Raw genomic sequence first — 72,089 nt, forward strand, 5'->3', positions numbered from 1 at the left:
TATTAGGCAGAGAGCCCCAGACCACACAGGTACGGCAGTATTAGGCAGTGAGCCCCAGACAGGTACGGCAGTATTAGGCAGTGAGCCCCAGACCAGACAGGTAGATACGGCAGTATTAGGCAGTGAGCCCCAGACCAGACAGGTACGGCAGTATTAGGCAGAGAGCCCCAGACCACACAGGTACAGCAGTATTAGGCAGTGAGCCCCAGACCAGACAGGTAGATACGGCAGTATTAGGCAGTGAGCCCCAGACCAGACAGGTACGGCAGTATTAGGCAGTGAGCCCCAGACCAGACAGGTACGGCAGTATTAGGCAGAGAGCCCCAGACCACACAGGTACGGCAGTATTAGGCAGTAAGCCCCAGACCAGATGGTAGTTATGGCAGTATTAGGCAGTGAGCCCCAGACCAGACAGGTACGGCAGTATTAGGCAGAGAGCCCCAGACCACAAAGGTACGGCAGTATTAGGCAGTGAGCCCCAGACCAGACAGGTACGGCAGTATTAGGCAGTGAGCCCCAGACCAGACAGGTACGGCAGTATTAGGCAGAGAGCCCCAGACCACACAGGTACGGCAGTATTAGGCAGTGAGCCCCAGACAGGTACGGCAGTATTAGGCAGCGAGCCCCAGACCAGACAGGTAGATATGGCAGTATTAGGCAGTGAGCCCCAGACCAGACAGGTACGGCAGTATTAGGCAGTGAGCCCCAGACCACACAGGTACGGCAGTATTAGGCAGTGAGCCCCAGACCACACAGGTAGATATACGGCAGTATTTATTAGGCAGTGAGCCCCAGACCACACAGGTACGCCAGTATTAGGCAATGAGCCCCAGACCAGACGGTAGATATGGCAGTACTAGGCACCAGACAGGTAGATAAGACAGTAGTACTAGGCACAAGACAGGTAGATACGTCAGCAATACTAGTATTGTGCACCAGCAGAATTTATAATAATTAATTTTATTATTAGGTACTGCTTGGCAGTGGCACTCAGTGGCACACGTCAGTGCACAAGCAGCATGGAATTATTTTTTACAGTCCCACACAGCACAAGTATTATTTTTGTTTTTATTAAATTAGATATAGCAGCCTAGTATGTAGTGTACTTGTACTACTAGGTAGGTACACTTAGGCAGTAACACTGCCAGTGGCAACAGTGGACTGAGAAAGTAATGCTGGCAACCTCTATTCACAGTATTCAGTGCAGACAGGCAGCACCAGTGGACTATATATAATTCAATTAAATTATTCATGAATAATATAGCAGCCTAGTACGTAGAGAAAATAAACTAATAGGTACTAGGTAGGTAGGCAGGCAGGCAGTAGCACTGCCAGTGGTCACCACAAAGGGTAGTTATTAATTATATTACACACCACCAGTAGCTTTATGCAGTGCACCAGCAGAATTTATATAACAATTAATTTTATATTAGGTACTACTTGGCACGTCAGTGCACCAGCAGCATGGAATTATTTTTTACAGTCCCACACAGCACAAGTATTATTTTTGAATTAAATTAGATATACCTGTATACTAGTATATACTAGGTAGGCAGTAGCACTGTCAGTGGCAACAATGGACTGAGTAACTAATAATACTGGCAGATTCAGTGCAGGCAGCACCAGTGGACTATATATATAATATAATGAATTAATTAGTAATATATAATATATAATATTACAGGCACAGCACCAGAGGTAGGCCCCAGCACAGAGGAAACAGTAGTACTACAGGTACACAGTCAGACTGTTCTCCTAAGCAGAGAGGAGAACAGAGTACACAGCAGCACTGAGGGAGACACCCCCAGCAAATAAAATAATTAATTACAGTACAGCACACCAGAGGTAGACAGCACAGAGGAGACAGTAGTACTCAGGGGCTGGCTGGCAACTTTCAGCCCGGGGGGCAACTCAAGCAAACGGCCCACCACTATTTTGACCCCCCCTCCCCCTAATATACAGCAAAGATGAAACAGCTTCTGGTGCTGCACCTATTAGTATACAATAATATATAATGTAGGATACTGATACCTATAGTAAGAATACTTATCAAATGGGCATCTTGTTGCCCTGGGGGGGGGGGGGGGGGGTTGGGCTAGATTCCAGATTCCAAATTTTTATGGATGTTTTGGAACTCAGCATGTTCGGTCTTCAGGAAATGTAGTGACAAACCAATGACGTAGAAAATACTACCTTGTTGTCACTATTTTTCCTGAAGACGGGACATGCTTAGTCCCGAAACTTCCTAAAAAAGATTTACTATTAATAAAACCTGGAGTGTTGCGCCATGTCCTCTAGTCCCCAAGTGGCATCATTAAACACTTATGCTGCATGATAATGAAAAGGACCACTGGAGCAGTTACAGCTGTTGTATAGGGGAAGGTGTAAATCTCCCAATATAGAGAAAACCAAGAACATAAGGATATATACAGCGCTATGCTGCTGTGCGGCTCATATCATGGTCGACAGACATTTGAAATATGGCGCAGGCTAGTGAACCAATTGGAGCTTGCGGTCCGCAAGTCAATCACTAGCTGAGGCTGGTGGTCTGTGAACTCTGATAGGCTGATGGGCAGGTGCCATATTTCAAATGTCTTTCGGTCCTCTTTTAAGTGCCTCAGAAGCCAAGAAGCTAAGCACACAACACACAGAGCCATGTCGGTGGGTGGTGAGTGGCCATTCGCCTCTACCCCCAGGACCCAGCATCCAGGCTGCCCATGTTTAACCACATGCACCCCATACCCCTCTACCCCCAACATACCCTACTCCCTATATCTCCATCAAACACCCCATATCCTGTCCCCCAACATACACCCCACAACCTTCTATCCCAGCCACACCCCCGTACACCCTATAATCCTCTACTCCCACTACACACCCTGCTTTCACTGACTGTACCCAAGATACACATCCCACATGACCTCCTTTTTTTTTGTTATGTTTGTCCCCTTCTGGTAGCCAGTGGCCACTGACTTACCAAGACATCAGGAAGCTGGGCGGGATGGGGTTAAATGCAACATGGGCAGCTGGCTCTGGTTTCCTTTCTGCATATTGTACAGCCTTTGCGCCAGCCACTCCCGGCGCAGGCTGCAGTGCACAATCACACAGCTGAGTTTAGAAGGCACTGGCAGCCGACACAGCCACACAGACAGCTGTCACCAGGCTGCGGGAGCAGTGTCTCAGATCGGATCCACAGCAGCAAAGATCCGATCTGTCACACACACACCGCCGCTGCGGCGGCGCAACATCCATTCGCCGCCATCAGCCTTTTCCCCCTGCAGGCCCCGCCCCCCATGCTGGATGCCGAACTTTAAGTAAAAAAAAAAAAGGAAGGAAACGGCGGCAGCGTGCAGCGTTGCAGATGGCAGCGGGCCCAATGAACTTGCTTGGGCCCCGTTGCACTCACTGCACACCAGTAGTTCTGTCCCTGATTAGCATTGTTTGTCTCCTGGCCGACAGACACTGAAATACATACCGGCCCGGGGGGCATGTGTCACCCTGCCCCCCGGCCCAGCCCGCCACTGGTAGTACTAGAAGTACACAGTTGGACTACACAGCAGCACTGAGAGACAGCACCAGCGATTGAAAAATATTGCGCTCAAGGTCAAGCTCAAGTTTAAGCCCCAGCAGCAGCACCAACACACCCTCTCCCAACCCACTACTTGACTGGAGTGAAGATGGCGGGCGCGGCAGCCGCTTTAAAAAGCCTCGTGAAATCCGGCGCCGGGAGATGACGTTCTAATCACGCGGACGGACCCGAGTCAGGCAGGAATCTCCGAGCGCTGATCACGTCCGTGGGGGCTCGGATCTCTGGAATCCGAGTCTGCACATCTCTAGTCATAATGTGTATAAGCTAAAGGGGTACTACTCTGTGGCATAATGTGAGTAAAAGACACTATGTGTTGTATAATGTGAGTAAGGTTGCACTACTGTGTGGTATAATTTCCAGCAAGATCATGTCCCTTTTTGGCATGCACTGTCCCTATTTAATATAGGGGGGTAGGGCTTACAATGCTTTTGGCTCTGTGGAAGAGGACTGCTATGGGTGAGGGGACATGGGTTTTGCTGGCTGTTTCTGTGCTCTATGCTGCTGGGTGATGGGTGTTGTGATGGGTGACTGGTGCTCAATCAGAGGCAGAAAAAGCAGTGGTGCTAGGGGGCACCAGCCAAAATTATGCCTAGGGCATAAAATTGGTTAGGGCCGGCTCTGCACATACTACCATTACGTTCAGCGAGTAGAAAATCTTCCTGTTACTGAAAATTACATTAGGGAAGCCAGCAAGGTGGTGAAATAGCTGCTTACACCTTTCAAGTGAATCCTGGTCAGATGGCATTGCCATGAAGTGCCCCTTGCGCCAAAACATGGCAGACATAACGTGCCTCAAGATCCTGCTGAAAGCAGGCTAGGATATTACTGACATGTGCATAAATGACAGCATAGTGGTTTTACCATGGTGCCAGCACTGCACAGGTATAAATACCTTAACGGTGCTGACAGTCCTCCACACCTTGAGAAAGGGCTATTATAGCCCAAAACATGTTAATGAGAGGATAGGAGCCACAACCATATGTCATCTGGTACATCCCCATTTCAATCCGGATTTGGAGTGGAGGTGAAAGATCCCGGCTTCTTATGGTGCTTTTTTTTAATCATTTTTTGAGAAAATAATTTTTACCTAAAACATTCTATTTTTGTATTTTTTCGTGTATATCTTTTTGGATTAAAATACTTTTTTATGGATCTCTGACGAGTTCATGATCCCAACTTGAGAAGGAGTGTAAAGAAACCTTTTGGGGAATATAGGGCCTCGTACTGAGGTGAGTTATTGCCAGAGCCGAATTTCCCATTAGGCACGTGAGGCACCGGCCTAGGGGCGGCACATGTTTTGGGGCGGCACTTGGATGCCTGTGATAGTACTGTCAGCCCAAAATGTACCAATAACTGCAAAATATCCACTGTACTGTACTATATTCCATCTTAAATAGAGTGTAAATGGATAGGACATGCAGATACTGCCCCTATAAACTGTCCTACTTAGTAAACATTATTGTTGTGCCTAGGGGCGCCCTCATCCCTAAATCCGCCCCTGGTTATTGCCTCCAAGGGGCTACAGCATTTGATGTGTTGTATGGAATCAGTTTGAGGATGTATCTATACACTTTGAGAGGAAAATAAAATTTTCTATGAATATAGGGCCTAGCAACAAGGTCAGTACACCATAGATAGGGTAAACTAAATTTAGTAGCTGCAATTTAAACTAGAATTAAACTAAAATTAAACAACATTTGAAGGATGGCAGAAAGCAAGTTGCTACCAAACACCAGCCCTGTCAACGTGATCTTAAATCCAACAACTCCAGGAGGGATCTCACCACCGCCTCCTATCTGCATAACCTGCATCATGCGGGACTCACCACCCTTTAACCTGGCAGAGCAATGGGCGCTCCGCGAAGGAACGCCTTTTGTCCACCCACATTTGAAGGACACACCCACCGTCCTACCAAAAGCGGGTGCCCCACAATGACCGCTTATGCCATTCTTTGACCGCTGACTGGTAGCGACTTCTCGCCAATCTGGCTGTAAAAGCCAACAAAACGCACTGAGAACCAAAAAAGAGCACAAAAGAATTAGTGCAAATATGTCATAAAATTCCAGGGAGGGCGGGAGGGCTTTCAAAAAGGCAAGAGGAAGAGGACCACATGACCAAACCTATATATACCCTCTTCTCTGTAAACGCACCCTGCCACCCTGATAGGCTCCCTGGTCTGTCACCAGGCCGTCACTGGCCCACCTAATACTGTTTTAACACGCCACAGCACTAATCCTCATGGAAGTAATGCGCAAACCATTCCCAAATTCCCCAAAGTGTATGTTGTTTATTGCATTCAATTATCTAATTGCCATCCCTAATTGCAATAAAAATGAACCCATATTACATGTGTATTTATTGTGTTTAAATGGTTAAACTTCAAAATTGTGCTTCCCGTGTTGCTGCCATGTAGTTAGTTACTTGATAAATGACAGAAACATCTATGCTGCATGCTTGTGTATTGTGTGCAGCTGAAAGTAATTTAGCTATTGTGTGTGTTGATTGTCCGAGCGAATGCAGGCCTGCTGATGCGGCTGGGCTGCGAGGCGTGAGACTTGCTTTTTTCGTGCGTGTGTTTCTCATATGTACCTGCCCGAGCACTCGGTGACTTGAGTGAGGCCTACGCCCAGCACTTGTTGTCACCACCCATGTATACTCCACCCAGTTTTGCCCAGTTTTGATGCCACGCCCTACGATACACCCACATTACACCCACTCTGTCCAACCGTGCTTGGCAAAGTATTTCTGCTCATCTGTTCACGGTTGAGTGTGGCTGCACATGTGCATAGCGAATGTTATGCATGCACAGTGGGCTAAGAAACACGCTCCGAGCGAATTTGTATCCATGCGAGTCAATAAAAAAAAAACCTGTGTGAGTTTTTCAAAATAAAAGCAGCAGAAATGTGAGTGCTGGTTCTTTCCTTTTTGTGTTTATTTTTTTCAGATAACCCTGGCACTGCCCCTGTATTTATTATTACAAGGAGTGCTGTCTTGTCTGTACAAGTACAGATATTTTGTAATTTCTTTTATCAGAGTTTTCAAAATAAAAAAATATGCGTTCCAAAAGGCCTATTTAATGTTTACTATCACAAAATTAGTGATTAAAATGTTAGACGCCAATATGCTACAGGCATGCTGATTTTCTTTTTACCTGTACTCTATCCTTTCTTATAATAATATTCTCTAAACCTATCACATTTCCTATGCCTGGTATATTATCACTGTTTATCAAAAGTTTTTATTTTTTTCACTTCTCTCCACAAGGTGGCAGTGTGATACATGCAAAATTGGTCTTCAAGCCGAGAATTTCTGATGATGGTTCTATACAGGTACTGTATTTAACCAGGTATTTAACCTGGAATAAATACTTTTATACTTTAGATATACAGAGGTACAGAGATGTGTGTTTCTGATTATTTGGGACATTATATTCTTACAGCGGTGAGTATTTTCTCAAACGTATTGAAACATCCATTATGTTTCTGTTGTGATATATTTGTTAATTAATTCTCATGTATGTCCCTATTTATTACAGTTAAACTCAAGTTAGCATCTAATCCTTTATGTGATGTAATCATACAGTATAAGGATAGGACAATCGAGTTGATGCTATGATTTTGGAGACGTCTGCATCACATATTTTCTCATATACACAGGATCTGATCAGGGCACAACCAACCTTTTTCTTCCCGGAATGTTTCCCCATCAGGGGAAACTGGATATACCACCATGCCACCTACCTGACAATAGAGATATCTATCTATCCACCTTTTGTCGACCTTTTGACTGATGACCTTCCCCATTGTGACCTAATGCTTTTATCGACCTATTGACCCCGTTGACCTGACCCATGTCGACCTTCATGCATGTCAACCTTCATTCATGACGACCTAGTGGTGTTGAGCTAATGCTTGTAGACCTAGTTGCTGTCTATCCAGTGATCCCATTCCCAGAGATGTACATAAACCATCAGTTTCTCAGAGCAGAGAATTCATATGCAGGGCCGGTGCAAGAGTGTTCGGTGCCGCCCTGCAAACGATAGATTTGCCCCTTTGCACTGCAAAAAACTGGTGGTGTGCGGTAACAGGAAAGTATCCCCAAATTCAAATGATGTCATACAGAAGATGTGTGCTGAGCAATTGTGCTGAAGCACGTCGCTAGGCCCAGGGCCGGATTAACAATGGGCCTGATGGAGCTACAGCTCCAGGCCTACTCTACAAATAGGCCCTTTTTGTAGCTGAGGGCCAGGGCTTTCCAACAAGCCCAGCCCTGCATCGCTAGCCCCCAGGGAACCGGAGATACCGCCAGGCAAACCTGGAACGTTTTCCCCATAGGATAACATGGGACCCGCTAATTCCGACCTCTACCCGGTTCCAGCGGCTGCCAGTTCCCCCTCCGGCATCACAGAAGCTCGAGGTTGATCTCAGTCGAGCTCAAATCCCTGGGCCTTCAATCTGATATGTGGTCCATATGGGTTCATTGGTTCTAAAGATATTGCGGGCAAACCAATTTTTTTCAGTTCTGAAATGTAATTTCATGGCTGTTCATGTCTTTTGAGGACAGATTTCTCTGGAACCAAATGGCCCAGTTTCACGGGACCAAAATCATTCGAAGCCTACATGTAAATGGGTCCAGGGCCATCTTTCCCATTGAGCTGAATGGGCAGTTGCCCAGGGGCCCAAGGATTGTAGGGGCCCAGCCCAATGGAAAAGACAGCACTGCGCTGGGGAATGGCGGTGGGCGGCGGGGATGCGGTCAGCGGTTGTCAGCAGCAACTCAGCAGTGGCGGCAGTGATCAAGGCAGCAGGGAACTGGAATCTTAATGTAGCGATCCGGGCGGCGTGTGGCAGGGATCCAGACAGCAGCTGTCAGTGGGGACGGCGGTGATCCGGGCAGCGGGAGGCTTGATGTACAGTAGCAATCTGGGCAGCATGTGTCGGGGATCCTCCGGGCAGCAGCGACTCAGACCTTGATGTAGCGCTATTTGCCTCCGGGCGGGAAGCGCTGCTGATTTTGAAAAGTCTGGCCGGATGCTCAGCCAATCAGTGTCCGGCCAGTATTTTCAAAATCTGCAGCCCTTCCCGCCCAGCAGCAAATAGCGCTACATCAAGTTCTGAGCGAGCTGCCTGGACAGACAACGCTGACAGCTGCTGCCCGGATCCCCACCACACACCGCTACATCAAGCTCCCAGCCCCACCGCTGCCCTAATCACCGCCGCCACCGATGAGTCGCCGCTGCCTCTGCCTGGACAGAGGCCGCTGACAGCTGCTGCCCGGATCTCCTGCCACACTAAAAATTATTTTGCCCAGGGGCCCACTAGATTATTAAGACGGCCCTTAATGGGTTAGTTGGTTCCGAAGATATAGCTGGTTGTTTAAAGGGGGGAGGGGTGGTTTTCTCTCCCCCTCACGCCAGAAAATGCAGGGACTAGGCTGGTGTAAAAGAGGCCAGTCCGGGAATGTCTCTGCATGATCCTGGGACCATATTCCCGGGTAAGTCCCTGCATTTTCTGGTGTGAAAGGGGTATTATTTCAAATAGCAGTGCTCTGAATACAGCCAGGCAGCCCCCTGCTCTCTGCCCGGCTGTCAATGGCTGTCATTTCTGCCCGGCGGCGGCTGTCCCCAAGTTACCACTAGCATGTATCCCCCCTTGGAAATGAGCATGTAATCCCACATGGTAATGAGCATGGAACCCCTGGCAATGAACATGGAACCCCTGGCAATGAACATGTAGGTAAGCAACACTTATGTAGCATAAATTTTAATAGGCATTATGGTGTTTGGCATAATACGTAATGGAGATTATGGTGTGTGTCTTACCATGTAATGGGCCTTATGGTGTAAATTTTTAATGCGCATCAATGCCCCTATTTATGAAGCATATTGTGCATTATTGCTCAATCTGTTTGGTATAGTACAGGCATGTCCAAACTATGGCCCTCCAGCTGTTGTGAAACTACAAGTCCCATCATTCATTGCCACAGTTTTGCTATTAGGGAATGCTAAAAATATGTCAAGGCATGCTGGGATGTGTAGTTTCACAACAGCTGGAGGGCCACTGTTTGGATATGCCTGGTGTAGTGTATTTTGGCTCAATCCATGTGGCACAATGTAAATTTTGCCTTAATCTGTGTGGCATAACGTGAATTGTGACTCAATCTGTGTGCCATAGTGTGAATTTTGGCTCATTCCATGTGGCATAATGTGTAAGAGGCAAGTACAGTATAAGGGGGTTACTATTGTGTTGCATGATTTGTATAAGGGGTATATGGTGTGGTAAATTTAGGTGACCAGATAAAAGGTGCTGAAATGTTGTCTACCAAGTTTCGGCTTTCAGAATTTTTTTTATGACTCAGTGCCGCCTCACCCCGCAAGTATCTTAGTACATTGACGTCCTGTGGGTGCACCATTGGAGTGCACCCGCCAATATACTGTATCTCCCTGCATTTTTCTTATGCCAGCCCCCTGCCTATTCCAGGCATATATAATTAGTTGAAAGTAGTTACACAAATACAGACACACCTATGAGCAGACCACCCAACCAGAACACAGGTCACGCCACCCACATTATTAGGTGCTGGCCACAACCCCTATTATTGCACATAATAGGCCCTTGATCATTCAGCTCCAGGCCCATTTAGACCTTAATCTGGCTCTGGGTAGGCCAAAAGCCAGGTTGCCACGTCTGTATGCCCCTTAACTGTACACAATGTAAAATAGAAAAAACCTTTACTACAGTATATTTCATTATTTCATTAAGGCAATGACAATTCTGTAGAGTGCTGCAATTTGGAATCTCCCCCCACAACCTCCTGCCCCCCCCCCCCCCCCCCCAAATATGGAGAAGATAGCATAAGGGCCCACATTCATAGTTGAAGTGATAAATATATAGTAGGGAGATAAAGGTAGATAGATAGATAGATAGATAGATAGATAGATAGATAGATAGATAGATAGATAGAAAGTGGGTAAATAGATAGATAGATAGATAGATAGATAAATAGATAGATAGATAATGGGTAAATAGATATATAGATGGTAGCTGGATAGATGGTAGATAGATAGATAGATAGATAGATAGATAGATAGATAGATAGATAGATAGATAGATAGATAGTCTGTCTATCTATCTAACTCAGCCAGTACAGTTCGAGGGCTGTCTCTCTCTAATGATCCTCCGGAGCAGGGGCGAATTGGCCCGCCGGGAAACCAGGCCATTTCCCGGTGGGCTGGCCCAAAACTCCTTAAAAATGGTCCGGCTGCGCCCCCCCCCTGGGCTAGCTGGGCCGCGGCACTTTGCCCACAACCAAAATGGCTGCGGGAGGGCTGCTGCGCATGCGCAATAGCGATCAGCACCTCCCATTGGCCTACAAGTGCGGCTGCATCAGGAGCCAGCAGAAAGCAGTAGGTAAGCCCCCTCCATTACAGGCACCACACCCCCCGCATTACATTACATTGACAGCCGCCCCCCCACATTACATTACAACCACGGCCACCCCCCCCACCATAGGCGTGCGCAGCCCGTTTTATTAGGGGGTGCACCATTGGAGGGGGCGTGTCCATCACTATCTACTGGGCGTGTTCATCATCTCCTATTATTACACATAATGAAACACACTAGACTTAATGTCACGCACAATAATGCCCATCACACATGCCACACACCGTAATGCCCATTACACTTTATGTTAGGGCTTAAAAAAATATTATTAAAACAGGGACAATAGGGACTGTGCACGTCGAAGGCGCGCGCCAAAAATTAACACATACTTACATGCATATTACACATCACACAGCCATTACATAGTATACCACATTCCATAATGCCCATTACACGTTGTACGTGTAATTCCCATTACATGTTACGCCTCACACCATGATGCCCATTACACGTTACGCCTCAGACTGTGATGGCCATTACAGATTATGCCATGGGGGGGGATGTGAAATGTTCTTTGCCAGGAGTCACATGCTCCCTGGGAAGGGGGTGGTTAAATGCTCGTTGACAAGGAGAGTTTCATGCTCATTGCTGGGGGTGCGCATTGCACACCAGCGCTTCCGTGAATCCGCACTTCCGGGTAGCGCTGTGCACTCTTCTTATAAGATGCCCACCGGAGCCGCAGCCTCCTTCCCTTTTGAGCCGCTGGCCGGATGCTGCACGCCGCACACTGAAGCTACTTTACCTGTCAGCGGCAGGCAGCATCTGGTCAGCCGCTCAAAAGGGAAGGAGGCTGTGGCGGGCACGGGACACTTGTACCCCAAGTGCCCAGGGGCAAATGCCCGCCCGCACACATAGTATACACACACACACACACACATACAAAAAAAAAAACGGTTTAACCTCAATATCCCTGGAATCAAATAATCCATATGGATCCGCCTGGTATCAGATTGAAGGCCCAGCGATTTGGGTTCGACTGAAATCAACCTCGAGCTTCAGTGATGCCGAAGGGGGAACTGGCAGCCATTGAACTGGGTGGGGGTCGGAATTAGCGGGTCCCATGTTATCCTATAGGGAAAACGTTCCAGCTTTGCCTGGCAGTATCTCCGGTTCCCAGGGGGCTAGAGACACGGGGCTGGGCTCGTTGGAAAGCCCCAGCCCTCAGCTATGATTAGGAGGTGCCTGTGCACCCCCGGCACCCCCCTTGCGCACGCCTATGCCCCCCACACACACACATTACATACCCCCCCCCCCCCCCGAACTGCTGCACCAATTTTCTCCCGGGCTGGATTGAAGTCCCAATCCGGAGATTAGTGCACTGCAGAGCTGCACAGTGGGTTCTGATGGGGGCATCTAGTGGCTCCTGGAAGTACTGCATTCTCAGCAGTAACTCCGTCTGGAGTTATCCTCTGCTGATTGCTCCTGTCATCGGCTTGTACCCTGATCCCCGCACCTACTGTACCCCCGCTTGTGCTCACACACAAAAGTTGACATCAGCTGTGTGTGAACATTTCATGTTGCTGGCACTGCTGCCTGTTACACAGAGGGACAGGCACAGTGCCAGCCAGCAGCGGCAGCAGGACATCAAGCAGGGTGTAGAGCAGGGACTGCGCCTCAGCAGAGGCAGCGGCAGCAGGACATCAAGCAGGGTGTAGAGCAGGGACGGCAGAGGATGCAAATCAGGGACGGCGCCTCTCCTGCCCAGTGCCTCCCTACTTTGCATCCTCTGCCCTGTTCATATGCAAAATAAATTCAGGTGCTAATAACATAATATTATAATAAAAAGCAATGATTGATTTGTTTAAAATTATGCAGATTAGTGAAAGTTGCAAATAATTCAAAGTTCACATCTTATCTGCTCAGCGAAGAGTGTAATGTCCATATCCTTATGTATTATGAATGAAAATGGCAGCAGCAGTGTTCAGGAATGAGTGTTTGGAGCTCATGCATGCGATGTCTACCTTGATCTTATGTCAGTTGTCATGGCATGCCTGAGTTTAGAAGACTGCTTTTCTCCTGGACAGCAGTAGAAACCCATTTTCATTCATTATATATAAGACACCTGACATTACACTCTGCTGAGCATATAAGACTTGAACTTTGAATTATTTGTCACTTTCAAAATTCTACATAATTTTTAACTAATCAGTCATTGCTCAGGGAATGAGGTCAAACTTTACAACTCTGTTCTAATGATCAGATAAAAACTCCCGCTGTTGGTATGAAACTTTGGGAACTTGTTTCCTAACATGGCGCCTACGATTTTTATCTTATGCAATCGGGTCTATCTGATCGGGTCGCATCGCATGCGACCCGATCGCATGTGATACGATGGGATCAGACCCGATTTTTAATTGTACCGCCACCCTGATGGGTGATTACTATGTTAAATGCACCCCCATTGTTAACGCCACCCCCACTATCTACGCAAACCCGAAGCTTGGCGAGTGCAGCGAGCCCGCGAGGTGCGGCGATACGCGTCCTTCCACCTTTTCATACCCCCACTATCCACGTCGGCGTGGAGTTGATTTTATATAGTGTGGCGAGCGCAGCGAGCCACCGAGCCCAAAGCGTGGCGAGCGCAGCGAGCTCCGTGAGGGGATGCGGATTACTTCACATGTATTCCCTGCGCTCGCCACACTACCTGAAATCAACTCCACGCCGACGTGGATAGTGGGGGTATTAAAAGGTTGGAGGACACGTACTGCCGCCCCTCGAGGGCTCGCTGCGCTCGCCGCACTTCAGGTTGGCGTTGATAGTGGGGGTGGCTATTACAATGGGGCTGCATTTAACATAGTAATCAGCCATCAGGGTGACTGTACAATTAAAAATCGGGTCTCATCGCATCGCATGCCATTGTAATGGCATGCGACGCGATGTTAAAATTGTACAGTGCGCTCTTAAAACCATAATATCGGGTCCCATCGGGTCACATCACATACCTTAACTAATGGTATGCGATGGCATACGACGGGCGCCATGCTAGGAAACAGTACCACACTTTGTTTTATTGTACTGTATGTCAAATGGGTCAGATTCAGAGTTACACACAGTGTCAATGTTGGATGCAATGGAGAGATTTTATCTTCTGCGTATGCATACCTCAATACTGTCTCTCTTTTTGCGGGACAGTCATGATTTTTTTGTACTTTCCTGCATCAAACCCATGGGCAGGAGGACAGTTGGGAGTCCCCCTGTCACTCACAGTGAACATTCACAGAGGGCATAGCCAGCAGTGCTCAGAGCGCTGTCCATGCCCCATAGTGACAAAAATGGGGCATGGTTTGTGATCGCCCCCCTTTAAAGAGGCCTTGCCTCCTTTTCAGGAGTTTTCACATGATAGTCCCGCATCCTGAAATTTAAATGTTGTATGATATATGTATACATATATCATGCCCTCCAACTGTACCTTTTGTGGCCGGTACAGTACCATTTTTTATGGCCTGTACCAACCAAAAAGAGCTTTGTGCCGGGTTTCTGGGTCTCCAACTGTCCAATGAACATATAGAAAATGGCTGGGGGTGGGGAAGGGAATGATTTATGTTGCACTGTGCATGTGTGTAGTTGGCCTAATTCAGACCTGATCGCAGGGCAAATTTGTTCTCAAAATGGACAAAACCATGTGCACTTACATAGTAGTTTAGCCTGAGAAAAGACATACAGGGCCAGATGTATCAAGCTTCAATGGTGATCAAATCGAGAGTGATAAACAACCAGCCAATCAGCTCCTTTCTGTCATTTTTCAAACCCAGCCTGTGACATGACAGGTAGGAACTGGTTGGCTGGTTGTTTATCACTCTCCATTTTATAACTTTTTGAAGCTTGATACATCTGGTACTGTATATCTGTCAAGTTCAACCTTTGGTTGTAGGTGGGGCAGATGCGGTAGATTTGGGTGAGTTATTTTGTTTCTGTGCAGAGTAAACACTGGCTGCTTTTCTTTTACACTGCAATATAGATATCAGTTTGAAGAACAAACCCCACCCAAATCTAACTCTCTCTTCACATGTTACATCTACCCCACCTGTGGAGGAACTCGCACGTTGGCCCTTATTCTGGTTCACTCGCAAAGGCAAATTCCTTCTCAAATGGACAAAACCATGGGCCTTATTCTGGTTCACTCTCAGAGGCAAATTCCTTCTCAAATGGACAAAACCATGTGCACTGCAGGGGAGGCAGATGTAACTTGTGCAGAGAGTTACATTTGGGTGAGTTATTTTGTTTCTGTGAAGGGTAAATACTGACTGCTTTATTTTTACACTGCAATATAGATCTCACTTTGAAATAAAAACCCCACCCAAATCTAACTCTCTCTGCACAAGTTACTGCCCCACCTGCAGTGCACATGGTTTTGTCCATTTGAGAAGGAATTTGCCTTTGCAAGTGAACCAGAAAAAGGGCCTTTGTCGTGTTTGCATGAATGGCTTGATGCTCTTTCTTTTGCCACCATACCTTTTCGATTTCATAAGAGCTGACCAAATTTATAATGGCCATATTGTTAATTGTGACTATTGTATTGCAAATGTTTAATTATTGGTTCACTAAGGTATCTGATATCTGACATTAGGGTATTTCGGACACATCTGTGTCACCAAGGCCCACAATAAATAAATTGTCTAAAGGTGCCCACACACGCATCGATCCCGGCGGTGCGATGCTATGCGATGGGGTGAGCGCTCCCGCGGCACCTCATCGCACAGTACAAAAAGTATGTGCTGCACATACTTTTTGTACTAGCTTTTTATCGCATAGCATCGCATCACATGCACATCACATGCACAAGGCATACGATGCGATGCTATGTGGGCTAGTTAAGCACAGAACGCACGCCGGGATCGATGCGTCTGTTGGCACCTTAATAGTCAGTCTATGGTAATCCAAATATACTGTATAGGACTAAACTTAAAGTGTTAAAAAAAGTGAAGGGCACAGTGGCAACCCATGCATAATTACAAAACATACTTTCAAGGCCTGATTAAGAGTTTCAGCCATGATAGTCTAATACTGAAGTGACCACCCCCTCAGCTTCATTCATATTGCCACTTACTGCCCCTTACTGGCAAAAGTGGCAATGGCATCAATCACAGCCTTGGTTGTGTCGGAACCATCTGCAGCTTTCACGCAATCTCCTCTTCTCAGTGTCCCTGCCTTGGTTACGCCAGCAATCCTAGCAGGTACCACTGCTCCCACAGTTCCGGGGGAGATGAGACCTTACTCAGTCCAAACTCCAGCTGTACCAGGTAGCGCTCCCCTCCCAGTGCAATTGATTGTGCTGGTGCTTTGCCCCCCCAGTACCCAGCGATTCAGGCTGCAGCCTAATCAGCCTATTGGTTAAGAAGGCCCTGCACACTGTCATGAAGGAAAAACTCACATACTTAAAAAGGGGTAAATATACTATTATACTCACATCTCGATCAGTTCGGCAATGCAGTGGCAAAAATCACTGGGAAAATGCCATGGCAATTTTCCTGCTGCCTTTTGGGAGTGGGAGACCCACCAAATACTACCTATTTGATCCCCTGGACGAGGCAAAACAGCCATCTTCGATCATTAAGAAAGTTGAAGGTCAGCCCCCGATTCATCTTACTGTGCTAAGTGCTCAAGACGGAAACAAACGGCAACAGGATGTAGTCACCACCTTCCCGCATGGAGTCACTTGGCAGCTGCTGGGTCTTGTTCATATATTGTGTTTTACACATGGTTCCAAATAAGTGGCCATGAGAAACCATATTTTAAATGCATTCAGCCATAGGGATCACTGTGCCTTATAATAACCAATGCAGGGAAGTGGAATTAATGATTCTCATACTGTATTTCTATTTTTTTTTCTCACAAAAATGTAACCGCTGTGTAATGTGGTTTAGGTAAAATCAGGGAGATTGCTAGACCTTTCAAGGAGAGAGGGAGATTGCTGCTATTTCAGGGAGTATCCTACAGAATGCAGGAGGTTTGGAAGTAATCAAGTATAGAGATGCATAAGGCGTCTATACATTTATTTGGCTTGAACCTTAGCATACACTTTAAGCTAGCTTAACTAAAGAATAACTCACACTGACACAATAAAGACACGGACACCAAAGCAATTAGATTTAAAGGGCATAGTATATTTATTATGTGGTATGACCCTTCTTCGTAAAGGGCTGGCAATAAGGCGTCACGGCGCCCAGCTCTAGTCACATCAAAAATGGCGGCGACTTAAACGCCCCAACTGACTGATATTAACATGGGGACGACTGAGACGGCCCCATCCGACTAAGGCACAACCTAACGCTGGGAAGTCTCACCACCCCTTCTCTGGCTGGTGTGGACACTCCGCTGACGAAGTGCCCACAGCGCCCCCCCGCAAAGGCAGGACACCCCGCCGTCTTTCCCGGGGGTAGTGCCTCCCAGCGCCCTCTCATGCCACAAGTGACCGCTGGACCGTGACGCCCTACCGCCCCAGTTCTGATAATGGTAAATGTACCAATGAATTGACTATAAATTTGAAATGCCAAAGGCAAGGGAGGGTGGGTGGGGCTGAAGAACTTTTCCAAGAGGAAGCATTTCCTGTAAGGACCTGCCTATATACCCCTCTCCTAAGCTCACGCCCCTAAGCTCTCCCATAGTCTAACCACAAAACTGAAACTAACTTTAGTCAACTAGCAGTCATTAACTCTTTCCTGCCAACCCAAAAAATGTAATCCTCTTAAGTACGCTCTGGCTTAGGCAGCCCTCGCTTTATCTAAGGCGTCTATACATTTATTTGGCTTGAACCTTAGCATACACTTTAAGCTAGCTTAACTAAAGAATAACTCACACTGACACAATAAAGACACGGACACCAAAGCAATTAGATTTAAAGGGCATAGTATATTTATTATGTGGTATGACCCTTCTTCGTAAAGGGCTGGCAATAAGGCGTCACGGCGCCCAGCTCTAGTCACATCAAAAATGGCGGCGACTTAAACGCCCCAACTGACTGATATTAACATGGGGACGACTGAGACGGCCCCATCCGACTAAGGCACAACCTAACGCTGGGAAGTCTCACCACCCCTTCTCTGGCTGGTGTGGACACTCCGCTGACGAAGTGCCCACAGCGCCCCCCCGCAAAGGCAGGACACCCCGCCGTCTTTCCCGGGGGTAGTGCCTCCCAGCGCCCTCTCATGCCACAAGTGACCGCTGGACCGTGACGCCCTACCGCCACCGCCAGGCTCTTAAGAGATTAACTAGATGAGCTCTAAGAGCCGCCGCATGCCACCCGCAAAAACCTACCTAAGTGTCCGTTATCCTAGACTAAAACTGAACTATACCTCAACAAAACCCCCTATCCTTATTGAAGGGGAGCCTGAAAGAAAATGTTCCTAACCGTTAGAAATATACATTGCATTGATTAGTATGACAAGGTAAGTTAGTACAATGGACCCAAGTGAAGTCGAAAACTTGATAAAAACCTCTCGTGTGTCCCGGAAGGGGGAGGTGGGCCGAATTGAAATTAATAAGGACCCACGAAGGTAAAAAATGCAAGAAAGTCCTTCACACCCCTGATTCCGGAACACTAGCTGTTCCAAAACCAGCGGGTAAACAGCGTTTTTGGGTCAGCGCCACAGGCGCACTACATCCAAATCTTATCTACCTTAAATAAATCCTAATTGCAGCGGACTTCCATCGTCCCCATTGCCTGAATGGAAGAGTCAGGAAGCCTGCTGGCCGCTGCGCAGGTAGCTGCCCGCACAGGCAGTTTCAGCACTAAATATTGCAGCCGCCGCAATGCTTGCGGCGGCGACGCCAAAAGTGGATCAGCACCAAAAACCCAGGATAATATCCAGGGCCTTTTTTGAAGAGCTGGCACTGTCTGAATACCTAGAGGAGGAATTCCGCTTCCCCCTGGCCGATGCGTGAGTGAAGCCTGCACGGAAACCAGTTTCTCTCTTGACAGTACGTGGTGGGGGGGCGTCGGGACTGCATCCAACCCGGCTGACGGCAGGGATCCAGAAGACTCCACCGGATCCTGGGTAACACCTCGGAGGAAACAAAAGAAAATGTTAAACCCTGCTAAAGTAACGAACAAGGTTCCCACAAACGGGGGATGCGCGCGACTAATGAAGGGGGGGGGTGTTGCCACAGTAATGTATGCGTGGCACAGCTGGCCAACAACACTATACACTGACAACGAGGGGAGGAACCCCCTGGCCATGAGGACCAACCCATACCAATATTGAAAATGCAAGCGCCGGCCTCGCTACCCCCTCATGCTAAGCTAACGCGCCCTCGATCTGAGCTATTTCCAGGAGAGAGGTATAGGCCGGCCGATGGGGCTGTCACCAATATTTTGGGCGTTGCCAAGGCCTGGTGGGGCCCCACATGGATGGTCTTTGAGGTTTGGAAAAACATAGATGGTTTATGGCCGATGTCAACTAGTTTGGACACGATGTGGAAGAGCCAGATGGCTTCCCCCCCCATCGATGTCAAGCATAAAATAGTTTTTTGTACCGGCCTTTGCCTTGGCTGCGGAGGGAAGCTCCGAGCAGGCACCTGTGAAGCCCGCACTGCATTCCGTCTACGTGGCAATGGCCGACCATCGATATGTAACACCCATCGGCTGTCATCCACCATCGATGGTCGGTTGCCATTTCCCCAATGGTGGCAAGGGCGACGGTGGCCTACCCTGCCCTTTTATAGCATGGTCACAGGTGGGAATTGAATGTCCATGTGGGCTGGGGAGGGGGAGGGGGGTGGGAGTGGGGAAGCGTGGGAAATTGGACGGGCGAAATAGGTGTCCTGGCCACAGGGAGCGTATGCTGCTGGGAGGGGTAAGGCCGCCAGGAGGACGGGCTGGATTGGGACCAGTCCCCCTGCCCGTATCCCTGGGCTGGGTATGGCCCAGGGGTGTGGCAAAATTGCCAAGCACTGGGACTGGGCGGACACCAGCCTGAGCAATCCGGGAGCCAGAGCCGCAGGGGCCCCGGCCCAGGTATCCCGCGCCAAGCCCGCTGGGGCCTGGCGTGGAGTGGGGGCCGGCACCACGGTTGCCCGGCAGGGGGCCAGGGCGCGAGGTAGGGGGCCGCAAAGTCCGCCACCCCCTGGACCCCGCGGGCTGTGGTGGAGCGGTCACCGGTGCTCGTACCCCTGCCGAGGCAGGGGGAGGCACCGGTGAGATAAGCGGTCCCCTTTGTGGGAAGGGCGGGTGGGGATACCCGACCCCAGCCCAGGAGGGGCCTGTACCACAGGGAATTCCTGCTGGGGTGAAAGGGGGTGCTGGATGGCTGACCCGGCAGGCCCGGCACGGCCCCAACCAGGGCTGAATGAGGCCCCTTATTTTATGGCGGCAGATGGGGGTGGGGGCGGGCCTGGAACGGGGGTACCTGCGGGTGACCGTGCACCCGGGAGCCGCCATCTTGCGTGGCGGCATTAAACATGCTGTGGGCTACGGAAAGGGTGCGGATTTGGGGGGAGACGGGACATGCTGTAATGAGGTGGGGGGGAGAGGAGGCACACTATCCCTGGAAGGGAAGGTGGTATCCAGAAAACAGGCAGGGAGGGGGGCCTGAGTGCTGGGGATGGGACACGCTGGATAACAGCACTGCTTGGCCACAGGGATAAATATCAGCTGCACAGGCAGGCACTTAGCTTTGAGGAGAAGCTGCTGGGCTGTGACTGCATGCTGCTGGGCTGTGCTGCATGCTGCTGGGCTGTGACTGCATGCTGCTGGGCTGTGACTGCATGCTGCTGGGCTGTGACTGCATGCTGCTGCGCTGTGACTGCATGCTGCTGGGCTGTGACTGCATGCTGCTGGGCTGTGACTGCATGCATACTGCTGGGCTGAAGAACTTTTCCAAGAGGAAGCATTTCCTGTAAGGACCTGCCTATATACCCCTCTCCTAAGCTCACGCCCCTAAGCTCTCCCATAGTCTAACCACAAAACTGAAACTAACTTTAGTCAACTAGCAGTCATTAACTCTTTCCTGCCAACCCAAAAAATGTAATCCTCTTAAGTACGCTCTGGCTTAGGCAGCCCTCGCTTTATCTAAATGTCTGAATTAACTTTATGTAGATGAGAAAATACTCTTCTTTTCTCCAACGTGTCACTGCTCGTGGCAACACAGGGCCGGTACAAGGCACCGGAGCGCCCCAGGCGAGGGGGGGTGGGGCGCCCCGGTGCCTACGGGGGGGGGGGGTACCTGTGGCGCTGTGTGATCTGGCGGTGGGGTCCCTGCAGTGATGCGCGCTATCCGGCAGCCAGGTGGCGGCGCGGGAAGCGCTGATGGGTTTGAAAACTCGCCGCACGCTGATTTCCTGAATCGCAGCCAATCAGCATGCGGAATGTTTTCAAACCCAACAGCGCTTCCCGCTCCGCCGCCGCCTGGCTGCCGGATAGCGCGCATCACTGCAGGGACCCCGCCGCCAGATCACACAGTGCTGCAGGTACCCGGCATGGACACCCCTGCAGCCTCCATGCGAGAGGCGAGGGGCGAAGTGCCGCCCTCCAATGGCTGGCGCCCTAGGCAAATGCCTAGATATGCCTAGTGGTGGCGCCGGCCCTGTGGCAACATGATCCACTTTGGAAGACCAGGCAGTTAGTTATTGGTCCGTTTTTTGTAAACCCATAAGAATATCTGTGGCTCAATGTGATTTTTGATCTGAGCTCAGCAATTTTAAGAATGCATGGCAGAACATTGATTGTGCATTATATTGTGCGCAGATTCTCTGCAAGCACAGAGCTGGGCCATGAGGAGCTGGTAAAGGTCACGGTAAGCTGACAGGCGGTTTAAAACCTTGTTTAATTGTGTAAAAAAAGGCTTCTGTGAGCTATGATGCAGAAAATAGAATTGCATTAAATATTCCATACGACCACAAGAGGCTGCTGTTATCTCAGTTTTAACCAACAAAATTACCTTTGAGTTATTTTATGGGAGAAAATGTTGTTTTTGTGTGAAAGAAACACTTCATTTAGTGTTGACTGATTGCTACCATCCTTACCTCTAATCACAAGGCCACGCTGGTTCATGCTTTCCACTGAAAGATTCAATATAAATAGGTTGTTAAATCACATTAGGCATGTGAAGTTACCTCACAACAGTCTATATTCCAAAGTAAAACAAATTACTAAAGTAAAACTGCTACCTAGACATCTTACAGAGCAAATGAAAGCAACCAATAATGCACTCAAAACAATACAGCAAAACTTTATGCGCCTTTTGGTTATTTCTTATTTTATTACATATCTTTATTTCATATTTGAATTATGGCTTGTTAGCTAAGAATTGAATGATATAAAAAAAAAAAATACAATGGGGGAAATTTAATAGGATGAGAGATTCCGAAAGTGAGAAATTTGGTAAGAAATAAAGCGGCAATTATTTACACTGCATAACCAGTTTGATTTTGCAGTGTAAATGATTGCCTCTTTAAAAAAACTGGAGATTTCTTACCAAATTTCTTACTTTCGGAATCTCTCATCCTATTAAATTTCACCCAAAAATGCAATATTTCCTATTATTCAATCTTCATTCTCTCAGTTTAAGAATATGACGCATTAAATTATGCAGAGGTAATTTACTCTGGTAATGGATTGATGTTCAGGTAGTTATTTTTGTGAATAGGAAATGTAAAACAAGAGCAATGAAACTAACTCAACATATGTACCTGTATTATTGAGTTATCCTCCTGAATGGATGTCTAAAATGTGGTAGCAATATTGAAGTCTTACATGTGTTTGTTGAGTCTTACATATAGAGCCGTATGTAATGAAGTTGGAATTCGAGGAGTGTGAGGGATGCCGACCTGTTTCTTTAGCCAAATATATGGCAATAGTCTGCCATACAAATTTAAGAACATAATGATTTCATATTTTTGAGATTAATAATGGTATTTTGTCTGAAATGTAATACTGGGATCAAGGGTGTAACTACCATAGGTGCAAGGGGCGCAGCTGCTATGGGGCCCAGAGCTGAAGGGGGCCCATATTTTACCATCTAATACCCCTTTTACACCAGCCTGAATTCCCGGGTTGGCCTCGGGAACAACCCGCGACTAGCACTGGTGTGTAAGGTTCCTGGGCCAATTTCCTGGGAAAATTTCCCAGGAATTCAACCCGGCTAGATAGCAGGTTTGCTCTCGGGAGCAGCCCGGGAAACAGGCCGGTGTGAAAGGTACTTACCCGGCATCCCAGCTTACTTCCATCTGGACAGCGGGTTCCGGGGTCCAGTCGGCAGGGTCCAGGGATCCAGGCGGCGAGGTCCAGCTATCCGGGTTCCGGGGGGCGGGGTCCGGGCGGCGGGGATCCAGCAGAGGTGGCTGTGTGCTTGTAGTGCTATTTGCCGCGCAGCGTGGTGGGAAGTGCTGCTGGATTTGAAAAGACTGGCCGGACGCTCTCAGCCGATCAGCATCTGGCCAGTCTTTACAAAAAGCTTTAAAATTCTCCCGCACCGCTGCCCGGCAAATAGCGCTATAAGCACTCAGCTCCCACTGCTGGATCCCCACTGTCCGGACCCCAGACCCCACTATTCGCTGCCCGGACCCGTCCATCCGCTGCCCCCACACAGCCCTCCAGCCCGGTGTGAAAGGGGCCAACCCGGGAATGTCCCTGCATCATCCAGGGACCATATTCCCGGGAATGTCCCTGCATTTTCTGGTGTAAAAGGGGTATAAATAATATGTTTTACCTACATTTATCACCATAGTTGGTAAATTGGGGAACCCTTACAAACTTTTGCTATGGGGCCTACGAATATCTAGTTACGCCCCTGACTGGGATAACATCAAGTTAAAGCTTTCTACTACAATATCTCAACGTATTGATTTTAAGGGCGCATGTCTGCTGTAATGTCTCAGCGTATCACTTTTAAGGGCGAATGTCTACTGCAATGTCTCAGCGTACCACTTTTATAAGCGAATGTCTACTGCAATGTCTCAGCACAGCAGTTTTATGGTTGTATATCTACTGCAATGTCTCAGCACCACAGGTTTTATGGTTGTATGTCTACTGCAATGTCTCAGCATATTACTTTTTTATGGGCGATTGTACAGGGAATAGCCTCTAATTTGATGAAATTGCCACTATTCTGATTATTTTCTTGTAAGCTACAAATTGGTGTATACAATAGAAGCTTAATTGCTGAAAAAATCTGTAGAAAATTGTGATTTTATTACATTAGTAGTCACCGCAAATCACCCACTAGAGCAATGGTTCCCAAACTGTGCACCGAGGAGTGCCTTGGGATACTTGCAGTGGTGCCTTAGGTTATTTATGGCCTATGAAATAGGCAAAATCAGTGCTTGTGGCTACCAATCATAACATATGTGGGCAAACAGAAGTGAATCCTGTCCCTTACTACATACTGTAAATTACCCTAAGGATGACATATAAACACAATTTACTTAATTTATTCTTTTTTTCCCTAAATTTCTCAATAAGAAACTTTTGGCCTAGGGGTTCAGCAAAGATAATTATGATACTTTAGGGCACCTTGATTCAAAAAAGTTTGGGAACTACTACACAGGTTGGGATCGTTCGGTCTACAGCAACTAGGTCGACAAGCATTGGGTCCACACCACTAGGTCAACAGGAAGCAAGGTCGACATGGGTCTAGGTTGACATGGTGTAGGTCGACATGACATTAGGTCGACATGGGTAAGGTTGACAGTCAAAAGGTTGACATGGGGTTTTTTCGCTTTTTTTTTTTACCCGAATATCGACACTGTCGACATGGACACAGTTTGACGTGCACTGCATCCCCTCGCATCGCTGGCTTCGCTCATGATGCTTCAGGCACACAACTTTATTCTCTCACCATGCCCTAGTGGATGGTAGGGCATGAAATACCGCCGTCGGCACATGTCGGCTCAAAAAACTGTGAAAAACCCCATGTTAACCTTTTGACTGTTGACCTTGCCCATGTTGACCTAACGCAACCTAATGACCTGTCGACCTAGACCCATGTCGACCTAGACCCATGTCGACCTTGACCCATGTCAACCTAGACACATGTCGACCTTACTGCCTGTCGACCTAGTGGTGTCGACCCAATGACCGTATTCCTACTGCACGAGGGCATAAATATAATAGTAGGGCATTTCCCAGGGAGTTGTTTTTTTGTGTTAAGCTTTTTAGTTTTAAGATTCTAGTTGCTTTTGGAGCATTAAAGCAAAGCTTTTTTTTCCTTAAACGATCCAAAACTATGTCAATTTAAAATCTGTAGCTAAGTACATTACATTTCTACTTAATTTTTCCATGTGGTAGTGTGTGTATTTTTGTCTTCACATAATTCTCCAAAACCCTACACTACAGTATAACCTGTTACACTGTGAACAGCATCAGGTTCAATTCTAAAACTAAACTTCCAACCCCAAATAATTCCGGATAATTCTAAAAAAAATTTGGGTCTCACATAAAATGAAATGTTATTTCTTAAAACAGAAAGAATAACAAAGTTGTACCCATGTATAGTAACATTATTAAAATAATGTCCCTTTATAATAAAGTAGTGGAATATATAAAAAAAAAAAAAAATAATAATAATAATAATAATAATAATAATAATAATAATAATAACACTAGTGTCCTTATATTATCTAAGCCCGCTTGAAGCAAATGCTGCAAAAGCTAGTAAGGTACAGATGTAGCCGGGCTCATCCTTTGCAGGGGATGATTCTACCGCCATCCCCTGCCAGCGGCCGTCTACCGCCAGGGGCGCACGCACGAGACACTCCCGTGATACTGGGGGCCGGCCAAGGAGCTAATTTAAGAGAGAGAGAAATAGATGTAGTTTCACTTGCTGCCAACAGATGGCAGTGTTTCGGTGACTTACTTTGTTCTCATTCCTGACTTGATTCTATGTAGTTCATTGGGCAGCTACTTGTTCTGAAGAATCCCAACCACACAATGATTTAAAGTCAAGCTGTCCAAGATACCGCCCATTAGGATTTCTCAAGCTGTTGATTGGTTGTGCCTTATATTGAAGGCAAGCCATAGTTCCTGGCTGGCTGTCCATTTATAAACCAGCCTGACACTCACATTGGACAATGTTGGATCAAGATAGGGAAAAAAAAAAAAAAAAGTTTGTATTCATTTAGGGATTTTTATTCTTGTGTAATTTTTTTATTTTGTTTAAAATCTTGGCACTACTTTTTATTTTCGGGAATATGCAGCAATACTGTATTTTATCATGTACTATTTTAGTAATTTTGTTATGGGGACAGACACCAGGAAGAACCATTTCTATTTACCATAGGGTAGATTATCTGTATGTTAAGACCTTTACATGAATTACATGGACCTATTTTAAGACTGTAGTTTGGGCCTCTATAGTTGAAAAAAACATTTCAAATAGACCAAACCACCTGTAAAGTGTTTGGGATTAAAATGACCATGCAGATTAATTTTCCAGTGTGGTTTTTATGATCACTGCAGAAAACAAGATGAAGATTGTAAACTTTGTACTTTTAAAATGTAATCAAATATATTACATTGTCTTATATTGGGAAAGATCACTGTTAAAGTCCACATGAATCCTGAGCATTTCCATTATATTATGGTAGCATTAAGGATAAAATGCTCATATAGTTCTTGTTGACAGATGTGTTATTGCTATGGTGATTTGCTGGAAATCATTTTACCAGCATCTATTTCTATAAAATATTGCTTTTTAATCCAAATGAAGCCCTTCAATCTTTATGATGACTCTAGTGTAAGAAAACTATGCCTCGGCATCAATTCAGTTAGAATAGTTTTACAAAGAAACTAAATGTTATTCTATTTTCAAATCAGTCTTTGAAAGACATGTCCATAATTATTCTGCATTCTAACTTATTAAAGTGGGGTGGGGGATGGAGCGGAACTGAGTACCACCACCTGAAATGGTAGGGGTGACGGAGTTCCACCACATCTCTGCACAGTGATTCAAACAGAAAAGCCTGTTCCAGTGACTTTATTTTCTTGCACGGTGTAAGTCATTTCATGCCATCACAGCTGCTGAAGTAAAGAAAAGCCAATAAGAGGAGCAGACTCTGTGCATGCCGAAGACAAGTTGAAAGGGGAATGTAGGGACACAGAAAGGAGGTGTAGCTGCTAGAGAGACATAGGGCATGGAGTTCCTGGATGGACACAGGAGGTGAGCATCTGGACAGAGGCAGAAATGTGTATAAGGAGCACTACTGTGGCCATTATGTGTATAAGCAGCAATACTGTGTGGCATACATGTATAAGGAGTCCTACTGTGTAGTGTAACGTGAATAAAGGGCACTACTATGTAGTGTAATATGAATCAGGGGCACTACATGCAGTGTAATGTGAATATTATTGTTTTACTGTGTAGCATAATTTTAATTGAAGGTATTATTGTGTGACCAGACCCCTTGTGAGACCACTGTCTCTTTGCAAAGTATGAAAGGTAGGTCACAAATTTGTAGTTTGCAGGAAGTCCCCAAAACCCTGGCACTGGTCCTGGCTCTACCTAATGGTGGGTGGTGTCAGTGTCAGGGGAAATGAGTGCCTCCATCTCTCCAGGACCACTTTAATCAGGCTGTGGGGGCACGGTGGGGTGTCGACATCAGCAAGTGCATACAAATTTGCTTTTGCCAGGGGGTGGATTAGACAGAGGAGGGAGCGGTGGCCATGCTGCATTCTGCAGGTTTTGTGCCAAAGTCTAATATGTGTGTGTGCGTGTGGGAAGGTCTTTGCGACCATGGTGCCCATGCCTTATTCCCGGGGACATAACTAATAGGTATGTGCAAATCACCGGAAAAAATGACCACCACACAATTTTCACAGTGATTTCTGTCTGCATTGCTGACCGTTGACCAATTTCGGAGGGATAAGTATAATTATATACATTAGGTGCATGGTGTGCAGTGTGGGCCCCACAGGCACAGGTTCTTATTTGTTCCTGACACCTTGCATCCATTAGAGATACAGCAGTGTTCCCATCACAACAACTCATATTTTTCCTTGATTACAAATTTTGATATTCTAATAATGTGATATATAAAGATCAATTATTTTAACATTGCTACTGTATAAAGCTATAGCCACAGTAGCAAGAGATGAAATGTTCTAAAATTTAGATAAGTAATGAAATGACCACGCAATCATTCATAGTACTAAATATACACCACTTATACAGTACATTACCATAATCAGTAATAAAAGTAAATTATTTTCCATACATGAATAAGAGAATCAAGAATACATTAAGAGATTAAATATTTAGCATTTAATTTTGCATGCTAATACAAGTATCTCCATTCTAAGGTTAAAAGAGTCAAACAAAAATAGATTGAAGCCACTGTGTCATATAGAATAGAATACAGAAGATGATAACGTGCTCTTTAAAGTAATTTATATGCATATACTATATGTTACAGTGATAATATTATCAAGGTTTTTTTTTTAAATAAAGTTGTGCACTTTTGAAACACAAAAAAATGGAAGGGGGGCGCAAAATGTAAAGAGAAGGACTTTACCGTGGTACATGGAGTGTGTATGCATCTGTCATTGATTAAAACTGAGCACTTTGCCATAAGGCAACAGTAATAACTAAGTGGCTCTGGGAACAAAACAGTGACATTTTGGGTCTATGGTCAGGAAACTCCCTGAACCTTAATCTCATTTTGAACCTGTGGTAAATCAAAAACCCACACATTCTGACAAACTCCATGCATTGATTAGGCAAGAATGGGCATCTATCAGTCAACATGTGGCCAGGAAGTTGATTGGCAGCATGTCAGGATGAATTGCAGAGGTCGGGAAAAAGAAGGGTCAACACTGCAAATATTCACTCTTTGCATAAACTTAATGTAATTGTCAAGAATCCTCTTTGACATGTATGAAAAGCTTATACATTTACTCCAGTATACCATAGTACCATCTGCCAAAAGGATCTCAAAACCTTTGGCCATGGCTGGTGTATCGCAGTCACTGGGATTCTGCGTGTACTGTATGGTAGTTACTGGAATGCTGTGTGTACTATGGTAGTCAGTGGGTCTATTGTACTGTATGGTGGATGTGGTAGGATGTTTTGTGTTCTTAATTCCAACATCTTTATGTAGGGACTGGAAACGATCATGGTGATGACTTTCATATTGACATTGCCAGTATATCATTTTCACAATTGCATTGGTAGGGGCCCTCAAAAGTTAGTTTTTCTGGTTCCCCCACAAACCTTAATCTGGCCCTGGTTTCTAGAATAGGAAACACATTTATTCTGGTAATCTGTAAATGTGAGAGTCAACATTGTATTGTAAAGGACTGGTTATGTTTAAAAAAACTTGAAGGCAGAGTTGACAATGACACCCAGGGGTATACTAAAATAATGATTATGTGGCTACCAGGAGAAAAAAATAATAAGCTCAGTTTAAAAAAAAAGAGCATTAGGCAGCATTGAGACACCCAAGAAGAGATGGAGGAGACATAATTTGACATAAAGGATCAAATAGAATGATAGCATTTAAGGGAATACAGCAAGGTATCGTATATTAGAGAGCAACCTGCATAGAGTAGGTTGTGAAGGCCAAAAGAATGCATACTGTAAATCCACCACCAGATAATACCTAATACAATGATAGAAAATACACATCTAAGAACTGGAGAACAGTTGATAGAGTGCAAATAATGATCATAAAATGCATTAAAAGAGCACAGTGAATTGCTTTCTAAGTAAATATGAGCAATACAGTATATCTATATATACACACATCCATGGGTGGATGGCACTAGGGACATAAATAATTCCACAAGTCTAGGCAATGGTAGTCAACATTTCAGGGATTAACCCCTTTTATTAAGACATGATCATGTATATACAGAGAGATGGAACAAACAATGGCACTCTGAGGAATTTTCAACAATGCTGGTCAAATGCATTAAAAAATGCAGTTTCAGGATCACTCGGCATGATCCGAATTCGGCCCTAGCCCCGATGGTCATGGTTTGGGCATGCGCATTTCTGCGCATGTGCAAAACCCAGCACCGAATGACTTTAGCAATTTATACACTCGCCGGGCCGCTTGTTTGTGGGAGGGGGGTCAGGGGCAGATGGGGTGGAAACAGCGCTGGACCATGGGAAACCCCTGCGTTTTATTGGTGCCCCCATAAAAACGTTAGGCGTTTGCCTGCTGGAGGCAGGTGGCTGACATCATAGGATGTCAGCGCCCGCCCCGTCTTTGGAAATTAGCGGAGAAAATAAAAGTCATTTTCATCTGACTTTTATTTCCGAAGGCAGGAGAATTAATTTTATGGTCCGCGACCATCTAATGATTTCTTCTGCCAGCGGGTGCATGTGAGGGGATGTGTTAGCGAACAATTCCCTAGCATGGTACCAAGAGGATTGGGTGGCGTGGGGGGAGCGGGCGTTCGGACGGGTGGTGTCTCAGCACTTAGTATGCAGCATTTTTTCACTGCTTACCGAGCCAATCAGAATCCAATGTGCTCATATCTGATCTTAGCTATCTTGTCAAAAAAATCATGTTATCACATATGAACACCTGATGGTGCTCTAAGATGAGATAATAAAAATAATAATAATGTAATAATGCTATATACAGTATGATTACTATGTAAGAAGATGAATAGTTGCGCTATGGAAAAAAATAAAATAGATCCTGGTAGTTAGACACAATATTGGTAATTCTTAACAATTCTTTAAAAAATATTTGACTACCTAAAAAATAAATAAAACCACTTACAGTACACACAAAAAAAATATAGCCTGCCACTTGTCTATGCAGCAGATATAATTGTGTAGCTGATAATCTAGACCTTGTCAGGAATTTATTTCCCTATAGACATACTGTACAGTATAAACATAGATTTTGCTGAATACTGTGACATATAATAACATACTATGATATTAATTTCTACATAATTAGTTTTTAGGGTCATAATTCCAGGATTAGATTGTAGACAGTAATTTTGACCACATGACCTGCTTGATGAACAAATAAAGAAATGTAAAGTAATTTAGGTCATAAGTCAAAGCTCCTCATTGCAATATCACAATATCAATCATCAGGGGCTAATGTTACAGTAATTTGAAGATGAGATCATACAAGCCATTAATGACTCAATTTTGTTTGAAAATATTATGTTATGCTACCAGGGCCGGCTCTATCATTAGCCAGCTGTAGAATACTGCCGAGGGTGCTGGGATCTGGAGGGGGTTCCACTGAGCCTGCTTATAACAAAATAAGGATGAGTAAGATATCCTTATGTACTTAGTACAGGTGGTGGTTGTGGAACTTCTAGGACACCACCTTCATACCTTCACTTGAGGAGCTGGAAAGTGTGTATTGGTCAGTGGCGGTTTTTACCTATGGGCTGCAGGGCTTCAGACCCCCCCCAGGTAAAATCCACTGCTGTTTTTTGGCTGAAGTGAAGACAGATGCAGTCTGTGAGACTGTACTGGCTTCACTGTGACTGGCAGTGACTTCTTATTGGAAGTCTGACCTGCCAGTCACCTAAGGCAGTCCCATTGGGAGGTGTTCCCTCCCTCTGGGAATATTCTACATGGGCTGCTGAGTGGCCGCCCATAAAAACTGAGTTCCGTGCATGTGCAGTACCGAAGAAGCTACTGCGCATGTGCTAGCTCCGCAGCAGGAACCAAGACCTGTGGCTGAGACCAGGATTGGTGACGGCATCAGCGGTGACCACTAGCACAGCTGAGGTGGCAGGGGAGGGGGGCCTGCATCGTGGCAGCCCCCCTCCCCTGCAGAGGTAAGAAACACCGCTGGTATTGATGGCAGTCTTGGAGGGCGGGGGATGGGGGGTTATTACATTTAAGTTTTGCTTACGGTATCGAGAAGAAATACACCGGCCCTGAATACTACTTCTCACCACACTCCTTGCTGTCATTTTCTTCATCTTATGCTTCCACACATAGGGGGCTATTCTGGTTGATTTGCAAGGCTGCGAATTAGCAGCCTTGCGAGTCAACCAAACCCCGCCCGGCGAATACCGGGCCACCTGCCCCCCTCACAGCGTGGGTTCGGCCGCAATGGCTGTGAATGGATGTTTAACATAAACATCCATTCGCAGGCTAGGGGGAACCACCCCCATCATTCGATGGTCACTGATCATCGAATGATGGCAAATGCACGGTGGGGAGCGAAGGGACCTGAATAAGGTCCATACTGTAAAGTATTATGTTGGAAATCCCTTGATTCTTGTCCTTGACAGTTGTTTATACTGAAACAACTACCTGTTAAGTGTTGATCTTGTTCATTAAAGTCAAAGTCTGGCATATTACAAACAGTAGATTTAATTGGAGATTAGGATAAATCCAAAAGCTGACCTTTTCTGCATGGATAGAAGGGAATCTGTAGTGACTTCACAAGTTCTACTCATAAGGACCTCTAATAAATTTTAAAGAAAAAAATGACCACGTCAAATTAATGGGTGATCATACAAGTTTCCAGCCTAATCTGACACAGATTTATTCATCACTAAGCAAGAACAATGCAAGAACTAAAATCAAAATAGAAAAATAAATAGTGGAAAAACACTTTAAAGCATTATACTCACCATGCACATCAGTAGTGTTCCTCATGTAACAATGAGCAAAGCATAGTTTGCAGCAGCCTGTCAACAAGTTTATTATAATTGGTCTTGGTATTATACAGTAAATCCATCAGAAAAGCAATACAATGTAATGAGGATAATAATATAAAGCCAGTACTTGCCTGTAATGTGATAAGCTCTCTTAAAACTGTTTTGGCCATTCCTCCCTTGATTTGGCTGTTTAGGTCCAACCTGGAGGATCTCATGAATAAAGAAATGCTTAGTATATATTTATCCGTACTTCATTGGCCAAGATGATTTGGACTATGAAGTACTGTAGATATTGAATAAGCTCCCTACCACATTTCCTTAGAAGGCATTTGTATGTCTTTATTACTTTCTACTTTTTTTCTACTTTTTGATCACTGGACTATGCATTCAATTTTGGAGGCTTTCTAACTGTAAAGCTGGCCATAAACTATTGCAATTTGGCCACTATTCACCCAATTGTGAGGGATCGGGTCGAGAAATTGAGTGAAAAGTGGCCAGATCGCATGTGTTTGACATCAGATCCGATGCAAGGTCCCGTGCACATCAGATCGGAGTCAGAGATTAGACATGCTACATATTTGACCTTGAATTGGACAGCCTCCTGACAGTGGGCAATGGGAATGCATACGATATATCATGTGCATAAGAATCGCATATGACAGGGGTTCCCAATCTTTTTTGAATCACGACACCTTACCGTATCAGAATATTTTCACGGCACCCCTAGGCCAAACAAACAAACAAACAAACAAAAAAAAACAGAATACATATGACATTAACCCCTTACCGACGCAGCATGTTTTTGCCTTCCTGACAGAGGCCTTTTTTTCAAATCTGACAGGTATCACTTAAGTGGGGATAACTTTTTTTTGCTTTTACTTATCCCAGTGATTTTGAGATTGTTTTCTCGTGACACATTGTACTTTAAGTTAGTGCTAAATTTTGGTCGATACAGTTTTTTTTTTTTTGTGAAAAATACCAAAATGTCGTAAAAAAATTGAACATTTTGCAATTTGCAAAATGTTAAATTTTCTGCTTGTGAGACAAATAATCATACCACTCAAAATAGTTAATAACTAACAAAGACCATATCTATACTTTATTATTACATCATTATTTCAACCTGCTTTTAATTTTTTTGGACACTAGGGGGCAGCAGAGTCAAAATTATGCACATCACACAGTAAACGCTGCTTTTGGCTGTTCACGTTTGAACAGCCAATCGCAGCGATCGCCCATGGCGGAGGGCATCGCTGCCCCCCCTGGGCAATGAGGGAAGATGTCTGCTGTCAGGGACAGCAGACATCGTCCCTCCTGTCACCGCGTCTCTAGACGCGGTGACACTTTGAAGTCATGACGTACATTTACGTCATGTGTCGGGAAGTACATCCCGACCATGACGTAAATGTACGTCAAATGTCGGGAAGGGGTTAAGTAGATTGGATTTATATGCGATTTTTAAGAGCCCCTTACACTTGTGAGATTTTGTCAGATTTGACCCAATTCAGATGGATTGGGCCAATTTATCTGACGTGCCTGTCTGACAAAATCGGATGTGCCTGATGCTGTAGGACCTGATGCGCATTGAGTCTAACCAAGAGATTGATCCTCCTGCACATAGGATAAATCTCAAGTCAATCAGGTCAAACTTGTCCCTCAGACAAGTTGCACAAGTGTAAGGGGGCCAACAGGGTCAGTTATGTGGTAAAGGGCAGGATTTGTTTATGATTGTACACATACTGTATTTTATGATTGGCAGCCACCAACACTGGTTTTGCCCATAAATAATTAAACATAAATAATTTGAATTGGTCCTGGAACACCCCATATCATATGCCAGTGGTTCCCAAACTGTGTGCCGTGGCACCCCAGGGAGCCACGGCACACAGTTTGGGAACCACTGGCATATGATATAATGTATGCGATCCTGACATATCGGAGGCTGGCTGCGACTTCACCCCTCAGAGAATTCAAAATAGTGTATGAGGGCCTTTAGTGGTTTATTTACATAAAAGATGGGATGTTGCTATGGGCAACACATAATATTCTATCTATTATCTTCCAGAAGGTGCTAAATAAATAAGACGTCGATTCTGATTAGAGATGTGCATCGGACACTTTTTGTGTTTTGGTTTTGATCTGGATCTCCTTTTGTGTTTTGGATCTGGATTGTTTTTTGCCAAAACCACCCTTTCGTTATTGGTTTTGGATCTGTATTTTATTAATTAAATATCATAAAAACAGCTAAAATCACAAATGTGTGTCTTATGTTACTACAGTATTATTTAACTCAATAACATACATTTCCACTTATTTCCAGTCTATTCTGAACACCTCAAAATATTGTTTTTAGGCCAATAGGTTGCACCGAGCTAGCTGGATGACTACACTAAGTGACACAAGTGGGCGGCACAAACATGCGGTAATGCAGTGGCAGACAGGATGGCAGTTTTAAAAACTGTGCCAAAAAGCACATAATGCAAAGAAAAGAGGTGCAATATGTAATTGTTCTCCCACCCACCCTTATGTTGTATTAACAGGACACACAATTTAACAAACCAATCATTTCAGCAACAAGTTCTGCCACAATAGCGGCTGAAATGATTGGTTCATTTGTACCCCCACAAAAAATGATGTGCTCTGTCTGCTGTTTCAGTCCACGGATTTTCTGTTTGCCATATCAGTCTAGGGGTGCTGCTTAATCTGCTGTATCAGTCCAGGAGTGCTGCTAAGTCTGTTGTATCAGTCATGGGGTGCTGCGAGGTCTGCTGTATCAGTCCAGGGATGCCCTGTTTGCCGTATGGTGCTGTCTGACATTTCAGTCCATTGGTGCTGCTAATTCTGCTGTATCAGTCCAGGAATGCTCTATTTGCTGTATCAGTCCAGGGGTTCTGCTGAGTCTGCTGTATCAGTCCAGGGGTGCTGCTAAGACTGTTGTATCAGTCATGGGTTGCTGCAGAGTCTGCTGTATCAGTCCAGGTATGCCCTATTTCTTGTATCAGTCCAGGGGTTCTGCTGAGTCTGCTATATCAGTCTAGGGGTGCAATGGAGGATTGACAGATCAGGAACAACTTCCTACTACTAGTGCTAAAGCTACTGCCACCAGTCATGACACTGACAATGCAAGTCTATTAACGTTGTCTGCTAACACTGATGCCCAATGTCGTATAGGGCATACAAAAAAAAATATCAACATTTTGCAATAATAAACAAAACAATAAAAATAACATTACTTGTGGAGAAACGTAAATTGGCAATATGCCATTTATGACATGACGTGGCAAGGAAATTCTAAGGCCTTGGCCTATGGTCATGACTGGGGGTCCAGCTTCTGAGGAAGCTGGATGCCCTCCTCCCTCCTAAAAAAATGTAAAATACAATGCTTCTTAAAGCACAGGAACCAACTGGGCTTTCAGAGATATCACAAATCCCCAAGGAGAGTTCAAGTGTATACGCGGTTGCGATGTATAGGCCTGACCCTACCAATAATGTACGTGAAAAGAAGGCTGCTTCCACCATTTGCTTGTCCTCTGCAAGTGTTGGGAGGAGGAGCCTCAGTCAATGTGCTGACATTGAGATTAGGGTTACCACCCGTCCTGGATTACTCCGGACAGTCCGGTTATTAGACCGGACTGGTGGCGTTCCCGGACTATACAATGTCCGGGAACTGGAGACCGGTAGGAGGCGGGAGATCCTGCATTGCCGGGGAAAGCCAGCTAGAGACCGGCAGTGCTATGAAGAGCAGGAGGACCGCCTGCAGCTATTTCAAATATTGCGCCTGCCCTGCTCACTGGGTGCGGCGGCTCCTGATTGACAGCTGCAGGCTTATTGGGTGTTCTGCCCGGGTGCCCCAGCATGTTTGCCGGGCCTGGATCTAAGATGGCCGCCGGAGGGAGGCTGGAGCTCCGGGGAACCGCAAGTACCACTACCCCTGTGTCCTCCTGCGTGTCAGTGAGGACACACAGATCTTATCTCTGCACCAGCAGGCGGGTGGGCGCTCCGGAGAAGCACAGTAGGCAGCGCCGCTCACGTTGCCACACACGCTGCCGCTCACACGGCCAGGGTCCCCGGCAGCCTGCCGCAGCTGGGCTCCGAACTTGAGGTCCCGGCTTCAGGCGTCGAATAGGTCTGCATTGGCAATTAGCACAGGATGCAAGGTCCCCTGGCTGCTCATGGGTGAGTGAAGTGTGGGGATATATATACTGTACACCCCCACTTGTGCAAAAATTGGGCCCTGGAAGCTGGAGAGTTCACTCTGGACATGTCTGTCATGGATGGCTGCCAGGCCACGCACCCCCCTGTTGTCCTTATTTTTTTTTTTAATTGTTGAGCCCTCGCATAACTGATATTGGGGCAGATGTATTATAACGGCGCTTATCGCGCCACTATAATACTTCCCGCTTCGCCTCATTAGTGAGGCGAAGCAGGAGGGGAGACCGACAAGATGTATTAACATCTTGTCTGCCGAATCGGGGGAGCGCTAACTCCCCCCTCCGGCGATGTCCCTTCCTGGAGGTAGCACATCAGTGTAAACGTCTCCTTCCCCCGGCCGGCTGGACTGGGCATGCGTGGGATCTCGCTACTCATGCGAGATCCCCAGTGCAGCCCAGAGCTGTCCCTGCTGTTTAGATAGGGCTTCGCCAGCCTGTTGCTGGCGAAGCCAAAACCAGCATTGTGCGGAATGGTCAGCGATGCTGACCGTTCATACATTCGAAAAGAAAGTAAGGGTAACGTATAGTTATCCTTTCGAGGGGCGCTTGATAAATGAGCTGTATCACACAAGCTGCAGCAGTTTTAAGAGGTTGTCAGCCTCCAATATGATAGAAAGAAAAAAAGGGGGATTTTTGCTGCGCTTTTTTGAAGTAGATAAATTTATTGAACAAAATTATTCTACACAGTTTAAAAATATATATTCTACACAATTTATTAAAATATTAACAATAAAAATGAAAAATAAAAAATAAAATATATAAGGTGCGTGATTGATTTTAAAGAAATTTCTCTTGATTAATTTGCATGCTAAGGTGCAATTACATAGCAGTATAGTCACCCGTAACCGGTTACCAGGTATAGGTCCGTTCTTTTGGGACAATGGAAAGTGGGTTCTTGGACTGGGTTGTTAATTCCCCCTTGGCACTTTGTAGATTTGCAGGAGTCCTTTATGGATTTGGCGACAGGTTGTGTTCCTGTGAGTTGGCAGTTGGCTGTATGGGGTCAGCAAGCTGGATATGCCTCTCTCTCTTATTGCCCAGGTTCCAAAGGTATGGCTCCAAATTTTCAGCAAATAAAGTGCTAGTGCAGGAAAAATTGTAGGTCCAAGGGTAAGTGGTATGGTGACCCAAATGGTTAGCTGCTGGCACCCTTCCACCGACACGTTTCGCTGTGGTATACCACAGCGAAACGCGTCGGTGGAAGGGTGCCAGCAGCTAACCATTTGGGTCACCATACCACTTACCACCATACCACTTACCACTTACCACTTTGGGTCACCATACCACATACCACTTACCACTTACCCTTGGACCTACAATTTGGGTCACCTAACCATTTGGGTCACCATACCACTTACCACCATACCACTTACCACTTACCACTTACCCTTGGACCTACAATTTTTCCTGCACTAGCACTTTATTTGCTGAAAATTTGGAGCCATACCTTTGGAACCTGGGCAATAAGAGAGAGAGGCATATCCAGCTTGCTGACCCCATACAGCCAACTGCCAACTCACAGGAACACAACCTGTCGCCAAATCCATAAAGGACTCCTGCAAATCTACAAAGTGCCAAGGGGGAATTAACAACCCAGTCCAAGAACCCACTTTCCATTGTCCCAAAAGAACGGACCTATACCTGGTAACCGGTTACGGGTGACTATACTGCTATGTAATTGCACCTTAGCATGCAAATTAATCAAGAGAAATTTCTTTAAAATCAATCACGCACCTTATATATTTTATTTTTTATTTTTCATTTTTATTGTTAATATTTTAATAAATTGTGTAGAATATATTTTTAAACTGTGTAGAATAATTTTGTTCAATAAATTTATCTACTTCAAAAAAGCGCAGCAAAAATCCCCCCTTTTTTCTTTCGTTCATACATTCGGCCTGCTATCATTTAGATAGCAGCGCCGATTTGGACAGGGGCGCATAGTCATTTACCGCATGCTGGCTCAGTCATACATGGGGGAGAAGCGGTATCAGTGCACATAACGTGCGCTGATACCCTTCTCCCCCATAACGACTGTTCATACATCTGCCCCAATGGGCATTATGGAATGTGGTATAATATGGGTGTGTAATAGGCATTATGGTGTCAATTATTTAGGTACTTGTTTCCTAGCACGGCGGCCATCGCATCGTATACCATAACTCTAAATATGGTATACGATGCGACGCGATATTGTACAATAAAATATTGCATTGCATTGTATGCCATACAATGGCATACGATGCAATGGTATACGATTTTTGATTGTACAAGCACCCTGATGGGTCCTTACAATGTTAAATGCCCCCCATTGTCTACGCGACCCCCAGGATCAACTCCAACCCGAAGTGTGGCGAGTGCAGCGAGCCAGCGAGGGGCGGCGGTACGCGTCCTCCGACATTTTCATACCCCCACTATCCATGTCGGCATGGAGTTGATTTTAGATAGTGTGGCGAGCACAACGAGCCACCGAGCCCGAAGCGTGGCGAGTGCAGCGAGTCCCGCGAGGAGACGTGGAATACATGTAAAGTAATACGCGTCCCCTTGCGGGGCTCGCTGCGCTCACCACGCTTTGGGCTTGGTGGCTCGCTGCGCTCGCCACACTATCTATAATCAACTCCACGCCGATCAGATGCCCGACGATGGACATCGGGGGCGTCATGCTAGGAAACAAGTACTATTTTTTATGTAAATTTTTGTGCGCGCCTATTTTTTGTGTACATTTTTTGTGTACATTTTTTGTGCGCGCACTGTCCATTTTCTCCTTCCTTTTAACAACAATTGTTGAGGCCTGGCATAACGTGTAAGGTTTGAAGCAAATTAAAATAAACCCCCCATAAGGTGGGTCAAGGGGTGCGGCTGTGGGCAGATCAGTGGGTGAGCTGTGGGTGTGTCAAGGGGGCGTGTCACTGTCTAAGAATCTCTCAACACAAAGGTGGTAACCCTAATTGAGATTGAGATTGAGGATGTTACTACAGAAGTACACCAGGATAAGCAGGATATTGGTGTAGTTGGGGCTAATGAAAATGTCAACGATGAGGATGCTGATGATGAGGATGTCAGTAAGTAAGTATGTTTTATTTATATAGCACACTTTCTTCAAAAGGACTCAAGGTGTTTTACAGACATAAAAACAATGCATATAATACTGTACATAATTTGGTGATTGCAGTGTAGAGTAGTACAGTAGAGAGGATGTTTAAATAAGGCAACAGTGGAGATAGTTGTTGCCCATGGGATGAAAAAGCCCTGTTCTGTCTGGAATTATTTATTTTCTACCCAATTCCAGACTACAATTCTCAATCCATATGTAGCCTTTGTAAAGCTATAGTAAACATGGGTAAGGATGTCAACCACCTAGAAACATCCTGTCTTTATAGGTTACTTGCAGCACATTCATCAAAACGCAAAAGTAATGTCAAATTGTAGTCAGTCCAGCAACTCCTAGCTCCCTTTTCTCTGTTGTATCCAAGTGCCTGCAATCCACACCACCACACTCATTGTCAATTGCCTCCTCAATTAGGATCTGAAGTACAGTAGCCCTGTAGGTATGACTGACTCATAGTGACATAGTTTATGAGATTGAAAAAGATGTTAGTCCATGGAGTTCAACCTATGTTTAAAATGATACCATTTGCAAGGATCAAGGAAGATGAAGTATGAAAGCAGTCACCAAGTTGAAAAGTAGATTACTGAGGCCATAAAAACCAAAGATGTAGCGCCTCTCATTCAGTATACCTATGGTGATTGTACAACCAGCCTGCCATGTCGGACCACGGCACAAGGAAGCACAATACATTTCACAGCTTGGCGATTGGCGGTGGCATTACCGGCTAAGTGTGATACCAGTGATCATCCACCAGATGTCACTTTTTGAAATCTTCACTGCGCATGTGTGAAATGTGTGCTGCACAGCTTTATCGGAAGAAACCATATTGCATGTGTGTGAAGTGACTCCAGTATTCAAAAGCTATGTAGCACAGGAACTACTTTGCTACTACTGTACTATTCAGTAAGCTACAGTACTGTAGAGAGACACTTATAAATACAATTGCATTGAAGTGCATAGCATTACACTATTTTATAACTTGGTATGGGGACAAGTGGGTGAATACTGAGCGTTTAATTACAGTTATACAGTACTTCGCCAAGAATATGGCATGAGTGCATGTGAGGTCAGTTCTGTATATTGTACTGTATTTATCACACAAAAAAATCCTGCTTCCCTATATAGCTTTCCATGCGTGCAGAGCGGCGCAGTTATCCACTAGCCTACGCCTCTTGGTGATGTGTACAGTATGTAGGGTGCTCCCATTCAAAGGCAGCCGTAGCGCTGTTGGAGAAACACTCCAAATGTTCACTGTTTTACTAAACTACTTTAATGTCCCAATGTTCATGTGTTCAAAATATTCAGCATCGGCTACGTGAACATGAAAGTTATAATTTGCCTATGGGACCGTGACACTACACGGCCAATTTGCTTGTATTGTACAGTACAGTTGGAGCCGCAGCGATGTTCACGGAGATGAGACGCACAAGCGTCTCATACCTACTGTATACTGTAGTACTGTACATGTAAGAGTGCTCCACTCAGCGAATGGCTGGGCTCCATGGGTATATCAATCCGCATCTAGATTAGTCGAGCATTAGCCACCCAGCGGTGGCGATTTGTATTGAATGGCGAGCATTCACGCACCTTGGCGCATGGGATTGCAAGAAGAAAAGTGGATCGCCAAAACCTTCCCTATGGTGAGCTGGGGGAAACAATGAGAGGTGCTCCATCTGTATGCTGGTGTTAGGCATACAATATTCCCCATTGGTGCAGTGGGATTTACACAGTTGATTGAGGTACTGTGTCCCTGACTCTACAAGGATATTTTTTAAAAAGGGTCATTAGAGTCCTCAGAAATACCGTTGTACTGTACTTGCTGTCTACTTAACCACCGACATGTGGGCAAGTGGAACATGGCAATCTAATGACTACAGGACTGTGACCTCCTACAGCAGCAGCAGCAGCAGCATCTCACAAACAATAACTCATTCCTAGGCAAGATACCCTGGGTATTAGCTGTTTCAGAAAGAGGAGAAAGCTGAAAAACATTTAGGAAAAGGGACATACTGTAATTGTACAATGGTTTATCCCTTTTAGACTCTCCTGGGGATATGTTATATTTATTCAATTTTATTAATTGGCAGTTATTTATATGGGGCACACATATTCCGCAGCACTTTACAAAGAAAATTTGTACATTCACATCAGTCACTGCCCCAGTGCAGCTTATTATCCATATTCCCTTACCACATGTATTCTACGCAAACACATTTATTGTAGGGATAATTTATGTTGGGAAGCAAGTAACTGCCCAGTATATTTTGGATTGTGGTAGCAAACTGGAGTACCTGGAGGAAACTCCTCGCAAGCACAGAGAGAATATACAAACTCTGCTCATGATGGAAATTGAACCCAAGGCCTCATTGCTGTGAGGTAGTAATGCCAACAAATACACAGTCCTTGCTATCTTATCAGACAATGCTACCAGTGTTGTGAGGGGATTACATCTGGGTAAATTCCAACAAGTTCCATGTTTTGCTCACACAATTAATTTGAAAGTGGTGCAGAATTTTGTTTTAAAAATGACAGGGGCGTGCAGGAGATGCTGTCGGTGGCTTGAAAAGGGTGGTAAATTAGTTAAAATCAGATCTCTATATTTTGGCCAGCATACTGTATACTTTAATTCTGTATCTTTGTTTCCGAGGGACACAAATCTGCAGAGGTGAACAGAGTTGTTGGTGAGAAATTATCAGCTCAAGCTGAGCGTGACATGGAAACATCTCTTCTTTATCTTCTCAGGCAACTGCTAGATTTTCCAAACACACCTGCTACAATTACTGAGATGTCTACTGTCACTGCATATGATGCTGTCAGCATTGATAGAATGGTGAAGGATTATTTAAGTGACAACATCCAAGTACAGTAGGCATGTCAGATGGTCCATTTATTATTATATATTTTACAGTTTCATATATACAGTAGCCAGCATATTTCATTGCACTTTGATCCTAAGCAGCAATGGCTGTCCTCAGCCACAGTTACACAACTTAGATAAGGAGAGACCAGCCGCAGACAGCTGGACAGAACCAGTCTGCATAGGATCTGTTGCCACCCTGGGAGACCAACATCGCCACACCCAGTAAGTGAAGACTGGCCTTTGTTCCTCTGTGGCACTCACATTAACTTTATGGAAGGAAATACATTGACTAAGGATTCTAAGTAAAATTCTGTCATATATGCCTTTTATTTAAACCAAGTAAATTTCAAAATAAAATAGATCTCTAATGTCAATACTGGAGATACATCTGGAAAAAAAAACTTTCATGAAATACTCCAAGTTCGAGCCTATTAAGGTGAATCCTGCCATTAAATGTTTCACTGCACAAGTGAATAAGACAATTGAGGAATGTTCACTGCTTGTTATGCAGAAATGATTGGATCTCTTGTCAAAAATGAAAAAAATTGCACTACAGAATCAGGACTACAGACAAGGAAGGAGGAATTATAGTCCATAATGTCTCTGCATATAAAGCAGAGGTGAAGAGACAACTTGCAGATGAGAAGTTGTACAGCTTGTAATCCCAAGACCTTATGTCTCATTTCAAAAAACGAACTGGATATGATCTTAACTTTGGCAATACAGGATAATATTGGCCCTTATTATGGGCCTAGGCCTGGCCCTGAGGAAGCTTTTGCGAAACGTACGCTGGCCGGCCGTTCCATGTGTGCGAATGCTTCTAGTGTGCACTCTTATTGAATGTATTTTGATTATGTTTAGTTTAAACTTATGCGCATCATACCATATCTCTGCACTGAACAGAGACAGCTCAGTCAGACCCGCGGCAGCGGCTGATATCCATAACAGGTACTGACTGACAGCGGGGTGTAATGGCGGACTGGTGTTCAACAGCAGCAGTCAGACTGCTCAGTCAGACCCATAAAGTCTGTCACAGAAACCGACTGAAAACGGGGTGTATCGGTGGACTGTTGCACAGCAACAGCACTGTCACTACCTGCCAGACGGCAAACACGGGTAGGATTATTGCCACCCGCTGTGCCTCCTTGACACAGAATCTTGCACAGTAAAACACATGCTGACAGCTGAGAAGTAATCACTGTCCTGCACAGGTTTTCACATACACAGGAGAGACTCCCCATTCTCATAAAAATTCTTATATAGTGCATGGAACTCTTTGAATGCATACCTAATATAAGTATTACCCATACACTAACATAAGTGAAGTTTCAACTCCTAAATACACTGTGTCCGTATTATGTGAAAACTTAGAGGGAAGTTGCCTTTTTCCAACTATTATATACATTGTGTTAGTACTGTGTGATATTAATACAAGGGAGGCACCCAGTGACATCAGACTGCTGCAGCACCACTGCAGATAACAGATAGTCTACATTATCATACCATCCAATCCGCCAATCTCCGACACTCAGCAGCTGAATCCCATATATAGGGATAGAGTCACACTGAAGCTTCGCCACCACAGGAATTATTTCCTTTTTAAAGCACATTCTTCTTGCATTCATTCACTCATCCTGTCATTTTATATTTCACAGTATTTTAGATAAGACTCTATTAAAAGTTAATTTTTATTGTTGTTATTATTGTCTTGATTCTCGGTGAACCATTATAGACATTCTTCTCTTTCTTCTGATTATATTGTTACCAGTGTCTTTGGTAGCACACCTCAAACATGACCAGATAGCAATCTCAATAAAGTCATTAGGAGGTCTTCAGAAAAAATGTTGCTCATTACCTGTGCAATTGGCAAATCTCTCCCTTTTTTTGCTTATCACGCTAACGTGTTTATGATCTCCTTGTACATTTCAACATACATGCAGCAGCTTCTATAGTTGCTGCACCTGTTATACACTGACAGGCAGCAGCACCATTAGCTTGAAGTTCCTCCCACACCTCAGTGGTGACAGAATCAGGCAGTTCTGGAAAATGGGGTGGAGTTACCCAGAGCTTCTGCGGGTGAGGGGGCAGATCTTCCAGTCTCCAGCATCCTGGCAGACCTGATGTCAGCAGTCAGAATGCCAATGCTGGCATTCCAACTACCACCAGGAACCCGGTGCTGGAATGCGAACAGTGGTGAGGATGCTGGTCTCTAGAACCCTGAGTGCCAGCATCCTTAACATAAGTATACGTGGAACCATAGTTTATGTCTTTAAGTTTAGGCACTAGGGTTAGGCTGCGAGGGAGGGAGTTACTGTAGGTTTAGGTGGTGGGGTATGGGCTTAAAGTTAGGCACTATAGAGGTTAGGGTTAGACTGAGTGGGGTTAGGTGTGGTGAGGGAGGTTAGGCTGAGGGAAAGAGAAGGAGAAGGGCACAGGGGGTATGTAGGTATAATTTCCTGGCCCCTACCAGGATTCCTTCTCTCTGGATGCTGGAATTGGAATTCTGACCATCAGCATCTCCACTGTAGTCATTCGTATATATACTCAGGATGTGGGTCATGTCCCATGCAGGCAGCATATATAATATACTCCATCTTTCCCCAGCACACAAAGGGCTTGCTAGGCTGGGTATATTTGCTGTCTGGTGCGCAGGTAAATGCCGAATGCACGCCCCCTCCAAGTGAATCCCTGCACTAGCATGCGAATTGATGTGGACACTTACATACCCGCTCGCATGTGTACATACGAAGGAGAAATCTTTCATTGGTCAATCACCATCGAATGATTTCTCCAGCCTTCGGTCTGATCTCACAATTCACTTTCTCGATGTATCATCTGTTTATTGTAAAGGCTTCAACAGAAATACTTTACTGTAGACTTCACTTAAGGTGCGTACACTTGGAAAGATTTGGCAAATGATTCAATCTAGTTAACGATTTCCTCTGAACTCATGGACAATGATTTGTTGTGAAATAGTGAACAATTGTATAAACGATTACACATGAATGGTTGATCTTTAACGAAGGTGGGGGGAGTGGGAGCCAGTCAATCAGCTTTACCAACTTGTTCATCGTGCATACACATGAAACGATTGGTAAACATCGCTAACGATTGGTCTATGATCTTTCTACATACAGGAAAGACCATAGACTGGCGGGTATGCTCATCGGCAACGGTATCGTTCGTGCACACAGAAGAATTTGAGCGATTGGTCATTTCAATCGGTGGGGAACGCCCAGATCTTTTGCCAAATATATATGTGTGTACGCACCTTAACTCTTGGTATTAAGGATCTGCAGTGATCCTGAGGATGTTAAAACCCAATTGGACATATCGATGGCATAATAAACACATCTAACTTTGTATCCATTGTTTTTACTTGCAAACTGCTCTTTCCCTGTCAATAAAACATAGATAATGTATTAAAAAAAAAATAATATAACTAAATGCACACAAAAAACCCATACTATACTGTATGGGGTATTAGTCATTGGGTCGACCAAACTAAGGTCGACAAGCATTAGGTTGACCACTGAAGGTCAACAGCCCTTACATGTTCCCATAGCAGCCAATAAGATGATGTCTATCATTTCTCTATTACATCCAATCAATTGCTATGGGAAACATCACTGCTTCATTTTTAGAAGCGTTAGTAAATGTATCCCTATGATTTTGGATCAGCGTTTATGGTGCATTTATAATCAGCAGTTACAGTACACTGTATGTGGTCCGCCAATGCCAGGTTTCTGAGCATTTGGCAAGTACTGTACATTTATATATTTTTGCTATACATGTATACTGTAGTTCTGTAGTTCTCACAAGACTGCAAAACTGTAGTTTATGCTAGAGATAGCGATTCTGCATATGAATCAAAATGTCACCACTGAGTCTGACAGAACGCACACGACTGGCCTAGCAAAGCACTGCTTAGCATTTACAGCTCCAGGCTAGTATCACCAAAACAGTTCTGTTTTTGTCACATTTAATGGAAAACTGCTGCATTAGAGAAACAGCCTTATCGCAGCACTTTAATAAATAGCTTTAATAAATAGATCTCTTAGCCCTCTATTAGCAGCACAGTGCTAATGGTCTATTTTAGAGGATGACACTTGTTTTAATGAGTAGTTAAAACAATTACATACCAATTTATGGTCTGATTTAGTCAGCCTCAAACCTGTGGGCTGTAGGTAAGCATGAAAACACAGCTGAAAATGTGCAATTTGTAATTTGAGTGAAAGTGTCTTTAACTTACAGCAGAGATGCACTCTGACATGTGAATGCAGCTGGTGTAAATAATTACAATTATCATCACTGTTTTGCTAATGATGACTGCGATTTCTGTACTTTAAATAAATTAATATTAGAGATGCGTGGTTGCGTTTTTTCCTGAAATACAAACAAACCTGAACTTAGGAGTTCCGTGTTGAATCAAGTCTCAGTTCGGAATCACAACTACAAAAAGAACCGAATCTCTTCTTGTGACTTGTTTGTTCACAACTTGGATTTAAAAACCAAACTTGGGCTTTGTATTACATGTAAACTGGTCCAAATTACTACACAACCAACTTCCTCATTGTCAATTTCCTCTAAGATGGGTAGTAGTCCTGCAGGCCATGTCACTGCAATGTCAATCCTATCCAGGTTTCCTCTGGAGGAACCTTGAGTGCTACACCTTCTATTGCGTCTGCTGCTGCTGCTGTGGGTCAACCGTCATCCCAGAGGGGAAGTCAGAAGACCACTTCTACTACTTTAACTAAGCAATTGACTTTCCAACAGTCATTTGCAGGGAAGATGATGTATGGATGAACTATGCTGTTGTTAGACGTGCGCCCATTTACACCACCAGTGCAGTTGGATTATGACAGTTATGCCGTGTTCTCACTGCGAGTGACAAATGCACGGCTATTTCAATGCCGGGGACTGCCGCGCTGGACCGCACTGGACCGCACTGCAAGGCAAATTCCCGGGTGAAGAAGTTCTACGCGGGAATTTGCCTTTTAACACGGGTTTTTTGGCAGTGTGAATGGGTCAACACGTGTCTGCATACCCGGATCTCAGACACGGGTAAAAAGAAGGTTCACACTGACAAAAATCCTGTGTTAAAATGAAAATTCCCGGGTCTACATGCTAGGCCCGGGAATTTGACTGCAGTGAGAACGGGGTATTAATGGACATACTGTGTCCCCGGTACCAAATCCCATCTAGATTTCAGTTGCTCATACAATTTATTTAGTTTTGCAGAATTTTTGGAAAACTGACAGCAGATGCTGTCGGTGGCCCAAAAAATGTTGGCCCACTTTTGACATTCAGCGACTGCATGCTGAAGACTCAATGCCAGCAAACTATCTTGATCCTGCCTGCCAACACCTGAAGCAAGAGGTAGTAAAGGGGTAGAATTTTACCATCTATAAGCTTCAGAGGATGGAGGAAAAGCAAAAGGCCATTCAAGTCAATACATCCAACCATGACATAGGAAAAGGAGGGTGAATGCACCTCACTCAGACGCAGAGAAGAATAATTTCCGTATTGTGCAAAGTTCTTACACCCTTCGAACTTGCCACACGTGAAGTCATCTCAGTCAGGTCATTCCACTCATTAGGCTTTTGCAGAAGCAGCTGGAGAAAGTGAAGGCGGAGCTAAAACAGAGCGATTTCCTTAAGTATGTGGGACTCCTGGATGGAGTCCTTCATTCTATTTCTCAGGATTCAAGGGTGGTCAATCTGTCAAACTCAGAACACTACATTTTGACTGCTCGATTCTAGGTTTAAAGCCTATGTTGTATCTCTCTTTCTGGGAGACAGTCTGCAGGAGAGAAAAATTTCAGCTTAAGTGGAAAGTGACATGGCAACCGCTCCTCCTTCATTTTCTCCTGATACGATGGCTGACAGTGGCCCTGTAGCTGAAGCATTGTAGCGTGTAGTGGCATGAAGGATTTCATTAGGGTGTGCCTGTGCACACCTAACACTCAATGAACACACCTATACTTGCTCATAAGACGTGACAGTGAAGAAGAAGACGACTATGGCTAAAATGATGAAGCAGATGCTGGGGATTCCAGCAATGCAGGATAGCTGATGACTGGATGCTGGGGATACCAGCATTGCAAGATAATCAGATGACTGGATGCTGGGAGTACCAGCATTGTAGGATAGTTAGATGACTGGAAGCTGGGAATGCCAGTAGAGCAGGTTAACTGGATGACGTGAAGCTGGGGATGCAAGCAGAGCAGGATATCCAGATGACTTGAAGCTGGGAATGCCAGTAGAGCAGGATAACTGGATGACGTAAAGCTGGGGATGCCAGCAGAGCAGGATATCCAGATGATTTGAAACTGGGGATTCCAGCAGAACAGGATATCCATATGAATTGAGGCTGAGGATACCAGCAGGGTGGGAAGACTGGAAGACATGAAGCTGGGGATTCCAGCAAGGCAAGATTTCCAGATGACTTGAAACTTGATACTGGCAGGACAGGAAAGCTGGATGGCTTGAAGCTGGGGACACCAGCAGGGAAGGGATAGCTGGATGGCTTGAAGCTGGGGACACCAGCAGTGTAGGACAGATGGATGGCTTGAAGCTGGGTATTCCAGCACAGCAGGGTGGCCTGATACAGTAGCTTGAAGTTGTGGATACCAGCAGAGCAGGATAGCCGGACAGCTTGAAGTTAGGAAGTGCTGAAGATGGTAACTGTACTGTGTCTTTTCAGAAGCTGAGTAAGGCTGGAGCTCTCTACACACTGACAAACAACAAAGCAGTGACTACTACCAGTGCCTGGAGCTGGCCTTTATACCTCCTGCTCAGTGTTGATTGGCTGGAGTGGTGCTCTGTATGGAATCTGTCTCCTGACTGGTTTTTGAGCTGGAGCATGCCAGGAACTGTCATGGCATTGCCCATGAAGAGAACTGGTGGGGAATGGTGGCATGGTGTGGAAGCTGAGACTCAGTCAGGTAGCTGACTGAGTCTCACATTGTACTGTTTTACAATTTTCTAAGAAAATAACTTTTATTAGGTATATACAATATATATATATATATTCAGGTAATTGTGTAGTTTCACGGCGCCACCGCGCTCACATTCTGTGGTTGAAACTTGGCAGCTTGCCAGACTCTGTGTTTAACTGTGCGCGTGCCACTCTAGCTGTTCTCAGCGCAGCGCGTGGCTGCTTTACATATGTAATCTACGTTATCAGTGTAGCACTGGGCAGCAGCAGCGCACGCTACCCAGCGTTGACAGGTCACTGTGGTACTTGTAGTTCCACAGTGAAATAGACAGTCCTGCACACCGCTGACAACGGGGGCATGTAAACTGGACACCCCGGCACACCGCTAACTTACGGGGATTCTAAACTAGACACCCCGGCACACCGCTATAATTTAGACGCCTTAGTGTCAAAATCCAGACTCCCTGCAAACCACTAAGAAGGGGGCATCTAAATTTAGACGCTAAAGCATCTGAATTTAGTTGGATCTAGGGGTACATAGGGGTGCACTGTGCAAAACACTCTTAAACCTGTTCACAATGACACTAGTCGATGTAACAGCTGTCGACCTTGTTAATTCCACTATCCACGCCACCCCGAAGCATGGCAAGCGCAGCAAGCCTGCGAGGGGTGGCGGTACACGTCCGACCGACCTTTTCATACCCCCACTATCCACGTCGTCGTGGAGTTGATTCTATAAAGTGTGGCGAGCACAGCGAGCCACCGAGCTTAAAGTGTGTCTATTTCACTGTGGAACTACAAGTATCACAATGACCAGTCAGCGCTGGGCAGCGCGCGCTGCTGCTGGCCAGCGCTACGCTGATAACATAGATTACATATGTAAAGCAGCCACGCGCTGCGCTGAGAACAGCTATAGCGGCACGCGAACAGTTAAACACAGAGTCTGGAAAGCCGCCAAGTTTCAAACACAGACTGTGCGCGTGGTGGCGCCGTGAAACTATACAAGTACCTATATTTTTATGCTGGCAAAAGAGGCAATCATTCAGAGACGGAACTACGGCTGGTGCAGCACGTGCAATGCACCAGGGCCTACTGCTGACCAAACCAGCAATAAATTATTGTGAACTTGGGTTGGGGCGGAGGAGGAGGGTCTAAATTAAATTTTTGCACCTCGGTCTACAACCCATAAGTTCTGTCACTGGAATCATTATACTAAAGTGGAAGCTCTTGTGTAAAGTAATTATAGTAATGTACTTCAATACATTTATTTTAAATGTATGACACTGGTTCTGGTGATTTAATTTTATGTATTCATTGTGCATTGATTGCAGCTATAAGCAGACCCGGGTCGGTGAGAGTAAACAATACATTTTACATGGGTTATAAAATACCACAGTGTAATAACACATATACAGTATTCTGACAGGTAGATGATATTTATCGTGGTTCAAGTAAAAGCCAGATTTAATATACCTTTTATGTGGAGAAATCTTCAATGCATCACAGATATTAATAATATCGGAATGAGGTGCCAACAATAAAGCAGAAAGCACATCCACATGGTATACACACAACATGCATTATGGGAGAGCCGCAGTAGTTAAATGCATGTGCTTATTTTGAAATACTGTACAGAGGAGAGTGCTTCAGCTGTCCTTGTTAGAGGAGATGCAACACCCTTGTATTATAGGACATTGCCGGGTGTAACAAAATATCGTACAGATGAGAGAAGACAGAAAAGGGTTAGTACCAGAATCATAATGTTAGAAGGTAAGCCATGTCAGAAAATAGATGAACCAAGTCTGCGGGTCCCCTGTGTTCAGCGGCACCATGTGTGAAATGGGTGAAATGCGTTGTGGTGAACTGATGACAATATGTTTCTTTAAAGCATTGTGCTATAATGTGCCATATTGCACACCAGCAGTCCTGGTGTTTCCCCATTTGGATACTCCTGTGGGGTTCCTGGAAGCACGGGTGCATCAGCAGGTAGTGTCCAGTGTTAGGTTGGTCTCAATGAAGACTGATCCTGCCAAGACCGTCTGTTAGGTGCCGCCATCTTGGTTTGTTCACATGACTTGTTCTGCCCACTTGGGTTACTCATTCAGGAATTCAGTTATTCACAGTTTACATGTGTATGCAAACTCTTTGTGCTCCTCTTCTTGATTCGGTAGTTGTATTCAGCTCTTTACCTCGGTATTTCACCAGTCCAGTCTGTCTAGTCTTCTGCGGCACCATTAGAAACTTCTGAGATGACCTAATATACCACACCTGGGGTGTGGTATGCTTGTATTATAATTGTATTTATATGCATCTTCACAAATTGTCTTTTATTATTATTATCATTATTATTAGTAGTATTATTATTAGTATTATTTATATATTCCCAATGAGGCATATTTCATTATTATGCGGTGCAAATGAACTTTCATCCAATTTTGAATCAAGCAGAATTGTTTTGTGTTCATCACCTATGTTTGCAAATAGGAAATACCAGTTGTTTTACAACTGCAGTAGCCTCTAAAATATTGCCCACTGTGCTTTTTCCTGGCCCACTCCAAATCACAGCAGTTTATGGAATTATGGAAACAACAAATTAAATTGTTATTTCTAATAAATTAATTAAGCAATATTATATAGAAGGTGTCCTTTTGCACTACTGTATATCATTTTTTTTTTTTTTTTTTTATATGCAGCTAGCACTTGTAGTGTATCATGATCATTAAGCAGAGGCAGAACTCTGGGAGGCAATGGAGTCATATGCCGCCGGGCTCCTGCTCCCAAGGGGGCCCTTCTCCTTTAAAACAATTAATTATAATCCATTGATATTGCTTCTGTGGCTGATTCCCCCTCGTAGCAGGACCATAGAGGTTACACTTTCTTTATTTTACACATAATACACATAACATACATAGACACATGCAAAAACATATTTATATATGGTGGTATGTGTGTGTTTGGGGGAAGGGGGGGCAGCAATATTTATCTTGCCTCCAGGCAACTGGGATGAACTTACGCCACTGTCATTAGGTATATACTGGAACTGGATCATGTTCAAAAGCAAATTTGTGTCCATCTCTCTGGTTTTGTGGAATCTCAATATTTAAGCTTTTAAACTGTCTTTCTGAAGCTCAACCAGCTAATCATGTGTAGTGTATTAGAGTACTCTCTTCATTGTTAGGATGTGACTGTGGTCAGACTCTCAAGTGATAACTGAAATATATATAATATAGACATAGGGTCTCAACTCAAGCAAGGTCATCGTATATGTCTAAAGGTGCGTACACACGGGGCGATTTAGTGCAAAATCGCGGGAAATATGGTCGCTGAGCGACCATATTGCCCGCAATGGGAGTGTGCACCGGCGATATATCGCCGGGTGCGCGTTCCCGTTTTTGCCACTGTGGTGATCGCTGGTCGCAGGAACATGCTCCTGCGACCAGCTGATTACCACTGCCGGGCTCCCCCCGGCAGTTTCTTTTTCATCAGCGACCATCTCTGGTTGCTGATGTAAAGTAGAAACTGAGCAATATATTGCTCAGCGATATATTGCTCAGCCATATATGGCTGAGCAATATATCTCCCCCGTGTGTACACAGCATTAAGAAGAAACAAACATAACTGCATTTAAATTAGGACTTTGACCACATGTTAAACTGTGATCCCAGCAAGACAGTCAGAGCACCTCTTGGAAAGTGGCAAATGAGATGACATTTTATTTTGCATAATGTTGGTCCCCATAAGAAATAACTGAAATAAAGTCTAATTATAAATGATCCAGCTGGTTTTTAGTAGAATGAACGGACCAATTTAAACTTTATATTTTGGATGAAAATGAATGTGTTCAGATAATGATTTGCAAAATAAAGTGTTCCCTTTCAGATTTTCTGTTTTTCTCATTAAAATCAAATATTTAATAGCGAGTTTAGGACACAAATCAAAGCAGAAGAATCTAGTTACTGTATGTAAAATTATTTTTCAAGATACTCATTATTATTATTATTATTATTATTATTATTATTATTATTATTATTATTATTACTATTAGTAGTAGTAGTAGTAGTATTCAGTATGTTTAGAAGGTGCTGCAAATGTACATACAGCAACAGTAGGACAGTACAGGGTACACTGACTGTAAAACATTACATCAAGCAAGACATAAACAGAGCACAGGTAACAATTAGCACCACAATTCTCAGTACACAATACAGCTGTGAAGCAAAGTAAGTGGAGAAGCAATTAGCAAAAAATGGAAACGGCACAAAAAGCATTCTGTCCTCCCTGAACTCACTTAGGACACCTGCATTATGGTTTGACAGGTGTACCGTGCCAGATGAAAAGCTTTCAGTAAGAGGAATTTCAGGCTAAATGGCCAGTAAGTAGGTGTAGGCTATTACTGTAGTCCTAGTGAGAATAGGAGGGAGGATGACCCTGCTCTTAGAAGCTTACACTCTAGAGGAGATGGGAGACTGAAAGATGACAGTCTGATGACAGTATATACTTCACATATATACTTCAGTCCCCACTGTATACACTGTATACAGATGACAGTCTGTATACAGTATATACAGTGGGGACTGAAGTCCCCACTGTATATACTGTATACAGTATACAGTAATACTATCCATGGCTATCATTAGGCTAGACAGTATTATAACAGGTTGGGTTGCAGAGTAATTTACTGCCCAGCGATTTTCCCTATCATCACTCTGCATACATGATGGCCAAAAATTCCCAGTGTGTATGCACCTTAAACTAGTTATTCCCCTTGTCGCCCCTAGTATCTGGCATCTGGGACCATCATACTTAAACTGCTCTTTCTGCAGTCTTGAATATTACTTTATATAGAGTAAGTAGCAGTCATTCAATTCAACAATTATAGATTTTGCCATGTGGACTAGAGCAACATGTTTATTTCACTTATTGGCTGGGTTAGACTGCCCATCTGGCACTTCTGGCAAAGGCCAGAAGGGGCGATGGCCTGATATACTGGCTCAGCCATGAAGAGAGACAGGCTGACCATGCAGTGCAGCCTCCTGGTGGGCAGCTTTACTGAGCCAGCCAGGCTTGGTGACAGGGAGGGTCAAAGGAGGCATCTGTACCAGGCTCATAGGTTCAGAGGAGCTCTAAGAATCAGGGGCAGTGGCAGATTTATCCCTAGCTAACTAGGGCCCGGCAGTGATGTAATTCATCTTCATCGATGAGAGATTGAGAAGGGAAGAGTGACATGAGCTGTGACCTATGGGGTGGCAAGTTATAGGCAGTATGGGCATGGTCTCAGGGTAACAGTAGCCTCTCACACACAGTGATGGCGAGGCAGACTGGGGTAAATCTATTCTTTCTGCTCAGTTGTGTGACATAAAGAAAGACAGGGGCATGTTGGGAGACCATGATCCATGAGACCATGATCCATGACCATGCCCCTTTTGGCTGTGCATGTGACAGTACTACACTAGAGTGCCGATTCAGAGACGTTCATACGGTTCCGAATTTAGCCCCTTCCCTGATGTTCGGGGTCTGCACATGCATGAATATGCACATGCGCAAACCACGGGAGTTTCACACTTGCGGAGCCGTTAGCTCAAGGAGGGGGAGGGGCTGGCAGGGAGCGGCTGCAGGGGGGTGCCCCTTGTTTTATGGGCATCACCACAAAAACGCTAGCCATTCCCCTAAGGATGCAGGCATGGTGGGCGGCTGACGTCACATTAGGAACACATCCTCTTGTATGTTAGAGCGTAGATTCACACTGGGGGCAGGCATTCAGTCAGGCAGCGTTTACATGTCCACTAGGCTGTGAACAAATGCATCTTAGTGAATAGGTCTGAATAAGGCAGGTCCCTTGTACAGCCCCAGTCCGTCACTGATTACTGGATACAAAAACAATTATAATTTAACTTATTGATTGGTAAAAAATGAATAACCGGTATACATCCTAGGTTATCTATAGTGAATGTTAATCTAAGATTGCTGTAGATATTTCTACCAAATTAGTACGGTACTGTATGTTCTCTTTATACAGTATAGCACTACAGTATGTCTTTATTTCTTTTTGTGGTTTAGGACAACATTTTGCTCTTTTATGTACTGTTCTACTTGTTGATTTGTTAGCATTGCATCTGTTAACGAAGAGTAAATGTAGGAACCACAGATAGGTCTCAGTGTGCTTTACTATTCATTTGTGTCTCTCTGTCTGTTATTAAACAGCTTGAATCTGCAGAGGGAGAACACAGTGTTGCCATTCTGACTGAAATAATCTGCTAAATACTAGGCTTAGCATCAAGGAATTTATACTGAAATGGACTGCAATTTAAGTATTGCTGTTTACTTTAAAGCAGCATCCAAATTAGAGCTTTTACTAATGCAAAAGGAAATTACTTTGTGAATGGCATACTAAATATTTAAAGAGATGTTGCTTTTTCTTCTTACAACATGAGAATATTTCATCAATACCTTATATACGCTTTTAATCGGATGTCACAGATGCACACAAAGAGACAAACGAAGACATATGCAATAAGCGGTTTAAGTCCACATCTATAATCTGTGAAGCAACTGTATATACACTGCAGTATGTAAGTCATTTTATTTCATAGGAGAAAAAAAGTGAAAAGATTAATTTCCTAAATTACTTTTATTGTATTTTTTGGGAGAACAGCTGTACTCTATATGAATATTCTTCACATGTTAAACCGAAGACTTAATTATGCTTTTACGTTCTGCGTAATTAGGTGTTTAATGACAATACCATGGACCTAATTCTGATATCCCTGGCATTGGATCAAACCTGAAATGGTCTAGACCAGGGGTCTTTAGCCCATGGCCCGACCAACCTGCACAGGTAAAAAATAATAATAATTAAAAGTAAAAAGAAAAACGCTGTAATATTGTATTCCCCAGGTGCAGCTTCCTCAATCTGGACTGGTGGTAGGATGCAGAGGAAGTGGAGGATGGAAGTGAAGTGGCTGGGGTGGGCCGTGCGCAGACATGTATGGGGGGCTGTGCTGACTATTGGGGGTTACATGCTGAGTAAGGGGGGGGTTGACAACTATCTATGAAGGGCTGTGCTTTATGTGGGGCTGTAAAGTCTATGGGTGCTGTGCTGATGTTATGGAGGAGCTGTGATGTCTATGGGGACTGTGTTAAATACCGCAGAATAGCTCAGTGGCCATCAGGCTTCGTTGAATTTTTAAATATGACATACATTATACTGTCATAAAAGTTGAAGTCCTCTGGTCTAGACCCTGGAATGCATTATGCAGGACAGGACTGGCAACCAGCTTGGAGCAATCCGGGAGGGTGTCTGTCCCAGCTGTGGATGGGGAAATGGGCAGAGAGAAAAATATATACAGGTAAGTCAAAAACAATTCAGTTATATTTAATGCAGTATGGGGCATACACCTGATATACATTAAGGCATGTTCAGTAGAGGTGCTAATCCCTTTACTACAACTCTCTGTTTTCTGTCCTGGATAAGAGCGTGGTTGCAGGACAGAAAACAGAGAGTTGTAGTAAATGGAGTACAGTCAAAGGAGGGAAAGTGGGGTACCAGGGATCTGTACTTGGACCGGTGCTTTTTAATATCTTTATTGATGATATTGCAAATGGAATTGAGGGTAAAATGTGCCTTTTTGCAGATGACACAAAGGTATGCAACAGGGTAGACACACCAGGATGGGTAAAACAAATGATTGATGATCTAGGTAGATTAGAGGAATGGTCAAGAGCATGGCAACTACAGTTTAATGCCAAAAAATGCAAAATCCAAAGACTAAATATAGTATACAGTAAATGGCACTATAATGGAAACTACTGAGGAAGAGAGGGATCTAGGTGTCACTATTTCAGGGGACTTAAAGGCAGGTAGGCAATGTAACAAAGCAATGAAGAAGGCAAGTCAGATGCTTGGTTGCATAGGGAGAGGTATCAGCAGTAGAAAGAAAGAAGTAATAATGCCACTGTATAGGTCATTGGTACAACCTCATCTAGAGTACTGTGTTCAGTTCTGGAGGCCATATCTCCAGAAGGATATAAATACATTAGAGACTTTACAAAGAATGGCAACTAAAATGGTGAATGGCCTACATCACAAAACGTACCAGGAAAGACTAAAATATCTTAATATGTATACTTTAGAGCAGAGAAGGGAAAGGGGGGACATGATAGAAACTTTCAAATATATCAAGGGCTTTAACAAGGTACAGGTGGGAGACATTCTTCAAAGGAAGAAGAGCAGCAGAACACGAGGACATGCACTGACACTAGAGGGAGGAAGATTCAGGGGAAATATGAGGAAGAATTACATCACAGAAAGAGTAGTAGATAAGTGGAATAGCATTCCCATCAGAGGTGGTAGACGCAAATAGAGTAGTACAATTTAAACATGCTTGGGATAAGCATATTGATATCCTTACAAAAAAATAAGGATCAAATATGGTTTGAGGTAACATGTTTAAAAAAGGGGCAGACTAGATGGGCCAAGTGGTTCTTATCTGCCGTCAAATTCTATGTTTCTATATTTTCTAGTGTACACAACAGTGTACATCAGTGTTATTGGAATGGGCTACCAACCAAATCATTTCCAATGCAGCAACACAGTCAGCCTGCTAACAGCTAAGTAGATCATTGATGCCAACAGATGTGTATACTAATGCTGAACACATTGGGGGAAATTTACTAAGATGTGTATTCTACTTTACATGTGATGTTGCTATGGGCAACCAATCAGAATCTACTTATTGTTTATTTAGCACCCTCTAAGATAGTAGACAGGATCTGATGGGTTGCCCATAGCAACATCACATGTGAAGTAGAATACACATTTTAGTAAATTCCCCCCAATGTACCTTGCTGAGATTAGGAAACCCCCCAGTTATTCGGTCTAATTAATTTCACACTGATGCTTGCACTAGTCAGTTTTAAAGGCTTTATTTGTAAAGTCATCCTGCTGGCAGTTCTGGCTGGTGGAGGCTGCGGTATAATGATATAATGGTTTTCCTTGGCATGTACTATACTGGGTCACTTGATGAAAGTTGGGCAACAATATGGATATCAGTCATGTGCACACTAGGGTGACCAACTCATCCCTTTAATCTGGGACACATATTAATTACACAGGTTCTGTGGCAGTTTAAAACCAAGTGAAATGGAGTCTTGAGGTGTGGCAGTTTAAAAGCAGGTGAAAGCCAGCCACAGAACCTGTGTAATTAATATGTGTCCTGAATTAAAGGGATGAGTTGTTAACCCTAGTGCACACTGTCATAGCAGAAGAATGACCATATGTCATAAAATCCTTCATGATAGTGGTATAACATTAATGCTTCGGACAGATTCATTTAGCTATTTTAATGACTGTGAGCTTGTAGCAGTGGGTGGGGCTATTCAAATGCAGCCTGCAGCATCCCACATTGTGTCCACAGGCTGTATTTAATGTGGATTTTAGTCTGAGCCTTGAGAGGCTTCAATAGAAATTTGCGGTAAGTAGGGGGTTCTGCCTTAAACGTGGCCATCACATACACATTAGGCTACAGCTCAGGACACTTATCTAAGAATCTATGTGTTAACACACATTGGGCATAATTCAGACCTGATCTCTGCAGAGTATATGTGCAGAGGCCAGTGAACAGGTAGATTCCACCCCCTTATAGTGATATCCTGCCTGGCGAAGTAATGCTGTGTGAATACTGTAGATGTGTATGGCTAGAAAAAGCTTTGCGGCCAAACAAAGATGCCAAAATCCCCTTGCAAACTGGGCACCATCAAATGATTTTTCCACTTTTCACCACTCATCGCAAGTACCGATGAGCCCTGGAATTACCCGGCAGCTGCATTGAATAGAGGCATATCCAGCCTGGAGCTGAAGTCAAACACCCTCCCATAAAATGCTTCATCATGTCTGACACTCCCTGACACTCCGGGCATTTTTCTGGGCACGCCTAGCATTTTTTCTTAGAACTTACCACCCACAGATGCCTACTTCCTGTCAATCACCATGTGAGCAGCTAGTGAAGGAAATAAGTAACAGGATTCCTTCAATAGCAGGCTACATGCACGCACATTTCAGCCCATAAGCGTGCGCAGTTCATCGATAATCGATCCCTGTGCAAATTCGCACAGAAACAATCAGATCTGAATAACCCCAATTAGCCACTGATTTACTGCAGTAGGTAAAGAGCTTGTAATTGTATAGCTCTTGGCTGGTGCTACATGTCCCTTTCCTCATGCAGAAAGTCTCAAGCCTAAATAAATTTAGACGAGTGTCTTTCTCAGATTTAAATCTAAAAAACATCTGTTGAATGAGATAAATATGAGAAATACAGGGTGAAATTTAATAGGATTCAGAAAGTGAGAGATTTGGTAAGAAATCTCCAGGGTTTTTTAAAGCGGCAATCATTTACACTGCAAAGTCAAACTGGTTTGATTGACTAAAAAAGCTGCCATTCAGGGGTTGAGGCAAAGTGGGCATGAAATGGGGATAAATTACACAAAAAGAACACATGCAATAACAGCATATTTCTGGCAATAGGCGGCGTCATTCACATCTCAAGATGTATATGGCTCTGCACCAGCAGCATATGTTCCTGGTTTATGCCAGACTTTACTCACATACAAGTATGCCCAATGATTTGTTTTGCTTGCAAAATATGAAATTGATATTTGGCATCAATAAAACATAAAAAAAATCTAATACAGAGACAATTGTCTAGGGGAAAAAAGCTAAAACTTGTACATTGTGTATAATTACAAATGTTGCAGCGCTTTGAGGTATATGTATCCAACCATAACAGCTCCAAATGTGAGCCGTCTCCGCTCCCTACAAATGCACAGAAAAACATATAATGGTGGTTGCCAGGATATTAAAATAAACTTACACATGATTGTTGTATAGCCATACAAACACACACACACACACACACATATATACATAAATATATACATGGTCACATTCTCTCTTGCACAATGTTTTAACTAAGATTCCATAGCTCATGTTAACCATTTCCCTAGATGATTAGTGACAGGTGTGTTGGTAGCTGCTCACCTATAAAAGCATAGTGTTCTGTGAGCCTTAGACCAGATAGCATGCCTGGAATCAAACATTGATGTGATAGCTATGTGTATTGCAGCCATTTTCAGCGATAGTGTTAGGACCTGCAGAACAGTGGGGTCCCTTGAAGGGGGCTGCAGGCTTAAATGCATTGATCAATTCATGAACCAAATCTCCACTATTTATTATCAGTTAATTTAGTGTGTGCAGAGCCCCTACAATGTCTAAATATATACATACATATATACAGTATACCATCCACAATGAGGCTGCTTTCAAAAATAAGCAGATCTCATGCGGCTATTAATTAATTAATTATATACCATGGCAAGCCCTATGTTAAATGTACACCAAGGCCTAGATTCTCAGAGAAGTGCCTGGCTGGAGCTATATCATTGAGCTATATCATTTTGCAGTAGGCCTGAGGTAAGCCCAAAATGTGCACCTAAAGTGGATTTATGTCCGCACCCTCCTGGTGTGTGAACAGATATACATGTTAAGTGCACCCTCAGGCTTTCTGAAGACACTAACTGGATAGCTCCAGTTTTTAAACCAAGAAATTAAATGCCTGTGGTACTGCAAATCCCATGGGCAATTTAATCCGCCCTAAAACTACTGCAAAAACGAATTTAAACTCCACATTTGTAGGCTCATACAGTTTATTGCTCACTATAGCCACATACAGTATATGGCTTACATTATTTATGATAGTGAGGATTCACATTGATTGTTTTAAATCCATATATAATTTCCTTGTGTATGGGAATGTCTAATCTCTGACCATCTCATGTGTGGAATCTTTGTCATTATGTGGGAAACAATAAGTACGCACCATCTGCAAAGCAGAGAATTATTGCAAAAATTATTTGTGTTCAGATGGAGCCGCTGTCTTCTAGCGGGGGTCTTGCGGTCGGATTGCCAACCGCCAGCCGCCGGAAGGAGATGTGTGTGCATCCCCTTACAACAGAGCATCCCGCTGGTCCCCGCCACCGGTCCCTGCCGGTCCCTGCCCCTCTATCCCACCTCCTCGCTCCCCCCTAATCCTGACAATCTCCCTGAAGTGGAGATGGGCAGAAGTTGCATCCCCCGCTGCCCAGAAACTGGGCACATGCCTGTGGGACATTCACGCTTCCCAGTCAGATGGCGCACTGCCTGAGAGACGCTCCATCGGTATCTCATTAAAAACTTGATGCCAACAATGCACCTACAGTATAAAACACACCTCCTTGGCTAATCGCAGATATTGTTATAGCATTTTCCATCACTACAATTACTAAATTTCCAACACGCAAAAACTCTTCTCTCTCTCTCTCTCTCTCTCTCTCTCTCTCTCTCTCACTGTATCTCTCTCTCTTTCTTTCTTTCTTTCTTTCTTTCTCTCACTGTCTCTCTTTCTCTTTCTCTCCCTGTCTCTCTATCCCAAAATGAAATGTGTAACTTGTGAAATATAAGTAGAAGATAGGTCGGTATTGCCATGCTAAAATAAATAATTAATTTAAACAAAATAAGAACATCCTTAATTACAAAATTAAGAAAAAAATGCTAGCTGAAAAAGGCAATTCAGTTTTATTATATAACAAACACACTAATCAAGTTGATGTTTCTTTATAATAAGGTACAGCTGCAGATGCACAATTTTCTAGTACAAAAAACAATCCCATCTGTTTGTAAATATTTAAAACAGTATAAATAAAAAGAAACACTTAAACATGCTAAAAATGCTGCTCTTTTACAGAACAATGGCAAACTCCTCTAAGATCTTTAATCTGAGTGCTAGGCTCGAAGATACAGCAACAAATCATCGTCATTCAAAATGGTTGCAACCCTTCGCCAGTCTGCACAAGCCGATGCTAACTTAGACTGGCTGCTAGACCTGGTTAGTTGCATTCGGGAAGTCTGTGGAAGACCTTAGGCTCAGCACACCTACAAAATGGGGGGGTGACATAAATACGCTTTGTAGAATGGTCCAGATCACAAAATGCCACAGCATAGCAATTATGCTATGGCTAATGGGGGGCTGGGGGCAATCATGAAGAACCTACAGTATCCTGTGCATGCACAAAACAGGTCTGCGCATGGACAAACTAAGAGGTAGATTAGAATAGAAAACAACCTGGGAAATTTATGGAAGCATCCATAATGGGGGCAGCGTCTTTTGAGGGGTAGGCATCTGATAAGAGGGATGGGATCCCTCCTCATAGTACATGATTATGATAAAGATGCAGTTGTGGCCTTTCTTGCATCCTTTGCTGCAGTTGCATCTGAGATTTTATGCTACTGTAATGCCACTAAAATGCCCTTCCCTGGAGTACATTGGTTCTTCTCAATATGCATTGAGACATTCACTTGATGTGTCTACATGCACAGCAGTCATGATTTCTGCATCTTTAAATGCAAAAACCAATCACACTTCTGACTCTTTTAGCCGCCCTAGGCTAAATGTAGTTCGTGTATCTGAGTATGGCCCCCAATGTAATGATACACTTTAGATAATATTTGCAATTATTTGACCGATTCCACGGTTCAGAATGACAAACCATTTCAATTGTCCATTGTGTATACAGTATGTTGCTGATGAAGTGCACTTCTGTGTGTTGCCAGCGACATCCTCCATCATCAGTACATGAAGGACGATGGAGGACATCTCTAGCGAGGGCCATGCTGTGGAATAAGTACACACTTGCTTACCCGCTGGGTCCCATCGCCAGCGATCTCGGTGGGCACACACATCATTTAGTGTGTACCCAGCTCAGTTCCTTTGCAGTCAGTTTTAAATCACTACTATATTCTGAATACAGTATGTTAATCAGAAGTTGTGAACAGATCTGGGCTATTTTCATAATCTTAACATAGAAGAAAATTAAAGTGGTTTTCATTGGTATTAAACACATATTTTACACTTAATTACTTAAATGACATACTTAATGAGACTATGTAAAAGCTATTAGCTTGTTCGACATAATTTCAATCAGCATGTATAAGACATGATTAGTTTCGATGCTCCAGGGTGCAAAAATTAATATTTCAAACATTGCTTTTTCATTAAAGAAAATAATAAATAAAATTAAGAAAAGTGTAAGAGTAAGGTGCAATTTGACTTAAATGCACAATGATCTAGTTTTTAATAATAATATTGTCATGTTTAATCATATATTTTTGGATATCTATTTATCTGAAATGCTCTGGACCACGAGCATTTTGGATAAGGCAATTTTGTGGATTTCAGAATATAATTTTTTTCATACTTACCCTGATTGTGCCCTGATAGCCCCTCATGTCCACAGTGTCCCCTGGCATCCATGATGTCCATCGGAATCCCCTTTAGTGGCATCCCCAGTCCCAAAGATGCATTACACAGGTGCGCCGGTGACATCACTGGCAACCCTATGCAATGGATCTGTGGGACCGGGGATGCCATTGAAGGGGATTCCAATGGCCACCTTGGGGTATAAAAAAAAGTGCGGGGGGAGAAAAAAACAAACACAAGAAAACTCAAAATATTCTGAAAACCTACGGTGTTCGGAATATTTCAGATAAGTGATTTACAGTTAAGGGATATTCAACCTGTATACAGTATTACATTTGTTGAGTTTTTTTTTAAATTAACACAATTCTTCATACAGTACTGTATGTTATATAATATGTAAATCATATTTTGTGCACATTTAGTTTTATACTTAATAGAAATATTTTTAAAGTAATGTAAATAATGAAAATGCAATCTTCATGGAAGGTATTAAGAAGCTTTCATATAACTTAAAAATAGAAATGAAAGGGGTTAGTTTCCTAGACACTGAAAAAGATCTGAACTTTGCATTACAACTAAAGATGTAAGCGGACTGCCGTGTTTTGACTGTCAAGATACAGTGAGTCCTCAACCCTTGTTCTCCAGTCTGCATCCTAAAATGAGCACACATTAGCATAAGTCCAATTCTCATCCAATTCAACCTCAGAGCTACCAGTTGGTCAGACATTGGAAGAGTGCGTATGCTCACAAGACCTCTCGTTTCATCCAGTCTTTGTTGTCTGGTTGTGTCAACAGCTTATTGAACCTCCTATAAAATTGCCAGTTGCCATTCAAATTTAGAATAGTGTACCTTCCTCAGTCTGGTTAGTACAGTTCTCCCCCCCATGTCAAAAAATACAAAGAATACATAAAAAAATATTATTATTATTCTAATAATTTCTACAGTCAAAAATCTGAGGGAAAAGTCTATTGCAGAGGAGGCAGTGCCTCACCTGGCAACCTTTTCTGCACATCTCTTATAAAACTCAGGGAATCTCCAGCAGCATATTCTGCTGCATCTATTTATAATGCCCACAGGTACCCCATGACTTATAAGTTGTGTGCAAATCTGCCTCTAGAACTCCTGAGCCATTTAACTCACTGCGTGTGTTATGTTGCCCTGGCTCGGGCACCAGAGACAATACGGGTTCCAGACGGAGAGATGATAAGGCGTGAGCCCACAGCCGGGACCGCCGGTTAGGACGGCCACAGCGGGTCCTACACTCTCTCTGTTGAGTCCCCGAGGCAGGTGGCAAACCCCTGCGGAGCTAGACTTCACCTGTGGCCGCCGCGTTCGAAGGAGCGAGTTAAGCCCGCTCCGACCCCGATGCAGCCAGGTCTTATGTGGTGACAAGGGGTAAGCGATCGCCACGGGGAACACTCAAGAGGATAAGCTGACTACTGGACCTAACTGGAGAGGGGCCCCTAACTGCCGGCACCAGGCCAAGACGGGGAGTGCGACCTAGTCGCAGACACCAGTGGGTAGAAGGGAGTCCCCACAAAACACTCCAAAGGGACCGTGACTCCCAAAGCAGGGATACGGATAAATGGTGACACTCCTGCCTAACCGGAACCCTAACAACAGTAGGGGGCAGGGTAATACCACCGAAGGATAGGGACAAGGAGACAAAAGAGGATTACAAGGAATATCCCACGGAGGGGCGAGGCCACGGAGGGCCAAAGAAAGATAAGACCAGGGCTCCACTGGAGCACTTACGTGACCCACTTAAGATGGAAGCTGTGGGTCCACTGCAGGCTCACAGGCTGATGGAGGAATACAGCAGAGGAGTCCGGTGATTTGCTGGAAACAAGGGATCCACGGGAACACACAGCTGACAGGCTGGAAGACAAGACAGGCTGCAAATAGGGATCTGCAGCCAGGAGAACTGGGACCAAGGACCCAGGGGACCGGAGAATGGTAGCAATAGCTACAGAAGCATAAAGCTATAACCGGCGTCTGTGCCCAGCAGACGCCGGCTATTTATTTGAATTTCGCGCCGCCTGACTGACGTCAGGCGCGCGCGTTGCTGGCTGCCGGGCGGAAGCTCGGGGACGTTGCCTAGCAACGCCCCGACGCTTAGCCTCAGAGCGAGGCTTGGGACGCTGCCCGGCAACGTCCCCCGCCGCGTCAGATGACGCTGCGTCTGCAGCGTCAGATGACGCTGTACTCGCCGTCCGTCCGGGTGCAGGGACACCCGGACGGCGTGCAACAGTACCCCCCCCTTGAGGAAGGGTTAACAACCCTTTCCCACCAGGTTTATCCGGGAATTGACGAAAAAAGGCCCTCTTAAGATTGGGTGAATGCAAATCTCCATCGGAAACCCAGGACCTCTCTTCGGGACCAAATCCCCTCCAGTGTACCAGAAACTGCAAGGAACCTCTCACAAGTCTAGAATCGAGGATCTTTTCCACGCGGAACTCCTGTTGCCCCTGCACCATCACTGGGGTGGAGCCATTCCTCAGTCTGCGAGGAAATTTCTGCGAAAACACCACTGGCTTAAGAAGCGAAGCATGAAAGGTACTCGAAATCCTGAGGGACTTAGGTAAGGCAAGACGGAATGCTACCGGATTAACCCTCCTGACAATCCGAAAAGGCCCAATGAATCGAGGCCCTAACCTTGCTGATGGTTGGTGAAGCTTTATATTACGGGTGGATAGCCACACCCAGTCACCAACTTTGAAGGAGCAAGGCCGTCTGGATTTGTCAGAGAATACCTTCTCTCTGAAAGCAGCTTCTTTAAGGGCCAAGTGGACTTTCCTCCATATGACTTTGAGGCGAGAGGCAGCAGACGAAGAAGAGCCAGAGGCATTCGGTCCCAGAGAATTAGCCCGTGGATGGAATCCGTAGACCGCAAAGAAGGGCGACGTCTTAGAGGCCGAATGATGTGCGTTATTATACGCAAATTCGGCTAACGGCAAGAAACTAACCCAATCGTTTTGAAGTTTGGAAACAAAAACCCTCAGATATTGCTTAAGGGACTGATTAAGACGTTCTGTTTGTCCATTGGCCTGTGGATGGAATGCGGAAGTAAGGCTGATCTTAACCTTCAAGGCAGCACAGAACATTCTCCAAAACTGAGCCACAAACTGTGGACCCCGGTCAGACACAATATCACTGGGAAACCCGTGTAGGCGAAAAATGTGTTGAAGGAATAGCGTGGCCAGTTCTTTAGCCGAGGGTAACTGCCTTAAAGCCACGAAATGCGCCATCTTAGAAAATCTATCGATGACGACCCAAATGACTTGACAGTGTGATGAGACTGGAAGACCCACAATAAAATCCATGGCCAGATGGGACCAAGGTCTGCCTGGAACGGACAAAGGCAACAACTCTCCCAAAGGTCGAGAACGTGGAACTTTATGTCGGGCACACTCCGGACACGACAAGACAAAGTCCTTGCTGTCCCTGGCCATCCCTGGCCACCAGACCACTCGGGATAATAAAGCAAGGGTTTTATATACTCCTGGGTGACCCGAAATCTTAGTATCATGGCATTCTGCTAATACTCTGTTCCTCCTTCATTGAGACGCAAACAGTTTATTCTCCGGAGTTTGGGCTGGAGCTTGCCCTTGGGCTTGCCGGAGAAGACCCTCCAAGGTCTGGCTAACTCCGGCATGGATACAGGATGAAGGAATGATGGATCCAGACTTGATCCCACCTTCTTGTTGAGGAACAAAACATCTGGAAAGGGCGTCTGCCCTAATGTTTTTCGATCCAGGGACATAAGAAATGATGAAATCAAATCTCATAAAGAAGTGTGCCCACCGGGCTTGGCGAGCGTTCAGTCTTTTGGCTGATTCAATGTATTGTAGATTCTTATGATCGGTTAAGACCAGAATCTGATGAACCGCTCCTTCCAGCCACTGACGCCATTCATCAAAGGCCCACTTAATGGCAAGTAGCTCCCTGTTGCCCACATCGTAATTGGACTCAGCTTGAGAAAATTTTCTGGACATGTAGGCACAGGGGTGGAATTGTGAAGACTCCGGATCTCTCTGAGAGAGAACTGCCCCGGCTCCAACTTCGGAGGCGTCGACTTCCACCACAAATGGCAACTCAGGGTTGCGATGTCGAAGAACTGGAGCCGAGATGAAGGCTTGTTTCAAGGTCTTGAAAGCCTGTTCCACCTGAGGAGTCCATGCTGATGGATCCGCACCTTTCTTGGTCAATGCCACCAAGGGTGCGACAATTGAAGAAAAGGCATGAATGAATCGCCTATAATAATTGGCGAACCCAAGAAATCGCTGGACTGCTTTTAAATTGGTGGGTCGCACCTAATCTAAAATGGCTTGTAATTTCTTGGGGTCCATTTGGAATCCTTGCGAAGAAATTATATATCCCAAGAAAGATACCTGGGTCACCTCAAATTCGCATTTCTCTAATTTGGCGAATAACTGATTCTCGCGCAATCTTTGCAGAACCTGACGAACTTGTGTCCTATGCGAGTCCAAGTCTTGGGAAAAAATTAAAATATCATCTAAATAGACAACCACGAATTTGCCCAAGAATTCCCGAAGGACATCGTTAATAAAATCCTGAAAAACGTCTGGGGCATTGGATAGCCCGAACGGCATTACTAGGTACTCATAGTGCCCTGTCTGAGTACTGAATGCCGTTTTCCACTCGTCCCCTTCCAGGATTCTTATGAGGTTATAAGCCCCCCTAAGATCAATTTTAGAGAAAATGGTAGCGGAACGTAGTTGGTCAAACAGCACCGAAATTAAAGGAAGGGGATAGGTGTTTTTCACCGTGATGTTATTCAGGGCCCGGAAATCTATGCACGGCCTCAAAGAACCATCCTTCTTTTCTACAAAGAAGAAGCCGGCGCTGAGCGGAGATTTAGAGGGCCGAATAAACCCCTTGGACAAACTTTCTTGGATGTACTCATCCATGGCCTTTGTCTCCGGGAGAGACAATGCATAAAGTCTACTCTTGGGCAATGGCGCGTTGGGGACCAATTGGATGGCACAGTCGTACGGCCGATGCGGGGGTAGACTGTCGGCCTTACCCTTTGAAAACACGTCTGCGTAATCCCGGTAGGGAATGGGAATCCCCGCTAAAGAGGTGGATTTCACAGGGAGCGAAATATGCAAGCACTTCTGCTGACAATTGGGGTTCCACTGGGTAATCTCCCCAAGGCGCCAATCAATGATGGGATTGTGTTTTCTCAACCAGGGGAAACCCAACACGATGGGTACCGAAGGACATGAGGTTAACAAGAAAGTGATCTCCTCCTGGTGAAATAGACCAATGGTCAACTGTATGGGTGGAGTCTGAAATGTAACTGCCCCATTGGACAGAATCCCACCATCTAAGCCCCGTAAGGTAATGGGGATAGGAAGCTGGAGTTGTGGAATCCCCAAACTCTGGGCGAGGGCGGAGTCCAGGAAATTACCGGCCGCGCCGCTGTCAATAAATACTGACCCTGAAAATTTACCCCCTTAAAAAGAAATATGCCCCGGGATTAGTAAAGAATCTAGAGAGGAAAAGAGCTGGAGGCCAAAGTGAACCCTCTCTTCGTTCACTTGGCCCGGCCTTTTACTGGCCTATTGGGGCAATTTCTCAAGATGTGACCTTTACAGCCACAGTATAAACACAGACCTGAACTTAATCGACGAGCCCTTTCTTCCGGGGAAATGCGGGCTGCCCCAAGTTGCATGGGCTCCTCACTTTCCTCAGGGGTCATCGGAACATAGGGAACCACCCGAGTGAGCGAACCCCGTTCCGACCTTCGCTCACGGAGGCGACGGTCAATTTTAATGGCTAATTCCATTAACTTGTCCAATGTTTTAGGTGCCGGGTATTGGATAAGGCAATCCTTAATCTCATCGGACAGACCGCAACGAAACTGACTGCGTAATGCAGGGTCGTTCCACCCGCAATCATTCGCCCATCGGCGGAACTCAGTACAATAAACCTCAGCTGGGTCTTTCCCTTGCTTAAGGGCTCTAAGATGGGTCTCTGCTGAGGCTTCACGGTCAGGATCATCATACAACAACCCGAGAGAACTAAAGAAAGTGTCTACAGAAGCCAGGGCTGGGCTGTCCGAAGGCAATCCAAAGGCCCAGGTCTGGGGGTCACCTTGGAGCAAAGAGATAACTAGTCCAATACGCTGGGCTTCGGATGAGAAGGAGCGTGTTTTGAGCCGAAAATACAATTTGCAACTCTCACGAAAATTAAAAAAGGTTTTGCGGTCTCCAGAGAACCGATCAGGCAAATTCATTTTGGGATCTGAACCCCCTGAGTCTGGAGGTCGCGACCTCTGCTCTTGAGACGCTACCTTCAAGGACAATTCCCGGACCATCTGAGTAAGCCCTTGAAGCTGATCAGAAAACGTCTGAGACGGGGTACTCATAATATCAAACGACACAAAACACTACCCCTCCAGGTATTTGACAGGGGAGACCTGTCTTTATTCTGGCCGGTTATAATGTTATGTTGCCCTGGCTCGGGCACCAGAGACAATACGGGTTCCAGACGGAGAGATGATAAGGCGTGAGCCCACAGCCGGGACCGCCGGTTAGGACGGCCACAGCGGGTCCTACACTCTCTCTGTTGAGTCCCCGAGGCAGGTGGCAAACCCCTGCGGAGCTAGACTTCACCTGTGGCCGCCGCGTTCGAAGGAGCGAGTTAAGCCCGCTCCGACCCCGATGCAGCCAGGTCTTATGTGGTGACAAGGGGTAAGCGATCGCCACGGGGAACACTCAAGAGGATAAGCTGACTACTGGACCTAACTGGAGAGGGGCCCCTAACTGCCGGCACCAGGCCAAGACGGGGAGTGCGACCTAGTCGCAGACACCAGTGGGTAGAAGGGAGTCCCCACAAAACACTCCAAAGGGACCGTGACTCCCAAAGCAGGGATACGGATAAATGGTGACACTCCTGCCTAACCGGAACCCTAACAACAGTAGGGGGCAGGGTAATACCACCGAAGGATAGGGACAAGGAGACAAAAGAGGATTACAAGGAAAATCCCACGGAGGGGCGAGGCCACGGAGGGCCAAAGAAAGATAAGACCAGGGCTCCACTGGAGCACTTACGTGACCCACTTAAGATGGAAGCTGTGGGTCCACTGCAGGCTCACAGGCTGATGGAGGAATACAGCAGAGGAGTCCGGTGAAGTGCTGGAAACAAGGGATCCACAGGAACACACAGCTGACAGGCTGGAAGACAAGACAGGCTGCAAATAGGGATCTGCAGCCAGGAGAACTGGGACCAAGGACCCAGGGGACCGGAGAATGGTAGCAATAGCTACAGAAGCATAAAGCTATAACCGGCGTCTGTGCCCAGCAGACGCCGGCTATTTATTTGAATTTCGCGCCGCCTGACTGACGTCAGGCGCGCGCGTTGCTGGCTGCCGGGCGGAAGCTCGGGGACGTTGCCTAGCAACGCCCCGACGCTTAGCCTCAGAGCGAGGCTTGGGACGCTGCCCGGCAACGTCCCCCGCCGCGTCAGATGACGCTGCGTCTGCAGCGTCAGATGACGCTGTACTCGCCGTCCGTCCGGGTGCAGGGACACCCGGACGGCGTGCAACAGCGTGTTCCTGATTGGAAAGGTGTATAAAGGGGTTTATTCTGGTCCGTACGCAAGGACCGTACTTTTGTATGGGGACCGATGTTTTGCACATGCGCAGTCGCATATCTGCGCATGTGCAAACGCCGGGTCCATGCGGCCATGGCGAACAGACTGTTTGCTGGATGAATGCACCCAGGGAGGGCGTGGGGCAGCGGCATACAGCCATGCCCATAGGAACGCCCAGCATTTCATGGGCATCCCCATGAAAATGCAGGGCGTTCCCATGGAAATCACGTGGATGCCGGGGGCGGGCAGCTGACAACACCCACTTCCTTCTGAATGCCCACTCATATCTAAGGTTACCACAGGTGTGTGGGTGTGGCTTGCACATCATTCGATGGTCGCCGACCAGCAAATGATGTTGGTATTCCCCCACAGCCTGCAAATGGATATTTATGTTAAAAGTGCATACAAACACGGCATGCGAGGGGGGGGGGGGGGCATGCGTAATGGCATTCACAGGGCAGTGTCTGGTGGACTCAGTCAAGATAAGGTTTATATTTCCATTTAAATTTA

This window comes from Crinia signifera, chromosome 3 (assembly GCF_055691185.1).
Source record: "Crinia signifera chromosome 3, ASM5569118v1, whole genome shotgun sequence".
In the NCBI taxonomy this organism is placed as follows: Eukaryota; Metazoa; Chordata; class Amphibia; order Anura; family Myobatrachidae; genus Crinia; species Crinia signifera.